The following is a 72,089-nucleotide window of genomic DNA, read 5'->3' on the forward strand; positions in this document are numbered from 1 at the left end:
TATGTATTGACTGATTGTATATCCTCTTCTGAGAAGTTCCTTGGCCCGTTTTTGATTGGGTTATTTGTATTTTTGGTGTTAAGGTTTTTGAGTGCTTTATGTACCCTAGAGACTAGTGCTCTATCTGATGAGCTTGTGGTAAAGATTTTCTCCATTCTGTAGGTTCTCTCTTCACCTCACTGATTGTTTCTTTTGCTGAGAAGAAGCTTTTTAGTTTGAATCCATCCCATTTATTGATTCTTGATTTTAATTCTTGCACTATAGGAGTCTTATTAAGAAAGTCGGGGCCTAATCCAACATGATGGAGATTCGGGCCTACTTTATCATCTATTAGATGCAGGTTCTCTGGTTTAATTCCTAGGTCCTTGATCCATTTTGAGTTGAGTTTTGTGCATGGCAAGAGATCGAGGTTTAGTTTCATTTTGTTACCTGTGGATTTACAGTTTTCCCAGCACCGTGTGTTGATGGGGCTATCTTTTCTCTAGTGTACGTTTGGGGCACCTTTATCTGATATAAATAACTGTAGTTATGTGGGTTAGATTTTGTGTTCTCTATTCTGTATTATTGGTCTACAGGTCTATTTTGGTGCCAATACCATGCCATTTTTGTTACTCTTACTCTGTAGTATAGGTTAAGGTCTGGAATAGTAATGCCACCAGACTCATTCTTTTTGCTATGGATTGCTTTGGCTATTCTGGGTCTCCTATTTTTCCAGATGATTTTCATGACTGCTTTTTCTATTTCTATAAGGAATGTCATTGGGATTTTGATTGGGATTGCATTAAATCTGTATATTGCTTTTGGTAGTATACTCATTTTGACAATATTAATTCTGCCTATACAAGAACAAGGTAAATCTTTCCATCTTCTATTTTCTTTAATTTCTTTCTTTACTGTGTTGTAGTTTTCACTGTAGAGTTCTTTTTACCTCTTTCATTAAGTTGATTCCCAAGTATTTTATTTATTATTTATTTATTTAGTTGAGGCTATTGTAAACAGGCTGGTTTTCCTAGTTTGTCTTTCAGCAGATTTGTCACTGATGTAAAGAAATGCCTTTTATTTATGGATATTGATTTTATATCCAGCTACTTTGCTGTACTTATTTATTAGTTCTGGGCATATATATTTATAATTGTTATTTTGTTGATGTATGGTTCCCTTAAGCAGTATGAAATGTCCATCTTTATCCTTTTTGATTAACTTTGGTTTAAAGTCTACTTTATTTAATATGAGGATGGAAACCCCTGCTTGCTTACATAGCCCATGTAAATGGTATACTTTATCCCAACCTTTCACCTTCAATTTGTGGGCATCTTTTCCTAAGAGATGAGTCTCTTGAAGGAAGAATATTGTTGGATCTTGTTTTTTTTTTTTTAATTCAATCTACCACCCTATGTCTTTTGATTGGTGAGTTTAGGCCATTAACTTTTGGGGTTATTATTGAGACAAGCTTTGTATTCCTGATCATTTTTGCTTATTTTTGGCATTTAGCTTGACTAGGATTCTCCTTTGTTTGGCTTTTTTTTTATTGTTGTTCTTCCCTTTTCAGAATTTCATTGTTGTTTTCATTTCCTCCTTGTGAAATATTTTGCCAAGAATGTTGTGCAGACTTTCTTGCTTTAAATTCTTTTAGCTTTTGTTTATCGTGGAAGGTTTTTATTTCATCATCAAATCTAAAGCTTAGTTTTGCTCAATATAAGATTCTTGGTTGGCATCCATTATCTTTTAAAGCTTGTTCCAGGATCTCCTCATTTTAAGAGTATGGGTTGAAAAATCTCCTGAGATCCAAATTGGTCTTCTCTTATAGTTAATTTAATTTTTCTCTCTTGCAGCCTTTAAAATTTTATCCTTATTCTGTAGGCTAGGTATTTTCATTATAATGTGTCTTGGTGGAGATCTGTTGTAATTTTGTACATTTGGTGTCCTATAGGCCTCTTGTATTTGATTTTCTAATTTATCCTTCCTGTTTGGGAAATTTTCTGCTATTATTTCATTGAAGAGACTGTACTTACCTTTGGTTTGAATCTCTGAACCTTCCTCTATCCCAATAAACCTTAAATTTGGTCTTTGAATGGTATTCCATAATTCTTGGATGTTCTGTTCATAGTTTCTTACCATCTTCACTGTGAGGTCAGCTTTATTTTCAAGATTGTTTGTCTTCATTGTCTGAGGTCCTGTCTTCTAAGTGATCTAGTGTGTTGGTGATGCTACCTATTGAGTTTTTAATTGGTGTATTGTTTCTTTCATTTTGAGGATTTCTGTTTGGGTTTTTTTCAATATCTCTATCTCTTTCTTGAAATAATCTCTTGCAACCTGTATTTGCTCTCTTATCTCTTTGTTGGAGTGATCAATTTTTGCCTGTATCTGCTCACTTAGGTCATTCTTTAATTCCCAAATCATTTTAGTTATGTATATTCTGAACTCCTTCTCTGACATATCACCTATTTTGCTATCTATGGATTCTATTGTTGTAGTATCTTGGTTTGTTTGGGGTACTTTTCTCCCTTGTTTTTTTTTTATGATATCTATGTGTCTTCCTCTCTTGCACTGTAGATCCGAGGTATTACAGCTTCTTCCCTATTGTCTTATAGTGTCACTACAGGTTACCAATACCACACTTTTAAGGAAGAGATCAACATTAGAGCACTCAATGTAGCCAACGTGCAGCCATATATCAGTTAGCTTCTATTTTTACCTTTACAGTTTTGTTACTATAATCCGAAATGATGATTTTGGTTATCTTCTAACATATTTTCAATAGTATTGTGTAATGATTTACAGTTTCTGATGGTGGAAGTGGGGACTGGAGGTTCGGATGTGTTGTTTATGAGGTAGGATGTGAGAATGTGGAGGTATCAGATTATATGACTAGAGAGTGGGTAATCATAAGGAGCTGGCTGTTAGTAGGAGAAATAAGAGATAGGCAACCCCATGCAAGACTCCCTGTTAACCTCAGCAGAAATAGGGAAATTAGATATCCAGTGCAATATGAAACATTCATTTTACTTTATAGCTGAAAAGAAGCTTGCTGATACTACATGAACATCCTAGTAAAGTTCTCATGATTTATTATTATGTAAGCTAATTTTTTATTAATACATTATTTTCCACATAAAATCATACACACTTGTCAAATGGGAAAATAATGGCAATGTGAGATAAATGAGTTGATTGACTCAAATTCTCCAAACAGAACATAAGGAGTCCACTGGTGGGTGGAATGTTAGCTTTTACTGTCCCTCCCTGACTCTAAATTTCACCCCTCCATCCCCATGCAGGATGTCCACAATTTGGTGGACAGAGGGCTCAGCAGAGTGTTTGCTGTGGTGCTCACCCTTTTTCTTCCCAGTCAGATGGTTCATCAGGTAGAATTTGCCTGTACGGTAGAAGCCCATAATGGCCACCACCATCATAGGCAGTGTGATGGATGACAGGATATGCAGGGCTTCCTGCTTGACCACTAGCTGCCCCTATGAGGCACATGGAGCCTGCCATGCCCAGCTCTGAGGCCATGTCTTTGATGTTACTTTGTCTGCAAGGGAAAAGGTGGAATGGGCATCAATTTCCAGTCAGTAAGCTGAGCTGAACTTAACACCATGGACTAAAATTTGGCATTCTGTTCCTTGATCTTGTTGCCTGTACATCTTGAAAAAACATGTCAGACTGAAAGGTTGTTCTATAGACTGGTCTACTAGTCCTTTTTAAAAGTAGTGTTATTTTGGAATGGATTTCCAAAACAGTTATACAATTGGATTAGAGGGTTTTAATAGAACCTTTCTGTAGCCTTCTCCTACTGTTAATATCATACATAACCATAGAATAATCGCTGAAGCCAGGATTTCAACAGTAGTTCAACACTATTAACCAACCTATGCACTTTATTCACGTTTACTGGTTTTCCATTAAAGTTCTTTTCTGCTCCACTTTCCCATTCAAGACTCCTCACTGCTAGTCATTAGTCTCCTCTCATCTTCAGTAGCTTCTCATTCTTTATCTTTCATGACTTTGACATTTTCAGAATAGTACAAGCCTGCCACTTTTTAGACTGTTTTCAATTTGTGTTATCTCTGGTGTTTCCTCAATATTAGATTGAAATCATACATTTTAGGTAAGAATGTCCCAGTAGTGGTATTCTGCCATTCTCAGGAGATAACATCACAGGAAACATGACATCAAGATGAATTATCCTGATGCTGTTACCTTAACTTTGACCAACTGGTTAAAGTGTTATCTATCAGGTTTCTCCACAGTGAAGTACTATTACCATTGTGTGATTAAAATGTACCCTTTGTGGAGATACTTTTCAGAATATTCAAAACAGTTCTCATATTTTATTTGGCTGCTAATTTAGCATCCATTGAGAAGTCCTACTTGTAAATTAATTATTATGGCATTTGCCTAAGGTGACTTTTTTTCTTTTTCTTTCTTTTTGATTCTTTTAACACAGGGAAACTTAACCACATCACCAGCATATTTTGTATTTTATTTTGAAACAGGGTCTTGTTAAGTTGCTTAGGGTTCTGCTAAATTCCTGAGCCTTGCTTTAAACTTTTTTTTTGGTACCAGGGACTGAACTCAGGGGCATTCAACCATTGAGCCACATGCCCAGCCTTACTTTGTATTTATTTAGAGAGACCATCTAACTGAGTTGCTTAGCACTTTGCTTTTGCTGAGACTGGCTTTGAACTCACTATCCTCCTGTCTCAGTTTCCCAAGCTGCTGAGATTACAGGCATACACCACTTTGTCCAGCTCTGACTTTGAAGTTGTGATCCTCCTACCACAGTGCTAGGCACAAGGTGATTCTCTATTCTCATCCACCCATACATTTATTAATTGGAATTCTATAAGAATTGTACATTCACTTTCATTTATTTATTTATTCCTATATTTATTTAGTTATATCAGAATAGACTTAAAAAGGTTTATTCTATGGGTCTTAATAATTCATGATCAGTATTTATTTTGTTGTTCAACTACTCTTAGATATGTTCATGAAGAGTTCCTACAACCTGTATTCTCTTGACATGATTCTATTAAATTTTCAGTGTGTCTTTATGTTCTTGCAGCAGAAGATATTCCAGGACCATATCATATTTTCCCTGCTTCAGTCCTAGAATTTACCATTTCTCCTAAATGCTATGGGACCTTTAATTTGATAATGATATTTAAGACACTAACATATCACACCAAGCATGTTCTTTATTTCAGTCCATCTCTGGGAAAGTTTAAATATGTGTATGTATGCTATCAATGCATACATATTCATATATCAAAATTTTGCCTATTCATTTTTCTATATAATTTGAGTTCCTGATGGTACTTACAATTTAGTTCAACTCAACTGAATTCATTCAGGCTTTCTCTCTTTCATTGTTTTTCTCTCCTTTCTCTGTAAGAAGACTCAATGCCAACATACATAATAGATTTATTTTTTTAATTCTATAATACACATAACATATTTTCAAAGCTTCTGATCCACAGCTCTATGAAAACTACATATGCTAACTAGAGTAGATTATTAGTGGGTGCTAAATTTGCAAGTTGCATAGTTCTTTCATTCTTCACCCTTTCATGGTGTGATTAAATTATAGTGGGAAATGAGGGTCAGGACACTGAGATCAGGGAGCAACACTTTATTAGTGGCACCACACCCAAGAAGAATAATTCCCCAAATCTAATCTCTGAGCACAGGAGGGCTTATGCTTTTATACATAAGAAAGTTTGTGGTACATCAACATAAGGGGATTGTGTGATTCTATTGGAGGTTTGTGCAAGTTATTCAAATACCCAGGGACTCTTAGCTCATACAGCTTAAGCATTTTTATTGTTCTAATTTAAAGGTGGACTGTTCTGTCCCTAATATTCCCCTGCTACTGGGTTATTGTTATAAGCACACAGGAGAGTGAAAGAACTGAATACAAAGCAATGACTCAGCAGCCATAGAGAAATCCCAGAAAATGCTAATAGGTGCACTTTAAAGGATTTCTCATTTTCAACCTTCCATTTGAAACAGGCTGAATTTGGATGCCTCCCATCTGAAATGGGGAGTGGCTTCCTCATGCTGAGAGTGAAGGCTGTCCACCCCGACTACACCCCCACCCAGGCTGCGACACTCCTCCCACCACCTCACACACACAGGCACCTGAGAGCTGCTTGGGAGCAGAGATTGTCCCACAGGCCTGGCTAACACAGGCCAACCAAATCCACACATGAACATCTCCTGCCTTTTGTCTCATGTCCCTTCTCCCCTGCCTCCCCTCCTTTAACCATTCAGCTAACTTTAAGAGATTTCAAAGATGGAACATTTTGAAGTAAATAATTTTTTTCTCTGTTCCTTTAAAGTTGGTTTTGGATAAAGTCTATTTTACCAATTTGACTCTGAATATTTCTGGAGCAGCAACCTTGTAGCCTAGCCTCTTTCCTCTAGGGTGGTAATAGAGCCACTTGGAAACAAAATGGGAAGAGATCCTAAAATCTGTTTGCCTACTAGGTACAGTTGCACATACCTGTAATCCCAGGGATTCTTTCACAATGGATCTAGTTACCCTTGTTTAGTAACTGAGGACTGTAAGTGCCTTGAGGCATATGTCTACATTTTAACCACCTCTGATTCTAAGCACCTAACCCAAATCCTGGCACTTAGTATTTAATATGTAATGAAGAACGATGAGGATCACTTTCACTTACTGCACATGTGACTATGATAATCTTTGCATACATTATCCTATTTTTATTCTTGAAATAAATACTTTTACCACAATGTTACAGAGAAATTTGACAACTTGTTAAAATAGTAGACCTAATAAACAAAATTTGAACCCAAGATGTTTTGCTTCAAAACCCACACTCTCATGAAGTTCTACAAAATGCTTCTGTTTGTTGAGTGAACAACAATCATGTTTGCTATTCAGCAACTGCTTTTTAATGCCACATTCTGTACATATATCATTTAAACCTCACTGTGTTGCTTCATGAAATGAGGGGTATATTTTCCTTTTTGCCAAGGAAGAAAACGGATCAGAAAGGAGGTAAGAGATGTATGTCTTCCTAAATCCACTGAACTACACCAAGCAAGTCACTGAATGAGATTCAGAGTTGGAAATCCGTCTGATTAAAACGAAAATCTCTCTGTTATAGGGCTGGGATATCTAGGAAACTGAGAGAGCATGAAGGCCCCCTTTCAAACACACAATCAAGTCAAAATGATTTCAGATTTATCACTTAGAGTAACAGTCATGAGTTTATTAGAAGGAATAGGAAAAGGAAATGAGTGATACCCCCAAGGAAGAAAGTGGGTTCTCTCAAAGAGGAGAAGGACAGCATATGTCTCCTCCCTCCAGTATTATTGGGGGTCCCAGGGAAGCTTCCAGAGAATCGCACCCAGATCAGTCTCCTAACTTTTGACTGATAGCAGGTTGACCTCAAACTTTCAAGTGTCCACGGCCATGACAACTCTGGGTCACTCTGGCCCATGATGACCGGTTCTAATTGGAACCTGTTCTTACAGATTTTATAGCCAGAAGGAATTATCCTTATCTCCCTGAGTTCTGGGTTCTGATCTGTGAAAAGGTCATAAAAGGCCCCCCTTCAGGATAATTTCTGGTTTTCTGATCAGAATTATTTGGGGCCTTCATTTCTCCTGCATATAATAGGTGGTTTTCTGAGGAATGTAATTTATCCGTCCACTTAAGCCAGGAAGGGCTACAGGTAAATGGCTTCTTAGAAAAGAAAGCATGTAGGGGTCAGCACAGTGGGCTCAGTTCACAGAATTATTCCCTTAACCTCATGTTCCCACCACTTGCATCTGTCTGTTCCCTGTCAGTGTCTCCTAGCTATTTCCTCATATAATGGAAGGTGTTCAACCTGAGAGCCTCAAAATCCCCAGAATGCTGTTTGCTGATCCCAAAGAAAGAACAGGAAGGATCAACAGAGCGGTTTGGACATTTCATTACTCCCATCTTCCTTAGCTGCAGTGGGCCAAGATACAATGGACTGCTTCGCTGAGCCTACAAGGAGGGGAAAATATAAAGGACAGTTTGCAGGCCCACTGTGCAGGTGAACTTCTTCAGATGGATAGAGTACATGGTATTATTTCACAGCCAAGGTCAGTTTGCTTTAATCCCTATCTAAAGATTGGAAAAAGGGAAATGATGTTTCCCTTCTCTTTGTCTTCCCTAACTCATCCCTGGGAATCCTTGTTAGTCTTCAGAAACAACAAACTTTCTAATACTGACTTGTGTTTATCCCAACACTCCTTCCCTTAATACCTCTGGGAACCCTTTAATTCTCCTCACCTTCTTATACAGCCCCCTATCCTCCACAAAGCCCTCAGGACAGCGTTCTGGGGACACATTGCCTCCATGTTCCACAGTAGCAATACAAAGAATAAGAACAAATCAGCAAACATGCTACAATAATTAAAATAGTATAGAAGACATGTCAACTCATCCAAGGAAGAAAAATTAACCATCTATAGAAAGATCGATTGAAAGGCATAGATTGCATTGATTTGTTAAAGCATGAGTGATATTGTGTTCATTATCAGATATATCCACACAGCATTCTGTCCTCAAGACTGCAGATACTCTGCCTTGAGCAGCAATAAACATGTATAATAGCCTTCCTATTTTGTAACACCATCTTTCTCATTTGAGTAGTGTCTGCAGTTAACAAAGTTATGGCATGTATAGTCTGATGAACAGCTTGAGCCTGTGGGAGGCTAAAGCAAGAACTGAATTTCCACATCCATCACTGAAGCTTTTGGGGAAAATAACTAATAGAATGACTGGGAGGCATCACAGTACCTTGTGGGACACCCCTTTTCACTATCTCAGTGACTGGGTGTCTGGGGTAAAAGTGGCCAAACTCAAGCTGGTTACAAATTCATTCCCATGTCTTGTCCAATGACAAAGTAGTAAGGTCCTCTATGGCTCCACCTATCAAAAGTGCACCCCCTAGGTAGGGGAAAACTCCATGAGTAACTGATACTAAAGGATATCTGTTGAATCGACTGTGTTCTTACACAGAGGGTCATGCATAAAGCCCACAGTCTTGTTATCATGACTGTGCTGGGTGACACAACAGAAAGCTGTCTTTCTAACTGTACCCCAAATTGCTACCTCACATGAAGGCCTGCTCCATATATAAGTATACACAGGCGCTAAGGAAATATTGTCATTCTAATTAAAGCAAAAATCTTTTGTTTAGTCTCATTATTTGATGGCCATTTCAGTGGTTGAGAAGTTTCAAAACAGTTCCATTACAATCAAGTCCATTTTGTCTCATCTGCAGGTTTTGCTACTCAGGGAAGGCTGTGGTGCAGTGCAGGGAGTTCTGAGCAGGTCCTGCAACAAGTTTGTTGGCATGATACCTGTATATTTGTAAAATGGAAAGATTTGTAGTAATGAAAATTTCCAATCTCTAGTTCCACCAAACAAAAGGTATAAACAGCACAATCAAAATGTTGAGCAGAATAAATGAATTCTAGATAGGGCAGAGGGGTGGGAGAGTAAAGGAGGGGGCAGGGGATTAGCAAGGATGGTGGAATGTGATAGACATCATGATCCAAAGTACATGTATGAAGACACAAATTGGTGTCAACATACTTTATATACAACCAGAGATATGAAAAATTGTGCTGTATATGTGTAATAAGAATTGTGATGCATTCCGCTGTCATTTATTTTTTAAAAATTCAATAAAAAATGTTGAGCAGACTAACTAGACACAGTAGAACAGAGACTGTGTGAGTCTACTCATGTAAATATATGAATTGACAAACATAATGTTTGTTTTGAAGTCAGAACCATTGCTTGTCCTATGTCTCAGTCATCTCATGATATTTGGAGTAATTTTTGAATCACTGGATTATTTAAAGCCCAAACTCAAAATAAGATTCTTTCATAGGTTATCACAAAGAAGGGTTGCCAATTTGTTCTCACCTTCTTTAACTTTTTTAACCTGTCAGTTTCCTATTTTTGTTCATGATAAACAACAAAGTTATTCCCAGACTTTCCCTGAAATAAATTCTAGGGTCCATTTTAGGACACAAATTGAGATTTTAATTTCTCCTTAGAAGTGAGATTGAAAGTGAAACTAGGGCCAAGCTACGTTGAAAAGGATGTAATACTAGGAAATCAGTTAAATTTCCTTCAGACCAATAAAATTTATGTTTCTCTCAAGCAAACCAAAAATAGTTTCAGGGAAAATTAAATCTTTTTGTGATATTTATATGTAAAGGAACTGAATTTTTCACCTATCCATTAAAATTGTTTCCAGATAAAGTAAATTTATTGTCTAAAGATAAATATGGAAATATTGGTTAAGAACAACTTACTTTTAGGTCCATTTAGTGTGCTTTCATCTGGAAAAATTACTTATAAATTAATTATAATAAAAACTCAGAAGAACATATAAGCTTAAGTTTACAGAATTGTAAGCTAAATGAAGGAGACAGTATGTTTTTTTTTTTTTTTGGTTTGTTATTTTTATTTTTTTACTGAGTTTTACTGAGTTTTTCTGTATTATGAGTTTATTTTTAATTAAGTATTTTTTAATAATAGAAATATACATAGAAAAGAAGAATTTTCCACTTAAAAAGGAAAAGATTTATTTGAAGACACAATTTCTGGGTAACTTCTGGAACATTAGGTATGACTCTTCAACTGATCACTAACTTGTTAGACCCGTTGTTATTTGATTAATATGAACTAACTATGTAGAAGACTAACATGTAAGAGTTCAATTGAGCACAGATCAGTTATTTGCATAACCATGTACATTATGGTGTTTAGATAAACAAGTTTGCTTGGAAGGAAGGGTTGTACTGGGCCTCATACTGGGAGAGAAACCTGGGTTATGGCAGGTACTGGAGCTAGAAAAGGCACTTTATCCTGCTCACAAATTAGAGAGACAAAAGTTGATGACAATAGCAGGTTGGAACTTGTGTGGGATGTTATTTATTCCTGCAACTTACCTCAGCTAATTACAATAAACAGATGCTGTGTGTTTGGATGTTGATCCCAGTTTATAACCAGGGGTGATTAACAAGCATGTGAATTTCCCTAATCTGAATGAATCACCTGGACAGGTGGTGATTTCAGAGATTTGTCTGTGAATCAATAAACAAGCATTTGTTAACTGATACAAGGGTTGGTATAAATGATAAAGTCTGTGGGGTCCAGAGTTTGGGATGGACCAAGAGAAGGAACAGCACCTGATACCATTCTATGAAGAAGGCATGAGGAATGGCAGGCCTGGAAGCTAAGGCCAGCTGTTCCCTGCTCAGGGTGAGAACCTGCTGTGTTTCTCCCAACTCTGGAGAGAATTCTGCCCCATCTCATTTCAAGGCCAGAGTCCACTGTACAACTTAGCCATTGCTTTCCCCACTTTTTCACAGAGCAGGACCTCCCAAAGCTGCAGATTGGTTCTTTAGATGATCTTTTTGTAAAGTTTTTATCATTACAATGATATTACATGTAATAGACAGAGGGAATGTTCTACCACTGTTTTTCGATGGGGTAGCCATGATGCTAGTGACTACATACAACATTCTCAGAAATGGCTTCAGGAGCCAAGACAGCCTATGTGATTTTTACTTAGTTTAATGGTAACAGTTTTACCCAAATATTTAAATTTTAAAGAGATATTTTTTTGAGTATGTAGTCTCTTGGTCTCTGTTCACCTTTGATCTCCTTTTCCTTTTCTGTGAGGGTCTTATCTGTCTGTGAAGTTGCATCAGTCACAGACTCCTAGAACAGCAAATATTTGTGCAGAATTTCTTCAGCCATAAGAGTTCAGAGAACAGTGGAAGTGCTGAGTTTGTTCTTGTCCTTTTTCCTATGGCCTTTACCACCAGGTACTATTCCACTCAGATGAAGTAGGGCTGGTGGTCAGGACTCCCTGTCACAGAGGCAGGCACATGCATCAGGATCGGCAGTCATGAGATCTTCTAGCAAGAGAGCTTTTAGGAGGTATGTAGAGATGCTGGGAAAGAGAGAATCTCTGAACTTACAGATGGAGGGTTCTAATTTTGTAGCTGTTGGTGCTGTGGTTCCAGGGGGGAGGATTGGTTTGAAGACTGAAGCCATCATGGAGAAAGCAATCCACTGGAAAAGGATTGTAGTAAGGATGCAAGGGGATCAAGGTCAGGGTAACACTTGACAGAAGGATTCAATGGTTGCAACCTTTGGATCCAGTTCTCCTTAAACCTACTTTGAAAAGCATATTCTGGGAAATAGATGTTTAAGGCCTTATTGAAAGGTCATAATGAAAACCAAAAATCAGGATGTCTTGTGCTCTCTAGGTCCTTGGTCTTAGGAGCAGTCTTTTCTAGTTGAGCGGACTTTTGCTATTTCTAGTAGTACTAAACCCACTTTCATCCTGTCCTTGGAATTTCCCAAACACATATTATTTCATTTTCAGTTTTGCCAATTATACTTGTATTTGTCTGAATGTAAAAAATCCATACAAAGTGTTACAGGCATGGAAGAATATATGATGTAAAGTTAGCTCTCTTCTTTCACCTCAACTATACGGGTGCCTTCCTAATGTGACTGTACACTAGTGTTTTGTATTTTCCACAGGTAGGTTATCACATATATGCATATTCAATATTTTGTAAATTAAGTATTCACACTTTCTACATTTTTCTTTCATTAATGCTAAAACTTGGAGATGTTCCCCTACACATACAACTCCCCAACTTTTTACAAAGATTATGGAATATCATTTTAAAAATATGTCCTATGATTTATCTTATTAGTACCTGACACAGGGACTTTCAATTGCTCCCAGTCTTTTGTAATCATCATGACACTGAAATAAGTAAACCACTACAAAAATCATTTTCATTTGGGTGAAAAGACACATAAGTGAATTTCCTGTACATGGAATTGCTAGATCAGAGATATGTATATTTTAATTTTTGATGTATATTATTAAAACTGTTCTTCACTATCCATTAAGAAGGCAAAACTATGTCCTTCACAGTTTCATTTTGCACATTAGGTTTAGAAAAAAGGAAATTTTTTTCATGTTTCTTTATATTTAAACAATGTGGTTGTTGGTCATTTTCCACAAGAGCTCATCATGACTTAAAAAACTTTTATGACTAGATATGAATTGCAAATATTTTCTTCACATGGCTATATAGCTTTTTGCTTTACTTAAGCCATTTCTAAAAATCATTTCCTATTGTCTTAGTTGTTTCTTATTTCTTCAATTCAATAAAAATCATGGGATAAACTCATATCTTTGATAACTACTTTTTATTTTTAAATTTTTCTTGAATGAAGCTGATATGACACCATCTCCTTTAAAAGGAGCTATAGTAAAATACTATTAAAATAAAAGACACCTCATTTTATAATTTCCTATGATGAATCCTCTGGCTACTCTTAATGGCACTAATAATTTTCATCCCTACCTGTGTACTCACGCACACAAACAGTTAAGTTTTGCTGTGCCTAGCAAAACAAAGGGGTTCTATGAGAAACTATGAACTCTTTGAGCTGTGTCCTTGTTGCAGCCTTGAGGAGATGGGAGAAAAGAATGTTCTACCAAGTTTAAAACCTATATAGATATAGATATGTGATTGCCCGGAAATTAACTAACTACAACTCAGATAATAAGAAATATGGAGCACTGTGACCATGAACAATGTTACTCTGAGAATGTCTATCCATGCTTGCTAAGATCAAGCTGCCAGAAAGATGTGTTTCATTTTTGCTGTATAAAAGAAGCAGGGAAGAAATAAAGGTGCTGCTTATTCTCTACTGGATGTGTGTGTGCGTGTCTTTCTTTATGCGTCTCTGCTGTGTCTTTCTTTATGCATCTCTGCTGTACCAGGAATTACAGATTGTCAGCGGGTTCTGACACCTACTCCAACTAGTTTTACCAGTCCCAAGGACTATTACAAGGAAAACAGTGGGAGTTATATCAAGAATCTGGGAAAATATCGAGGGTGTCATCTTTTTACATGTTTCAATCTCTTCTCTTAGATTTATCTCTGTAGTTCATGCCTCAGACTTCTCTCTAAGTCCCTCAATAAGCAGTTCTTCTTGGACCTATAAAAGAGGAAGAGTCCACTATTGAGAATCCCTGGTTATTAACTGCAAGAGTTCTGGATTTAAGAAGTTCAGCAGTTAAGCACGTGTGTCTATTTCTCTATTCCTTAGACTATTCTTTGGTATTTCCAGACCTTTGACCTGAAGAGGGGCACTACCCAGGGCACACTTGTGAGATTTCCTCACACTCACTGGAGGTGGGGAGGAATTTTATTCCAGCACAAAGCATGCTGTGTCAGGGAGAATGAGGTTGAATTCTGATTGATTCTCACATCCACCAAGGTGGCATGGCTGTGACCCTCTAACAAGTCATGGGAAATGCTACCCTTGTACAGAACACTAGTCATCAAGCTCCTGGTTGTGAGACAGGTTTGTTTTATTCTACTTGTATAGATTTACCAGGAAGACACGGAAGCAAGTGGAGCAATTTCTGATCTTTCACTGTCCTAATTTTATATGAGGCCAAATCTGATGCATACAGACCAGAAGGATCTGTTTCAGGTCTCTTGGATGGTTGTGCCAGAATCCTCCTCAATTGGGGCACATAATCTCAACAAAGAGTAATCCACCACCAGGGGGTTATTATCTGTACCTTCCAAAGTCTATTATCTGTACCCTCCAAATATACAAAGTGCTGGAGTCTCATAGATTTATGGGCTTCATTAGGATCCAGGTGCACTTGAGGTGTCTGTGTCAAACATTTGCCTTCTGAGTGTCCCTTTGGAATGCTGTCTGCATCTAACATCTTGTCCCATCCCATCCTGAGAAATCAGGCAGTGTATGTCAGGCCCTGTAGAGACTCACCTTCAGCTTGTGCTCCAGCACCCTTTCCTGCTCTCTCAGAATGTTCTCCCTTTCTCTCTCCATCTTCTCCTTAAGCTGTTCCATATTTTTCTGGAAGCTTCTCTCTTGGGCCTCCATCCTTTCCTGCTACTCTTTCTCTGCTGTCTTAGCAGCTCCTGTTCCTTCTCAGCTGCCTCCTTCTTTGCTCGCTCGTCTGCTCCACAGAGATTTTAGAAGAGAGAAGAAACAACAGGCTTGCATTCTAGCCTCCTAGGTTAGCACACCAAGGTGATTTCAGAACAGGCAAGAGGGAAATCTCTCAATTTGCCCAATAGCCACAACAGCAAGACGATGTTTGCAAATGTGATGGAAAACTATTTGCTGGACTCCCCTCTTGCTCTCAGATTTAGCAGAGCCTGTGCTCAATAGCAGGAAGAAGCTTCTGGTTTCAGGAAGATTTTCCTGTCCAGTTAGTCAAGGTCTGTGCAGGAACCTTGCCTTCCTCTGAAAGCTATGATCTCCCCTGTACCTCTTATGGCCTTCTGTCCATCAGTGAGGGCTTTATCTGACTGCAGGATAGATTTTTCTATGGCAGACAGAGAGTGTAGGAAGCTCTGGAGGACCTCCTTTGCCTGGGGAACCAAGAACAAACAAAAACACTTTAGGTATCAAAGATCTGGTATTCAGATGAGGATGGTATTATTCCATAAAACCATAAAACTGACTTTAAAATTTGCATTCTTAGTTATGATCCCATAGAGATTTCTTTCCTTCAGTGTAACAATGGAAGTTCATGCTCTTTGCTGAGACATGAAAACCTTGTATAGCAGCCTCCATCCTAGCTTTGCAGCCTCTTCTCTCATGAATGCTCCCCACCTGCCACCCCAGGTTGCAGCCCTGGTTAGATGAAGGAGCAGGTCTAGAAATATATCCTGTCTTTTGTTTGTGGTATGTGCACATCCTTTTTCTCCATCTCATCTAGGGTTTCTTAACTAGGATCACATCTACAGTTTCCTTGACTAGTATCTCCCAATCTATACCATGAAACTTTTCTAGGCTGACTTCTGAGTTTCTTTTCATCTTTGTTGAGATTAAAAAATAAAAATTGTATACATTGCAGGTGTACAACATGATGTTTAATATATGTCTGCATTGATATATGGTTCCTACAATCAAGCCAATTTTCATATTGATTACATCACAGTTACATTCTTCTATATTCATGAGAATGACGAGGTCTACTCTTAGTAACATTCAGGTACACAACAGATTATTTTGTCTACAGTCACATTTGTACATCAGGTGGGCAGGGCTTACTCATCTATAGATGTATGTTATGGTGCCACTGAATGTGAACTATAGAGCATTTGTCTTTCTGTGTCTGGCTCATTTCCTTTAGTGCAATATTCTCAGGGTAATCCATGTTGTTATCATTGGTAGGGCTTTTTTTTAAAGACTGAATAATATTCTGTCACATATATGACATATATAATTGTATTATTTAGTAATCACAACTGCATGGTATTGGTATAAAAATCAACACAAACTCCAGTAGAACAGAATAAAGAGGTAGGAAAGAATGGAATTGGACCACTGTCTTATACCTTATATAAAAATGAACTAATATGAATGAAAGATTTAACATGAGACCTACAACTGTAAAATGCCTAGAATAAAACTTAGGTGAAATACCCACTGACATTTGCCTTCTCAATGATTTTGTGCATTTAAACCAAAAGAACAGGCAACAAAAGCAAAAATAAATAAGGGCCTATGCATCAATATAAAGTTTCTTCACAGCCCAGAAACTATCAACAAAATGAAAGGTACATGAAAGGAGAAAATATTTGCAAACTATTCATCTCATAAGAGGTTAATTACAAAGTATTTTAGATATTCCTACAACACAATAGATTTTTTTTAAATACATGACTTCATTAAAAAGTGGGGAAAGAATCTGAATAGACATTTTTCAAAAGAAGAAATTCAAATGTCAAACAGATAGTTGTAAAAGTGCTCAACATCACTAATACCAGTGAAAAACAAGTAAAAATCACAATGAGATCACAGCATACCTGTGAGGGTGGTTATTATTAATACGCCAAAGGAGAACAGAAGTTACTGAGGATGTAGAGAAAAGGGAGCCTTGTAGAACAGCTGGGGGGATGTGAAGTGCTGCAGCCATCATGGAAAACAGCAGGAGGATTTCAAAAGAAGAAAAGAGTTCTGAGTTTCTAAAGGCTGCCCTATCAGCTGTGTCACTGGCTGGCTGTATGATCTTCAGCCACTTATAAGATCCTCATGCTCTACATTTCTTTACTGCATAAATGTGGAAGACAGTACCACGTAGTTTCCATGACCAATTTAATACCAGAATTAAGTTGGTATTGCAAGAAAATGACCTGAAACTGTACCTGGTATAGGAAGTGAATGTTCAATGTCTGTTAACAAATGGTCATCATCATCCTCAATGTTACTATCAGCACACACCCAATTACCATTAAAATTTAGTGTTAATACACTATATCCTATTGAATATTACTTTACCCACTTAAAGTATGATACATTTTATGAGAACAAAGTTATTGCTTTCCTATTGTATCTTCTTACTTGGCCTAAAAACACTATCATTCTGAGTAAATAAAAGAAATAGTTGGTTTCACCAGAATTCCTTGTTCTAAATCCTCTCTGGGAAGAACTATTTTCAGTTTATTGAAGGGTGTCTAATGAATAGTGAATACAAAATGATATAAATGTCAACATATTGCCATTCTCTGCCTTAGTTTCACAAATGGTTCTATGAGCTTAGAGTTTGTGAGGGAACAACACAGACCTTCTGACCACACTCTGTTGGCCTTCCCCCCAAATGCCCTTATTCCTTTCTTAAGTTTATTCCTTTTCTGGGCACTTGCCTGTAGTGCTGCTCTATTGCCTTCTTTGCTCCTGAGTAGAAACTGTGGCCTCCAGGAACAGAGAACTCTTCTCTTGAAATGCTTAGCATTAGGGGCTCTAAATGCCACATCAGCCAATCCCGGCAGTATTCAGAAGATTCCTCCTCATTCTGCAGCAAGAGAGCTTCCTTCTTTCTTTCTATGATGTCCTGGAAGGGAAATGTAGGGGAATAAAGTGATCCAACTGAGATCCCCTGGGAAGAAGCCATCTGACAGCCTCAGAGTGATCTGGGACATGGAAAGGAGTTGGGAGACATACTTCAGTCCCAGGTCTGGTCAATTCTCTGTGCAATGGAAAATTATCTTAACTTCCTTAGGGTCAACTCCGATCTCTGTAAAATGATGGAGTTGGAAGATATAAACTTGATGGCTTATTCAGCTATAATATTAATGAAGACATAAACAGTAAAATAACTAATAAAAAAATAAATTTGGACTAGAAGTAAATTTTTCAGGGAATATGGATTGCTGTGGTTGAAATTATGTACATGGCACATAATTCTCCAAGGAATGAGTTGAGTGTATTCTGAACAGAATTTTGAACCCTTCATAAATTATTTCAGTGAGGGTTTAAACGTGTGAGGATTCAGGAAAGAATGTTTTGATTGTTTATACTTGTAAATTACAATCCACTAGATTTTCTAAGAGATTTTTGTTGGTGTTCTGTCAGTTCCAGATGGACTAAAAGTCAAACTTCCAGTGAAGGTGCCTTTTGTCAGCAGAATTAGGCAGTCTCTGAGAGTTTCCTCCCTTGGTGTCCACACCCTTCTTTGTCCCTGGGCCTATGAATATGATGGATATTAATTCTGTGATTCTAATATGTTACATAGCACAGGTTGACTTTTTTTTAAAAAAATGGAGAGTACTCCATAGGACATCATCTAATCACACAAACTTTTAAAAGCAGTTTTCTCATACTGTGGCATAAGAGAAAATCAGAGAGGCTAGAGAAGGTTTTTTTTATTACTATTGGTTGTTCAAAACCTTACAAGGCTCTTGACATATCATATTTCAGACATTAGTTTCAAGGTTTTGAAGGGTGCTTGCTTGTTTCAAAGTGGAGAGGGCTTCCCCAGAGCACCAAGGTGAAAACTAAGGCAATTTGAGTCCTTATTTTAAGTGGGTGGCGCACTGAGAAGAGCACTCACACACCCTGTGCAGACATCTGACTGTGAGCTAACACTTTCATTTCGCTTTAAGCTGCTAACTGCTTGATAATTTGTTTTGCAGCAATACAAATTAAGTGCCATCTTTTAGAGAAAGGATGCACAGTATCCTGAAGAGCTCAGTTGCCCACAAAAACAAAAAACCAAAACCAGTTCTTTCTATGATGAGAATGATGCAAACTCTGGAATCTAAAGAGTGGAGTCCAAGTCTCATTCCAGAAGGAGAGGAATCAGGGAGGATGAATAAAAAGACAATTACCACCAGCTTCTTCTGGAACTCCTGCTTGTCCTCCTTGAAGGAATGCTCCATGAAGACTGCGATGGCTTCCCTCTCACAGGCTGTGTGCACCTCCAGCAGCTCCTGGAGTGTGTCTGTGGGGAACTGCACCCGCTGGGCCATCTGCTCACTGTAGTAGTCGGCTGTCTTCTGCAGGGCTGCTGAGTTCTCACACTGGGCCAGAGTGGTCACTGTTTTCCAAGCAAAGAATGGTTCCTTTGTTGATGGCATTTACACAGGTTTCCACCAGAGTCCCCAACCCTAAGTGACATGGAGTACATGAAAAATCTTACTCATCATTTTTACAAGCTTTAAGTATTGGCATTATATAAAAAAGAATCACAAAAACTCTACTTCCTCTTCTTCTACTATAGGTTCTGTTCTTCCTTTGTCCTGCCCTCCATGAATCAATCACTATTTAATAACCTTGTTTTTCCTATATATTCCTTCTTTTAGAGTTCTCACATTCACCCCATTACACAATTACTGATTGCAACCAATAACTGTTTAGTGTCTTATAGAAAAATACTTCTCTGTTTAAAATAAAAAAAAATTATTAGAGGAAGTAAATGACACAATTTGTGAGTCTTGATCTAAAATTAAAATGCATGTTTTCTTATAATAAATATCATCAGAAATTTACAGAAAGCAATGTAGAGTTTTGAAACAAGAATAGTCTCATCTGCACATGGGGACTGCAGGATTGCATAGACCACATGTTCCTGAAGCCAGTGCTGTTTAGCTTTGTTTCTCAAAAAAAAAAAATGAGCAGGCCTGGGACTCATGACCTGCTAGTTTCGTTCTCACTACTTTCAATTCATAAAATATATTGTATATTCTCATTGAGAAACATTTAATCCTATGTGACTTTCCCTCAACTTGCAGATTTTCTCTCCTTAGTAGTAGCTTCTGATGGTATCCTTAATATACTAATTTTGTGAGATGTGTTAAGCTTCAACAAGTCCTCAGGTATGAAAACTTTGAGAAAAATTTATTTCTGTGTGTGGCATGAATGCCTGCTTCTCCACATTTCTTACAAAAGCAAACAGAATTACTGACAAACTCACAAAAGAATCACAGTGTTATCATACATACTGACCCCCCCAGAGACACGCACTGGGACAACAGAAACTCACAATTTCCAGTGACAATGATTCCCCCTCTCAGGGTCTTGGTCTTTGCCTTGGTGAAGACATAGGAACAGAAATTTTTTGATTACACATGAAAATTTCTTTCCAGCTGGTTTTGTGGAACTTTATCAATGTGATAAAGGCTTCTGTCACTCTTAGGCAAGTCAAAGACAAAGCACTTTCGTTTTGGAAAGAAACATCTGATACACTCTCTAGACCTGTTGAAATTTTGGATTTTCTCACTCTTTCCTGTAAAAAAGAACACTCATTGAGTATACAAGCCTGTAGGAAAAGGGATTGAGGACTTTTCTAAGAATCTTTGCCTAACTGCAGCTCCCAAGCCACTGATCTTCCTTCATTCAATCATAAAGAAGCAGTGTTAAGTTAACTTGAAGTACTTTTGGAGAGGAAGGGGAGACAGATACTCATCATAGGTGGAGAAACCTATAAATCGTCTCCTTACCCTTTGCATCATGGCAGATAAATTAATTATTAAAAGATTGAAACGACTGATTAATCACAAAGATTATCAGAAAGACTTTTCTGATATTGCAGTCCCATGTGATAAATAAGATGTGGGCTCTTCACTAAGGTAATGCTAGAAATAAGGACAAGATGTTGCTGGGAAAAGTAACATGAAGAGGACAGATGATACCCAGAACTGTAGAGAAAATGCTTCAAAATCAAAGCCCCAAATTCACACACCATAATTATGTCTAGAATTTCCTTCCACAGAAAACTCCAAAGTAAAGTGCATTTCAATGTGATGTGTAATTCTTGATGTTGTATTATTTTGGATTTGACTTTGTCTCATAGAGATTCTGTGGCATAAATCAGCTGTGCAAAATAAATGTTAATTCAAAGAATTTATTAACAGTACTTATCTACTCTGCTAAATAGTAAAATGACACCATGTAAGTTTGTGGGATAAATAAGGTGATGTTGTCAAAAAGGTAAAATGAAGACTTAGACAGTATCACTGGGTTCCTGGCCCCCGCCCCCATGAACGATTTATTAGACAAACATCTTTTCCCTGAAGAATGTTACTATATACTTTGGAATAATGAGTGAAATATCTTTTAAAGTAGGTCCTTACATTTCCTGCGATTCTAGGTTTACTTATTTCTAGGTTGATAAACTCTTTTCCTCAAAATATGAGGAGCAATTAGACTTCATAAGTAACAAATATATGAGCCGTAAAAGTGATGGCATTGAGTGTAATCCTCACAATTTTCATGGTACTGATTGTTCTAAAATTATTGGGTACAACATTGAGCCTAAATCTCCTTAGTAAATCTAAATCTTAGCCTCTGAAGATTATTATAAAATAAATATGAAAATCATGGACCCCTCTCAATCATCATCACCATTAACAAGAGCCTCAATTCCAGTCTCAAATAAACAGTTATATTGAGCACTGACAGACAAGGCTTAGCTGATCCCACCTCCTAATTGAAACTCCCCGCACCAAGGTTACCTTTGGATACCTGAAATCAGCTTCAAAGCATTCTTCAGGTACTCATCTTCTGTGATGGGGTGTCCATTCAACTTCAGTTCCAGTGCGAAATCTCGAACAGTCCAAACAAAGTCTGGAAAGAAACTCACAAACTCAAAGGAGTCCTCTACTTCATCTGGTGTGGGGTCAGATTTTGCCCTGATTAGTTGTGTTAGTTCAGTCACATAGCTGGGATCTTAGATAAGGAATGAGAAACAATTTCCAGATCACTTAGCAATAAGTTTTATGTACATTCCTTTTTTTTTTTCCCTCAGAGTCTACTCTTACTCAACCAAGACAATCAAGTTAGAAGATAGAAGGAACAGTCTCAGTTGCTATTCTCTTAACCTCCCTCGATAAGACATGACTGATTGGTTCTTGGAAGGATACTGTAGCTGCTCCAGGGCATGGTGGTCAATACTTCCCATGCTGTTGTAGACAAAGGTGCTGCTAAGAAGCACTGCCAGGACAAAGATCCAGGAGTCATTCTTAGGGTTACCCCAGGAAGCACACGAGAGAAGAACTTAGAAGTCTACTCTTCATTCATTTGTTCATTTAAAGTTATTCATTCTTTCTTTTAGCTGTACTCTTTCTGAATATAGGTGAAATAACAGAATTTTAAGATAATGCTAGATTTAAATCCTGTTATTGATATTTACATTTGTCTCTCTCAGAATATTAGTTTGTGTAGCTATGAAGATAAATGAAATTCATTCTCAATGTGCATAAAATAGTTAATAAAATACCTAAGACATAGTAGGTGTCTCATAATAACTGGGCAATAACTCACGACAAATTTCATCTTCATCATGGCTGTAGTAAGGATGCAATCACATTTCAATTAAGTTGAAAAACACTTTTTTTGACATCTGACAAAATGCCACACCCTGCATTTGGTTTTGTAGATACAAAGTTCTGACAGTCTCTGCTCACAGGAATATCACTTTATAGAGGTGCAGGTACACATTACACATACAAACACAGACCAAATGATAATCTGTGAGGAGAGGGAACCAAAATTATTTTAAAGAAAGAGGGAGGGGCAGGGAGAAAGGAAGGAAGGAAGGAAGGAAGAAGAAATAAAAGGAAACAGTGGGGTGGGGAGGTCCATAAATGTGAATAATTGCTCTGAGAATTCAGAACAAGAAGTCATTAGCTGAGTTTTGAAGAGCTGATAGAATATGGAATTGTGGAATTTGCAGGGGTCCAGCAAGTGGAAGGATTAGCAGCAGCAAGCCTCAGTTGTTAGAGCACAGAGTTCTTTTATTTCACTGAAGTGAGTGTGCAGGCCAGAGTGAAAACAGAGACCTAAATGATATTAATGGCAAGACTTAAAAGGCTTTGAAATAGATCCAGATGCTACTCAAATCCCGTTACCAGTTGTATAGTAGTTCTGCTGCCATTGATTTATGTTCTGTTTTTTGTTGTGGGAATTCTGTGTTTGAAATTGGAGTCTACAAACTTTGTGATGGTGGCATGCTGGTGACTAGGAAGTTCCTGTGCAAAGACACAGAGATACCTAGCTACTAGGAAACTCCTGTGCAAAAGCACAGGATGCCTGGCTGACAAAGCATTTTCCTTCACAAGTTTACCCTGTTTCCCAGACCTGGGATGCCCAGCCTCCTCCTTCTGAGGTAATAAGACAACTATGCAGGCATTATCTGGTCACCATGGTAATGCCCCTAGAGAATAGGGGCCCCCTGTTTATTCTAACCTGGACCTTATATCAGTTAGCTAGCACTCAGGGTTAAAGAAATACTAATTAGAATATAGTCATGGTAACGGGAGGTATGTGTTCTTTGAGTTAATAAACCCCAGGCAGGGAGGAGAGGACACTTCTGCACTTCTTCTTCACCACTTCACTTCACTCTGCTCCATCCTGTCTGGTCACTTGTACTCTTTGTGTCTGTGTCTGTTTTTTGCGCATCTCCTCACAGGTATTACTCCACAGGTGATCCTTTACATTTTGTCTCTTGACAATTGTAATTAGATATAAAGAAACGGTTTTATGCAAACCACAACATATTACAAATCAATCATCCATACTGGTATTCTACTGAGAGGACAACTGAGAACGCAAAACTGAATTTTTAAATTCAGAATTTCTAAATTTTTAAATTCAGAATTTCTAAGTCTATGCTTTCCTTCCTTGCCCTGCCCCCTTACCAAATGTGCAGTACTGAAGCCAAAGATCTACTGCTGCTACTTTCATAGATTCAGACTAATATAAATTAGGTAAAAAGACTGATTTCAACTAATTGTGTAAAGATTAAACACCTAAAGTTTTGCCATTTGCTATAATTTTATTGGATCTAGCTCATGCTTTTAGACAGTGAAAATTTCATGTCCAGAGCTCAGAGACCCGGACTAAAATCTTAATGATGAAGCTGAAATTCTTCTGAAGATTATTTAAATAGATTCCTTTGCCAAAAGCTTTTTTCATGGCCTCTATTTTTTTTTAAGAGAGAGTGAGAGAGGAGAGAGAGAGAGAGAGAGAATTTTTTTTAATATTTATTTTTTAGTTCTCGGTGGACACAACATCTTTGTTGGTATGTGGTGCTGAGGATCGAACCCGGGCCGCACGCATGCCAGGCGAGTATGCTACTGCTTGAGCCACATCCCCAGCCCCATGGCCTCTACTTTTAATGTTACCAAACCCACTGACTCCACAGATTAGAGCTTTCTTCAGGAAGCTTTCCCTAACTCTCATGGCTGGATCAGTTTCCCACTTTTTGCATCTTTTCCTTATACTGATCTCATTCCATATTTCTTGTCTCTAAAAGGAGACTCTAGGTCTTTACCTTATTGACTGATAGATTTGTAGCACTTAGCACGGAGCCTTGGACTTCAGTTGTTTGATGTATATTTATTAAATTAAATTTCACATCTCAGTGTTAAAAATAAGATCTGTCTTAATTTACCAATGTTATTTTTTTGCATGTGAGGTGTCCCCCAAAAGCTTATGTGTGAAACAATGCAAAAAGGTTCAGAGGAGAAATGATTGGGTTATGAGAGCCTTAACCCAATCAGTGAATCAATGCCCTAAGGGGATTAATTGAGAGGTAACTGAAGGTGGGGAAGGTGTGCCTGGAGGATGTGGGTCCCTGAGGGCGTACTTTTGAGGTACATATTTTGTATCTGATGAGTGGAGTCTTTTTCTCTTCCTTGATCAACATGTGAGTCATTTCCCTCCACCGAAGTTTTCCATCATGATTTGCAGCCTTACTTTGATCCCCAAAGGGAGCCAGCTATCTATGGACCAAGTCCTCTGAAATCATGAATCCCCAAATAAACTGTCCCTCCTAAAATTGTTCTTGTCAGGTTATTTGACAGTAAAAAACAAATGACTCAAACAACCAAAGTATTTTAGGTAGCTAGAGAAGTTTGAGGAAATGGAATTTAGTAGCCTCATTATTCATAATTGGATTGCAAGTACAAGAATATATCTCAGATGTCGGACTGAGGTGACCAATTGAATGACACATGAATAAAGAGTACAGCACATTCTCTGCCTCACCTTTTCCACATCACCCAGACCCTCAGTGTCCAGGAGGACCAGGGTGTGGTTTGGCTTGCTGGAGTGGGGCACACACCACATCCAGATGCCCTTGGTTTCAGCCCTCACTGTGGAACCCAGGGGGAAGCCTGTGAGGGAAGAGGAGAAGATAACCTGGAGTGAAACTGAGAGGTAAAGCTGCCAGGGGTTACAGGGGTTAAATCTGTAGGAATGTACAGTGTTGAGCAAGGTAGTATTTGCTACTATTTCACAAGGATAAATCAATACAAGTGTTGTCTATCTTTCTCAAAAACACTCTGTGACCCCAATTCGCCTCATTCTTTCAAGTGCTCAAATTCTTTCACGTTACAGAATTAGTGTAAACTCTATAAACCAGTATTTTCCCACATATTTTTATCTGACCAGGAAAAGCTCCAGTGTCCTCTGGCTTCAAGCTGAGTTCAACTAGTTGTTGAACAAGGGAAGTTTTTGTACATGTTCACCAAGATATCAATTTGAGAATATGAGAATATTTATAACTACCTTATTCATTAAAGATAAAACCTGGAAATAATACCACTGCTCATCAACAACAAATGGATAAATAAATTGTGGTATCCTCAGACATAAGCATACTACAGTGTAAATTCATTTGAAAACAAATAAATTACAGATATGTGTGTCAAACAGAGGATGCACATAAACTTCTTCTTGAGCAAAAGAAGAAAGACACACAAAAATACACACACCAAAGTCTGTTTTATATAAAAGTCAAAAGAAGACCAAACTAAGGTATCCTGTAGTATGTATAATAAACTACAGAATCATTATTTAGAAGCAAGAGTAGAGTGTGCCCTGAAAACCAAAATATTGATGAGCTTTGGTGACAGTGTGAGAGGATGATTTGGCTTTTGAATGTTGGTAAGGTTTTGTTTCCTGATCTGGATAGTGATTACATAATTATTCACTTTATATTTATTAAATATGTTGTATATTTATGCTTTTACTCTGTTATATTTTGCATATTACAAAAGACTAAGTAAAGAAAGCAGCATGCTAATTTATCAAAGATTTGCTATAAATTGAGGAAAAATGGATGGGTAGCTCAATTTGAACATTGGATATAGAGAGATCTTACTGTGCATCTTTCTGCCCATCCATTTTTTTAAAGGACAAAATTAACTATATTTGCATGCTATGTCAAATGGTCATATTGCTTGGACAAAAGGATTCAGATGAGGGAAAGGGAGTGAATGCCAGAGTCTCAGAGAAGGTGAGAGTGGATGGCATCAGGAAGAACAGTGAAGCAGATATTTTGATAAGGTTGGAGAGCTCTTTATTAATGGACAAAGAATGAGATAATTTTGGACAGGTGAGAGGTTATAAATATGCTGGTAAGAATTAGAAATTTTCCTTAGTGGAAGGATTGATTTGCCTCTTCCTTTATATGACCCTAGAGAAAATGAGATCAGTTTGTCCTATTTGTGGTTCCAAGCAACTGCCCTTGCCCCAGGACCACACTCACCATGATTCTGTCCTGCAAGATGATTCATGAGGTAGAATTTCCCCGTACGATATGTCCTTACAGTGGACACCACCACCACAGGCTGACATATATTTTCAAGAATCCTCAAGCCTTCTGAATTCACTGTCAGCTGCTCATTCCTGTTTCCCACTAAACAAATGGGGGTCTTCATAGGAGATTCAAATGCCATGGTCACCTGTAACTCTGAAAAGCCACTCAGTGAATCCCAGGATCTTGAAGCCATCTCTGATGGCTATTCGAGGCACTTACATGTCAATTCTCTGCTTGTGGAAAGTTTACATTAACTTTCTACATTTTGTATGTTTTTAAAAGGAAAAACATTATCTAGCGTGTTAAGTCCTAGTATAGATGACTTATGTACATTATCTTGTATTTCCTCTAAGGACTCAAAAAATGTTGCCTGCCAAGAGAACAAAATACAAGGAATAAAAATCAAGAAGGAATAAGTCGAATTATCACTGTTTGTAGACAATATAATCCTATACTTAAAAGATCCAAACACACCATCAAAAGACTGCTAGAGCTAATAAACATTTGGCAAAGTAGCAGGTTACAAAATCTGTACATACAAAAATCAATATATTTCCTATATACAACAATAAATCTGCTGACAAAGAAATCAGGAAAAAAAATCCATTCATAATAACCTAAAAAAAGGAGAAAAAGAAAACAAAAACCTACTTTGGAATAAATCTAACCAAGGAGGTGAAAGACCTCTGCAATGAAAACTATAGAACATTGAAGAAAGAAATTGAAGAATACCTCAGAAGATGAAAAGAACTCCCATGTTCATGAATCAGTGACTTTTAAAATATTAATTATAATAATATAATTTTATATTAATTATAATAATATGATTTTATATTAATTATAATAATCATAATTAATTAATTATATTAATATTGTGAAAATGTCCATACTATCCAAAGTAATATATACATTAAATATAATCTCCATCAAAATACTAAAGACATTCTACACAGAACTAGGAAAAAAGAGTCCTAAAATTAATTAAAAAGAATAAAAGAGCCAGAATAGCAGAATAGTCAAAACATTTGTAAGCAAATGAAAAAAAAAGAAAAAGTAATTCTGGAGGCATCATAATACCTGACTTTAAATTATATGACAGAGCTATAGGAAAAAAACTGATTTTACAAGCATAAAAGGAGCTACATAGAACAATGGTACAAATTAGAAGAGACAGAAACAAACACATACTAATACAGTCATCTGGGCCTTGACAAAGTTGCCAAAAACACACCTTGGAAAAAAGACAGTCTTGTTAACAAACAGTGCTTGGAGAACTGATTACCTATAGTGAGATTGAAACTATTGTTGGGTGCAGAGCAGGCTGAACTGTGTTGTCTGCAGGGCAGGCTGAACAGATGTTGGCTGCAAGATAGCCCATGCACTCAAACCCCCCTCTATCTGGTCCTTTATCACCTGTTTGTGTCAAGTCCCGCTCAAGGCTGAGCACTCAACCCCCCTTGGGCCAACAAGGCAGCTTGCAGACCCAGAGGCCCCATTAGATTTGGGCTATAAAAACTCCCTCCTGCCAGGCCCCCCTCTCTCTTGCTCTCTCTCTCTTGCTCTCTGTCTTTCTTGCACGCGCTCTTTGTCTCTCTCTTGCTCTTGCTCTCTCCCTGTTCATCTCTTCTCTTCTCTCTCTCTCTCTCTCTCTCTCTCTCTCTCTCTCTCTCTCTCTCTCCTTCTTTCCTTCTTTCTTTTCTCTTTGTTGCACTGCTGCAATAAAGATCTTTTGGTTGCTCTGAATGTTGTGGTCACTTTCCTTTCAACTATACCCTTACCTCTCATCTTTCACAAAAATTGACTAAGAATGCATCAAAGACCTAAGAATAAGACTAAAACCTATGTAACTCCTAGAAGAAACATAGGGTCAACACTTCAGCATATAGACACAAACAATGACATTCTCAATAGGGCCCCTAAAGCTCAGGAAATAAGGTGAAGTGTTACTTAATGGGATGACATAAAATGTAAAAAACCTTTTGCCCATAAAAGGAGACAAGAATGTGAAGAAAAAGACCTAAAAAATGGGGAAAAAAATCTCTGCTAGCTAAACTTCCAACAGAAGATTAATATCCAAAATATATAAATTAAGAAACAAGCAAATAAATGGACAAATAAACCAAACAGACACTTTAAAAAGAAGAAATACAAATGGCCAACAAATACACAAAAACATGGTCAACATGGTTTTCAGTTAGGGAAATGCAAATCAAAGCTACACTGAGATTTCATCTCATACCACTCAGAATGGCAGTCATCAAGAACACAAATGCTAATAAATACTGGAGAGGGTGTGGAGAGGAAAGAACACTTTTACACTGTTGGTGGGACAGTAAATAAGTACAATCTCTGTGGAAATCAGTATCAAGTTTCCTCAAAAGACTAGACATTGAATCACTATATGAGCCAACTATACCACTTCTCAGTATTCACCCTGAAGAATTAAAGTCAACATGCTATAGTGATACACCTATAACCATGTTTATAGCAGCACAATTCACAATAGCCAAACTATGGAACTAGCCTGGGTAACCATCAACAAATGAACGAATAAAGAGAATGTGGTATATGTGCACACTGTAGCTATATTCAGCCACAATTTTGCAGGAAAATGAATAGAACATGAGACCATTATGTTAAGCAAAATAAGTCAAACTCAGGAGGTCAAGAAGAGTGCTGGGGAGTTAAATGGACCAAATTATATTATTATATTGTGTGCATGTACAACTATGTGAAAACAAATCCCATCATTATTGACAACTACAATGCACCAATAAAAAACAATGTGGAGAGAGAGGAAGAACATATTGCCTGAGATATTTGAGAAGAGATTGAGGAAAGCAAAACACTGATAACAGAGCCCTGAGAATATTAACATTTTGGGGTAAAAGGAGGAAGAATAAAAAATAGTAAGAGATGAGCAATGTTTAGAACTATTATTAGGCATTACAAAAGAATTTCTTCTCATTAAGTCAAATAATATTTTTTGAATCCTTGCCATGTTCTGGATACTGCTCAAGAGATCCATTATCAAAGAGTGTACTAAATGAATGTTAATTCCTGTCTCAAGGATCTCTATTCTAGTGGAGAAACAGATAATAAACAAAACTAATTAACTATGATCTGATAATGACGAGTTCTCAGAAGAACATAAGCAGGGAATAAGTTAAGGCCTCCAGGAAAATGAGAGAGAATGCAGGTTCTCATGGACTGTGTTGAGGGCAGGTATAGGAATAAGTCAGGAGACCACTGAGGACAGGAGGAGGGAGCACACTTCACCTCCCTGCTGCCTCTGTAGAGAAGAGCACCTCTAAGCTGGGTGTGGGGGCACAGAACCTTTTGTGACAAATTCCCGTGTGACCATTCCCAGTGGCCGTGAATGGTTTTCCTTCACTCTCCAGTGCAATCCGTGAGTGGAGTTTGCATTGGGGAATTCACTGATGTTTTTAGTTGACAAGTTCATGGGGAGCCAGTTCCACAGCTCACTCACCTGGCAAGGGCTCAGCACTCAGAGGAGGGGTTCTCAGTTGCTTGTGCACCTGGCTCCTCCAAAAATCTACCGTTTTTCTTAGAAGCTGAAAACAAACAGGGTATTACAGCTACCCCACCCCCCCCCAAAAAAAAAACAAAAAAAACAAGTGAAGATGAATAGAACTGAAATCGAAACTTTACTCAGTTCTTCCTGGATGAACCATTGAGGTTTCACAGTTTCTGAAGAAGCAGGAAACAGTTTGTGAGATGAGGCACGGGGTTGTGGGGAAGTTCTCATGGCCTAGGAACAGAATCTGAAGTTGCTCTGTCATTTCTCACAGGTCAGCACACATTTCCCCTGCCCAAGAACCTACCGTTAAATCAGGTGTTGATACAATACCACATTGTGATGGGTTGACTGACGGCATCCCTGAGCATACCATGACACTCGTGGGCAATCTGAGTTCCCTAGGAAATGGGTTCACTGACTTGCACAGAGCTTGATGGCAAAGCCCCTTATCCTTCTGCAGATAGTAAGAAGTCTTTGGGGGGTGGGACCTGCTGCCCATTGAGGGTACGGACAATGTGCACTGTCTCCAGGTCATCCCCAGAAGCTCCCCTTTACACACTTGCACCACCTGTCAGGGATTGCTCATTGTAAGTGGAAGAACTTTTAAATTTGTGACTCGATAACAGATTTAATTGTTAGAAAATGCTCACTCCAAGCCCTCCCCAGTACCACTGAAAAGGGAAATAAATTGTTTTGGAACCACAGATCTTTCTTTTCATTTTTTGATGCCAAAGATTTCACAAAATTGAAATTGACACTTTGGTACAGAGATGAACAGAGAGGGTTTGTTCATAGCTTCTATGTGATAGGAGAAAACAGGATCCACCCAAGACCTCAGCATCTATGTGTCTGTCCCTGGTGCTTTCCAAGCACTAACACCAGAGCAGAATCCGGGATTTTCATCCAGTGCTGCTGGATCCCTAAGCCTCTGGGATCTGGACAGCTGCCTACAACAGGAATCCTCCCCTCCTGCCTCCCTCCCTCTACTTCCTTTCAGAGGTCTGTGGTGAAGCAGTCACCTCCCAGATGGAGCAGCAGAGGGCAGCACTTCCACAGCTAGCACCAGGGTGTGTCCCTGTAACAGCAAGTGGCTCCCGTGTCTGCCAGCTGGACCCCACACTCTCCTCTTTTTTCCTATTTTCAGTAGGCTTTGACGGAAAGAGAAGTGCACTGGTGGCCTGACATGATCCTGCTTTGATTAGGGAATGAAGATGACTCCTCCAGACCAGTCTATTTTTCCCCCTTTTCTAATGTTTTTTTAGTGTTCCCTTTCTTTAAAACCCTCATCTGCTTGCTGTCAGCTGCCCATTCTGTTCCTGTAGCCCAAGCTGTCATCATCACAATGGTGAGAATTTGTAGACAAAGCAATAATTTCTAGGGCAGCCAGCTGTTGAAGGAGAGCCTGGAAATCTTGAGGAATAAGACTTCTTTCCTTCCAAAGGTAATGGGCTGCTCTCAGTTAGTCCTTGTGCCCCTTCACCAAGTAATTAGTGTGATATACACAATGTTGAATGTCATTAGAATGAGAATGTTTTTATTGGGTGCTCTGTTTAAATATTATGTGTTCTCAATGATCCCATTATCATCTACCTCAATCTTATTTGATAGGTAGCCTGATGGCAAATCAAGTATAGTTAGCCCTTTGACCCCTGACCTTCGTCTTCTACTACTTTAGAGACCATCCAAAATAAGATCAGTGAAACAAGGGTGAGTACCTGGGTCTTCAAGATGTCATTTTGCAACTGACATGAGCAAGGTTCCACAGAGATTAGTCACTTAGTAGAATCCTCAATGAGCCATATTTTTATCAGCTTTTTTGCTGCTGTAAGTAAAATTGACCAGAACAATTTTAGAGGAGGAAGAATTTTTTTGAGGGCTCATAGTTTCAGCCGTCTTAGTCCTTAGAAGGCGGCTCCATTTCTTGGGACTCCAGGTGAGGCTGAACATCATGGTGGGAGAGTATGGCAGAGGGAAGTAGCTCACATCCTGGTGATCAAGAAGCAGAGAGAGTGTCCATTCACCAGATACAGATGTATACCCCAAAGGCATGCCCCCAATTCCCACCTCCTCCAGCCACACCTTACCACTTCAGTTACAACTCAGTTAATCCCTATCAGGGGATTAAATCACGAATTGGTTTAAGGCTCTTACAAACTCCAAATTTCTCCTCTAAACCTTCTTGTACTGTCTTACCTGTGAGGTATTCGGGGACACCTTGTATCCAAACCATAACAAGCCACAACAGGTAATGATTAGTTATTGGCTGCATTCACATATCATCAATCCATTGCTGATCAGGCCAAATTCTATGTGTAATTGATTTGAATATTGAGTTTTCTCTTTGATCTCATAGAATGATTATATTTTCACACTGGAATAATTGAATTGACTATCTATCTTACTTTGCCAATGAAATGTGAGTGCAAAGGACAGAGTTTTTAAGACATTCCATATTCTTATCAGCCTTATCATGTACCACTTGCACCCCAGAAAGGAATAAAAATCTCACTTTGAGATTATTATTTTTTTGAGTACAAATGGAAAGGACACAGAGCTTAGAATTGACCCTAACCCAGAACCTAGAGCTTACCTTCTGTAGCCAATTTTAGTTACATGAGCAGGAAATAGGTAGGAGTTCTTATAATCCATTCACTTATATTGTGTATCACCATGCAATGTTATTGTAGTAAAAAACTGGCTAAGAAAGTTTCTTGCCTCTCTTCCAAAATGTTGCAGCTTCCCGCAACAATTCAGTCTTGCCAGGTGACTAAATTCTCATTTCTGATTTTCTTTGCCTTGACAATTTCTGGAATGTTGTAGGAAACGTTCATAGAGGGCAAACCAAGGAGGATGAGGCAATTTGTTGAGTACCAATGAGTATGGTGTGTCTCTTGGCAATGGAGAAGGCCTAACTAGATGGCATTCAAAAGAATAACTGGAAAACTTCTGAATGAATGACACTGGGGAGTGTATCAGCAAATGAAAACTGGTTGTTTTATATATAATAATGTTTTTGTCTGCTTATGTATCTTGATTTGAAGATCACACATTATATACATGTATCCATCTAGTGGACTTACTGTACACCATAAATATGTAGAATTAAAATAATAATTAATAAAATAAATTATAGACATCAAAATAAAATAAATTCTATGTATCAAAAATGCATTTTTAATTAATCATCATTTGGAGCATATTTGAACATAGAAATCATGTAATTTCTATTATTTTCCTTACTTTATTTTTTTCATTTTGGAGATACAGAGGTAAATAATATCCACCTTCCACATATTTCAGTGTGCATTACAAGTAGATTTAGTTCCTTTTGTAAAAAATAGAAAAATTCCAGGAAATTACTGTCTACCATGCGGCCTGCGCAATGGTTTCATTAATGAGGTTCTAGGCATTAAGTTAGTTAGAAGAGATAGAAATAAAACACACAGACTCAGTTACCTTATTTCTATTGCTAGGTCTGAGACGGCTCACCTCTCTGGTTCCCACCTCTAACCGCCCAGCAGGGCAGCGAGGATTACTCAGGGCTAGCAGGAGAGAGAGAGAGTGAACACGCCGGGGAATAGCCTTTTATTGGGGAACAAGAGATTCAGGGGAGAATTCCATCCAATGAAGATTGAGGGGGGGCTGCACTCCAAGGTCAGGGTCAGTGATTGGGTCCCCGGGGTCAGTGGTCAGGCACACCCCCACACGGATGGGTTCTCTCATCAAGAAAGGGCCAGGAAAGCTTCAACACAGCCAAAGTGCCTCAGACCCTTAACAGGAGTCACCCAATCACGTGTCAGAAATGGCTTCCCACATTACTGTATGAAGATAGTTTTTTATTTGTTTGCATCTTTTTGTTTTTAACTTTTATATATATGTCCAAAGGTAAGGGCCAGACTGGTATTAGGCCTCTGCTTGATAAAAATCAGTGGAGGCATAAGGCTCTTCTTGAAATGTGACTCATGCTAGATATATGGTCACCAACTCAGTGAACCTGAGTAGGACATCAAAATCAAAAATCATAGCAATCCTTGCTTTTCAAGATTCTGTAGAACAGACAGGCCAGCACCAGTGGGTTGCAGAAGGTGCATGAGGTGACAGAACATGGAAAGGACACATTTGCCAGTACTCAGGCTTCAGCAATTCCATGAAGATTTTCTTCTCTAGATCCTCCCAAGACAGACATATGAACATTTCTTTATGTACCTTGTATCATTGGCTTAAGGGTCCTTGGCATAGAAGATAACTAGAGACTGTAATATTTCAAGTGCTTATTCCTTAGAAGTCATTGTTTGGGTAGCATAATAGTTGGAAAAAAATGTTTCCATGATTTTCAATTCTTTTTACTTTTCTTTTTGTTCAGTAATAATTTGATAAGTAATGATTTTTTAAAAATAAAACAATTAGAGAAAATAAGTGGGCCAAGACAATAAACAATTCATCACTTTAAAATTTTACATGTGTGCTGATTGGGAGAATTTTCTACAGAACAGCTCCACACATTTAGTGGTTTTTTTTTTCCTCCTTCAGTGCATACATACTGATGTCTGTCCCCATATGGTAGGACATTCTTTTAACCTCTTTTAATCTCTTGCCTCCCTGGGGAAGAAGTTGTAGACAAGGAAGATTGGGTAATTAGACAAAGTATCTCTTGGAGGTTACATGTGATCTGAGGGCAGACAGAGCTTGGGAAAGTGGAAATTATCCTAAGGAGAGTTTACAGAATATCAAGTTCTAATTGCAAATGTAGGTTTAAACATTAATTTCATTAAACATTAATTTCTCAGATGGTTGTGTCTCTCTGACACCAATAAGAGAGTACCCTTTACTTATGTCACATCAATTGTGGTGACAGACACACAATTGTTTGTATAGCCCTGAGTCTAGGACATTCCTCATTCCATGAGTAACAGATTCAGTAATAATAACTGGAAAGAACATTTTCTCTGTTAGTTCCAAGATCCTACTCATGGGATTTAAAAAGAGATATTTTAGTCTCCCCCTGTGGTCTGTGATATATGATTTTTGGTAGTGAAATACTACAGTAGATTGTTGTTAACCTGTACTCCAAAAGTGCTCCTCATATATGTTTTTGAAGTTTGTCAGAGATGGTCAATTACAGATTAAGAAGTTTTTAAATGTTGACTTTAGTAATAGTCAATAAGACTATTTGATAAAAGCTATTCATTTATATTTTTCCTACTTACTATCATTCTTCCAAAGCCTTCAGAACACATTAGTGCTGAGAGAGAGAGAGAGAGAGAGAGAGAGAGAGAGAGAGAGAGAGAGAAAATATGATGTGGACAGTCATTTCTGAATCATTGATTTAAAGCCCAACCCCAAAATAAGATTCTTTCACAGGCTGTCATTAATAGGGGCTCATATTTGAATCCTTCTACTCTGTGTATCAATGGTTAATCCTGATTTGAGAAAAACTGATAAGGACTCACCAATTTTGCCTCATTTCACCTTCTTTAACTTTTTTTAGCCTGTCTGCTTCCTGTTGTTTTTGTAAATGATAACAATTAAGAAATCCCCAGACTTCCATGAAATAATTCTAGGGTCCATTTTAGGACACATTTCCCCTTGTAAGTGAGATTGAAAGTGAAAGCAGGGCTGGGCTGCTTTGAAACAGGAATAATAACAGGAAATCAGTTGCTTTTCTTTCAGACCAATAAAATCTTTCTTTCAAGCAAACCAAATATATTTCCAGGGAAAACTGAATCTTTTTGTGAAGTTTATATGTAAATAAACTGAATTTTTTTACCTGTCAATATTGTTTCTAGATAAAGTGAATTTATTGTCTGAAGATAAATTTGTAAATATTGTTTAAGAATGATTTACTTTTAGATCCATTTAGTGTGATTTCATCTGTAAAAAGTACTCACAAATCTATCAAGATAAAACTTTGAAAGAATATATTCTCTACTTTTTGGAATTGTCAGCTAAGTGAAGGGATTAGTGGCTATTTTTTAATTGTATTGAGTTTTTTGTATTATGAATTTATTTTCAATGAAGTGATTTTTTAAATAATACAAATACACATAAAATAGAAATAAAGAGTTTTCCACTTAACTAGGAAAAGATGCATTTGACGACACAATTTCTGGATAACTTCTATAATATTTTGCGTATGGCTATTCAAGTGGTTACTAACTTGTTAGACCATTTGTTATTTATTTAATATGAAATAACTATGTACAACACTGACATGTAAGGGTTCGATTTAGCAAAGATCAGTAATTTACATAACCATTTACATAATGGTGTTTAGGTAGAAAAGTTTGCCTGGAATGAGGAATTGTACTGGGCCTCAGACTGGGAGAGAAACCAGGGTTATGGTAGCCACTAGAGCCAGAAAAGGGGATTTATCCTGCTCAAAAATTAGAGATGACAATAGCAATTGGGAACTTGTGCACAATGTTATTTATTCCTGTAATTTACTTCAGCTGATTCCACAATGAACAACATGTTGTGTGTTTGGATGTTGATCCCAGTTTGTAACCAGGGGTGACTAAGGAGCACTGTGAATCACCTGGACAGGTAGTGATTTCAGAGATTTATCTGTGAATCAATAAGCAAGCATTTGTTAAGGGGTTGGTATTAATTATAAAGTCTGTGGTGTTTAGAGTGTGGGATGACCCAGAGAAGGAAAAGGACCTGATAACCTTCTATGAATAAGGCATGAGGAATGGTAGGATTCTGTTCCAATCTCATTTCAAGGCCAGAGTCTGCTGTACAACTTAGCCATTGCTGTCCCCACTGTTTCACAGAGCAGGACCTTCCAAAGCTGCAGATTGGTTCTTTGGAAGATCTTTTTGTAAAGCTTTTTTTAATGCAGTGTAATTACACATAATATGGGGGTTTGTTGTGGTGTATTCATGTGTGTGCATAACACTTTGTTTCATTTTGTTCCCAGTACTTTCCTTTTCCCTTCACACCTCTCTCCCCTGGATCCTTATCCTGTACCCCACTGGTCTCTTTTCTCTTTATTTTTTTAATGGTGCATTATATCATGAATAAAAATGGATTCATTATTATATGATCATATATGCACATAGCTTAGCTTAGCTATTTAATGCCCCAGTTCCTCCTTGTTATAATTTGGATATGAACTGTTCCCCTAAAAGTTCCTGTGGAAAATTTAGAGCTGAAATCATTGGATTATGAGAGCTGTAACTCAATTAGTTGGTCCATCCTGTTTGAATAGACTGACTTGGTGCCAACTGTAGGCAGGTGGGGCATGGCAGGAAGATGTAGGTTACTGGGGGGCATGTTTTGTAAAGGTTCACATTCCCTGTGGCTCTTCTCCCCATTCTTCACTTTCTGGCTGCCATAAGGAGAGCAACTTTCCCGTGCCACACTCTTCTGTCTTGATGCTCTGCCTCAAGTTGGGACCACAGCAATGGAGTGGGTCATGTTTGGATTGAGATTTCTGAAACCATGAGCCCCCAATTTTACCTTCCTCTAAATTTATTTTGTTGGGCATCTCCCTGCCCTCCTGACTTCCCCTATACCACCTTCTTCAACCCTGCTGTTCTCCCTTTATAACCAAGAGATCCTCTTTATTCTCTCTTGCTTTCCTATATGAGAGAAAACATTCGACTCTTGAGTTTCTGAGTATGGCTTATTTCACTTACCATGAATTCTCCAGTTCCAAACATTCATCAGCAAATGGTAAAATTCTATCCTTTATGGTTGAGTAAAACTCCACTTGTATATTTACCACAATTTCTATCCATTCATCTGCTGACCAATACCTAAGCATATTCTATAACTTGGCTATTGTGAATTACACTGCTATAAGCATGCTAATTTCAGTTCTTTAGGATAAATATCAAGGAGTACAATGGCTGGATCTTATGGTGATTCTCTTCCTAGTCTTTTGAGGCAATGCAATTCTGATTTCCATGATTGTACTCATTTATGGGCACATCAAAATATATAAATTTTTCTTTTTCTGCATACCTGGACAGCTTTTATTATTACTTGTATTGTTGATAGTTGACATTCTAACTAAGGTGAGGTGAAGACTCAATGTAATTTTTTTTCTTAGTGTAGTTTTGATTTGCATTGCTAAGGATATATTGATTACTAGGGATGAGGAACATTTTCATATAATTATTGCATTTCTTCTATTGAGAAATATCTGCCCAGTTCATTGAATCATTTATTGATTGAATAATAATTTGCTTTTTGATGTATAGTTTTTGAGTTCTTTATATGTTCTGGGTATTAATATTCTGTCAGAAGAGTAACTGGCAAAATTTTTCTTTCATTTTGTGGACTCTCTCTTCACAATCTTGTTTCCTTTGTTGCGCAGGACCTTTCTAATTTGATACGATAGCACTTATGGATTCTTGTTTTTATTTTTTTGAGCTTTAGAGGTCTTATTAAGGAAGATGTGTTAGGGTGTAGACCTATGTTTTCTTCTATCAGTTTCACAGTTTGTAGTCTAATTCTGAGTTTTTTTGATCAACTTTGAATTGGCTTTCATGTAGGGTGATAGATACGGCTCTAATTTCATTTTATATGTGGATATCTGGTTTTCCCAGCACCATTGCTGAAAACGCTGTCTTTTCTTCAACATGTTTTTGGTCTGTTTGTCAAGGATGAGTTGACTCTATCTGTGGGTTTGTCTCTATGTCTTAAATACTATTCCACTGGTCTTCACGTCTGTATTTATGCCAGTACCATGAATTTTTTATTACTATATATATTTTTTTAGTATAATTTGAAGTTGGGTGTTGTGGTGCCTCCAGGATTGTTCTTATTGCTCAGAATTGCTTTGCCTACTTTGGGTTATTTGTTCTTCCATATGAACTTTAGAACTGTTTTTCTAGTTCTTTGAAGAATGTAATTGATATTTTGATTTGGATTGCATTGAATCTGTGGATTGCTTTCAGCAATGTTATTATTTTATCAATGTTAATTTTGCCTATTGAGAGCACAAATTCTTATCACCTGGCCATCTTTAATGCAGTTACACATGACAAAATTTATTTAAGGAGTTTTTTTTTTCATTGTAACCAATAACCTGGTATCAAATTTGTGTCTTAGAGGATTTATTATCTAACCACCAGAGGCTTGTTTTAATCACCAGACTTATTTGTCTTGGCTTTGGGATTGTTTAAATATTGATAGTCACACATTTTCTAGTTTCTTATACCTTTGGTGTTTTCAGTGAAAAGAAATAAGAAATTCTGATGTTTTCAGTATGTCAAAGTATGATACTTGAATCACTCACTACTACCATGGAGATGCTGGATCTGATCATGAAACCTGGTGACTTCACCTGCAGGGAATACTCTGATAGTGCCACCCAGTTCCTAAGAAGTAATAAATAAAAACAATAAAACTTAGCAAAAAAAGCAAGGTCAGCTTCATTCTGATTCCCTGGTAAAAACCATTGGCCTGTCCTTACTTCCTTTAAACTACAGAAACAAGAGACAGTGCCTGAATATCTCTTCCTCTCAGGTAGGTCCAGCTTACTTCTACAGTTATTCACATTTCTCTTTCTCTACTTCCAGAAACATCCAGTCCCTGAAATGTTGCTGTCTCTAGAATTCCATCCCAAGGCTCCCTTCCCACATACACTATACACAGTTTCCTTGAGTAATCTTTTTTTTTTTTTATTGATTGTACCAAACATTACAGAGCTCTTGATAAATCATCTTTCATACATTTGACTCTATTGGGTTTTGAGCTCCCATTTCTACCCCAAATACAGATAGCAGAATCACATCTGCTACATACTCACATTTTTACATAATGGCATATTATTGACTGTCTTAATCTGCTACCTTTCCTAACCCCTACTATCCCCCCTCCCCTCCCCTCCCACCTTCCCTCTCTGCCTCCTCAGCTGTTGTTCAATTCTCTCCCTTTTTTTCCCCCCTCCCCCTTGCCCATCATAACCTCTTATACTTTTGTGTATCATTGAAGGTCTCATACCATTTGCAAATCCTTTCCCTTCTCTCTCCCTTTCTCTCCCCCCATTCGTCTTTGTTTACAGTGAGTCTTTTCCTCATGCTCTTCCTTCCTGTTTTGTTCTTAGTTGCTCTCTTTATATCAAAGGAGACATTTGGCATTTGTTTTTTAGGGCTTGGCTAGCTTCACTTAGCATAATCTGCTCTAATGCCATCCATTTCCCTGCAAATTCTATGATTTTGTCCTTTCTTATTGCTGCATAATACTCCATTGTATATAAATGCCACATTTTTTTTATCCATTCATCTATTGAAGGGCATCTAGGTTGGTTCCACAGTCTAGCTATTGTGAATTGTGCCGCTATAATCATTGCTGTGGCCGTATCCCTATAGTGCGCTCTTTTAAGGTCCTCAGGGAATAGTCCGAGAAGGGTGATAGCTGGGTCAAATGGTGGATCCATTCCCAGCTTTCCCAGGAATCTCCATACTGCTTTCCAAATTGGCCTCACCATTTTGCAGTCCCACCAGCAGTGTACAAGTGTACCCTTTTCCCCACATCCTCGCCAACACTTATTGTTGTTTGACTTCATAATGGCTGCCAATCTTACTGGAGTGAGATGGTATCTTAGGGTGGTTTTGATTTGTATTTCTCTGATTGCTAATGATGGTGAGCATTTTTTCATGTACTTGTTGATTGATTGTATGTCCTCCTCTGAGAAGTGTCTGTTCAGGTCCTTGGCCCATTTGTTGATTGGATTATTTGTTATCTTATTATTTAATTTTTTGAGTTCTTTGTACATTCTGGATATTAGGGCTCTATCTGATGTGTGGGGGGTAAAAATTTGTTCCCAGGATGTAGGCTCTCTATTTACCTCTTTTATTGTTTCTCTTGCTGAGAAAAAACTTTTTAGTTTAAGTAATTCCATTTGTTTATTCTTGTTGTTAACTCTTGGGCTATGGGAGTCCTATTAAGGAATTTGGAGCTCGACCCCACAATATGTAGATCGGAGCCAACTTTGTCTTCTATCAGACGCAGTGTCTCTGGTTTGATATCTAGCTCCTTGATCCATTTTGAGTTAACTTTTGTGGCTGGTGAGAGAAAGGGATTCAATTTCATTTTGTTGCATATGGATTTCCAGTTTTCCCAGCACCATTTGTTGAAGATGCTATCCTTCCTCCATTGCATGTTTTTAGCCCCTTTATCAAATATAAGATAGTTGTAACTTTGTGGATTAGTCTCTGTATCCTCTATTCTGTACCATTGGTCCACCCGCCTGTTATGGTACCAGTACCATGCTGTTTTTGTTACTATTGCTTTGTAATACAGTTTGAACTCTGGTATCGCTATACCTCCAGATTCACACTTCCTGCTTAGAATTGCTTTTGCTATTCTGGGTCTTTTGTTTTTCCATATGAATTTCATGATTGCTTTATCTATTTCTTCAAGAAATGCCGTTGGGATTTTGATTGGCATCGCATTAAACCTGTAGAGAACTTTGGGTAATATCGCCATTTTGATGATGTTAGTTCTGCCTATCCATGAACAGGGTACATTTTTCCATCTTCTGAGATCTTCTTCTATTTCTCTCTTTAGGGTTCTGTAGTTTTCATTGTATAAATCTTTCACCTCTTTTGTTAGGTTGATTCCCAAGTATCTTATTTTCTTTGGGGATATTGTGAATGGAGTGGTTTTCCTTATTTCCATTTCAGAGGTTTTGTTGCTGATATACAGGAATGCCTTTGATTTATGCGTGTTGATTTTATAACCTGCCACTTTGCTGAATTCATTTATTAACTCTAGCAGCTTCTTTGTAGACCCTTTTGGGTCTGTTAAGTATATTATCATGTCATCCGCAAATAGCAATAATTTAACTACTTGTTTTCTTATTTTTATGCCTTTAATTTCTTTTGTCTGTCTAATTGCTCTGGCTAGTACTTTGAGAACTAAATTGAATAGAAGTGGTGATAGAGGGCACCCCTGTCTTGTTCCAGATTTTAGGGGGAATGCCTTCAATTTTTCTCCATTTAGTTTGATGCTAGCCTGAGGTTTAGCATATATAGCTTTTACAATGTTGAGGTAAGTTCCTGTTATCCCTAGTTTTTCTAGTGTTTTGAACATAAAGGGATGCTGTACTTTGTCAAATGCTTTTTCTGCATCTATCGAGATGATCATATGGTTCTTGTCTTTAAGTCTATTGATGTGGTGAATAGCATTTATTGATTCCAGTATATTGAACCATCCTTGCATCCCAGGGATGAATCCTACTTGGTCATGGTGCACAAGTTTTCTGATATGTTTTTGTATTCGATTCGCCAGAATTTTATTGAGAATTTTTGCATCCAAGTTCATTAGAGATATTGGTCTGTAGTTTTCTTTCCTTGAAGTATCTTTGTCTGGTTTTGGGATCAGAGTGATGTTGGCCTCATAGAATGAATTTGGAAGAGCTCCTTCTTTTTCTATTTCTTGAAATAGCTTGAAAAGTATTGGTATTAATTCTTCTTTGAAGGTTTTGTAGAACTCCGCTGTATACCCATCCGGTCCAGGGCTTTTCTTGGTTGGTAGTCTTTTGATGGCTTCTTCAATTTCTTCCTTTGTTATTGGTCTGTTTAAATTTTGTGTGTCTTCCTGTCTCAATCTGGGCAAATCATATGCCTTAAGAAATTTATCAATATCTTCACTATCTTCTATTTTATTGGAATATAGGGTTTCAAAATACTTTCTAATTATCTTCTGTATTTCTGTAGTGTCTGTTGTGATATTGCCTTTTTCATCCCGTATGTTAGTAATTTGAGTTCTCTCTCTTCTTCTTTTCGTTAGTATGGCTAAGGGCTTGTCTATCTTATTTATTTTTTCAAAGAACCAACTTTTAGTTTTATCTATTTTTTCAATGGTTGTTTTTGTTTCAATTTCATTGATTTCTGCTCTAATTTTAATTATTTCTTGTCTTCTACTACATTTGCTGTTGTTTTGCTCTTCCTTTTCTAGATTTTTGAGGCGTAGTGTGAGTTCATTTATTTGTTGTTTTTTTCTTTTTTTGAGAAAAGAACTCCAAGAAATGAATTTCCCTCTTAAAACTGCTTTCATTGTGTCCCATAGATTCTGATATGTTGTGTCTGTATTATCATTTGACTCTAAGAATTTTTTCATCTCCTCCTTTATGTCTTCTGTAACCCATTGATCATTCAATAACATATTGTTCATTTTCCATGTGGTGTAGGGTTTTTCCTTCCTTCTTTTATCATTGATTTCCAATTTCATTCCATTATGGTCAGATATGGTGCATGGTATAATCTCCACACCTTTATATTTACTAAGAGTTGCCTTATGGCATAATATATGGTCTATCTTTGAGTAGGATCCATGTGCTGCTGAGAAGAACATGTATCCACTTGATGATGGTTGATATATTCTATATATGTCGGTTAGGTCTAGGTTGTTGATTGTGCTGTTGAGTTCTATAGTTTCTTTATTCAATTTTTGTCTAGAGGATCTGTCTAATGGCGAGAGCGGTGTGTTGAAATCACCCATAATTATTGTGTTGTGGTCTATTTGACTCTTGAACTTGAGGAGGGTTTGTTTTATGAACGTTGCAGCTCCATTGTTTGGTGCATACACATTGATAATTGTTATGTCTTGTTGGTGGATGATTCCTTTTAACAGTATATAGTGCCCTTCTTTATCTTTCTTGATTAACTTAGGTTTGAAGTTGATTTTATTCGATATGAGTATGGTCACTCCTGCTTGTTTCCGAGGGCCATGTGAGTGGTATGATTTATCCCAACCTTTCACCTTCAGCCTGTGTATGTCTTTTCCTATCATATGAGTCTCCTGAAGGCAGCATATTGTTGGATTTATTTTTTTGATCCAGGTTACTAGCCTATGTCTCTTGATTGGTGAGTTTAGGCCATTAACATTTAAGGTTACAATTGAGATATGATTTGTACTTCCAGTCATGCTTCTTTATTTATTTATTTTAGTTTGGCTAATTTTACTTTTTGGTTATTTTCCTCCCCCTTTACTGAGCTACTTCCTGCTATTGGTTTTGTGCACTATTTTTCAACTCCTCTTCTTGTCGTATTTTGCTCAAAATACTTTGCAGTGCTGGTTTTCTTGCTGCAAATTCTTTTAGCTTTTGTTTATCATGAAAGATTTTAATTTCGTTGTCAAATCTGAAGCTCAATTTTGCTGGATACAGTATTCTTGGTTGGAATCCATTATTTTTCAGAGTTTGAAATACATTGTTCCAGGATCTTCTCGCTTTCAAAGTCTGTGATGAGAAATCAGTCGTTAACCTAATTGGTTTACCCCTGAATGTGATCTGCCTCTTTTCTCTCTTAGCTTTTAATATTCTCTCCTTGTTCTGTATGTTGGCTATCTTCATTATTATGTGTCTTGGAGTTGGTCTATTATGGTTTTGAATGCTTGGGGTCCTGTAGGCTTCCAGGATTTGGCAATCCATTCTATCTTTCATCTCTGGGAAGTTTTCTGCAATTATTTCATTTAATATGCTGTCCATTCCTTTGGTTTGAATCTCTGTTCCTTCTTCTATCCCAATGACTCTCAAATTTGGTTTTTTTATGACGTCCCATATCTCTTGAATAGATTGCTCGTGAGTTTTAAGCATCTTTTCTGTGTTGACTATACTCTTTTCAAGTTGATAAACCTTGTCTTCATTATCTGATGTTCTGATTTCTACTTGATCAAGTCTATTTGTAATATTCTCGTTTGAATTTTTAATTTGGTTTATAGTTTCCTGCAATTCTAGGATTATCGTTTGATTTTTTTTTAAGATCTCTATCTCCTGGTAGAGCTCGTTCTTTGCCATTTGAATTTGTTTGTTTAATTCATTTTCAAAATATACTTTTATTTCTTGGACTTGCTGTCTCACGTCTTCTCTAATATTCCTTTCCATTTGAGTTAGGTATGCCTTGAGTTCTTTCCCTATCCCTGCTTCTGATGTTTCTATGTCCTCCTGTAGAATTAAGTTGTCTTGCATTGTTTGTACTCCTTTTTTCCCTTGTTTTCTCATGTTGTCCACGTTACTTCACAGCTCTTTTTGATTGTCGTGTTTCTGCTCTCTTCTATAGCTTTGTTTTGGTTCTGTATTACTCTGATGTCTCTCCTTTGTGTTGTTAAACTATGCCTGCTAACTTGGATTCCGCTGGGAAGGAATTCTGACGTCCGAGCTCCAGTGACAACACTGCTCTGCTATGGCGGGCCCCAGGCTCCTTGCTGGGGTGTCCTAAAGGGGGGTGTGACTGGACTGCCTCTGTTTGATTTCGGTTCCCAGTCACGGCGGGCAGGCAGTCTCCAGCCGCCCAGTATCACAGGCCGCTGGCGGGTGATCGGTCGTCCGCGGGCGGCGTTCTCCTACCGCCCAGTTACGCAGGCAGTGGGTGAACTGTCGCAGGCGGGCCTGCGGTTTCCAGCCGCCCACTGGTCAGGGTCTTGCCTCTAGTCTCCTGGTTTCTCCTGTTAGTCTTGATTTCTCCTGTTTTGTTGTTGCAATCTGTTTTGATGTTGCAATCTGTGGGAGAGTGGCGGTGTATTCTTCAGCTTTACCGGATGGTGGCCGCTGACTGCCTTGGTGGAGTGTCCGCTGTGGGGGATGGGACTGTACCGCTTCCTTCCCCTTCTGAGATCCCGTACTCGGCCCAAGGATCAGTGTGGGCTTGGCTGGCGGGATTCCACCTAATGGCAGTCCCTAATCTCCCTGCTTGCTACTTAATCACTTCTCTGCGGCGCCACGCCTTCTGTAGCCACGGGGCAGGCCACGCGAATCAGTTGGCCTGGATCTCCGGGGTCTTGCTGCTGGCTGTTGGGATCCCTGGCACTCTATCACTTTGATTTTTTCTGCTTGCCCCTCCCCCAGCGCTGGCTAGCCAGGTTTCGTTTTGGCTGCTACTGGGAGGAGGGGTTGGAGGTCAGGTGTCTCTAGTTTCCCCCTAGTCTTTATGGAGGCTCAGCTTGATACTCCCTCTCCCGGCAAGCCTAGGAGAGATTTTATGCGAATTCCCGATGTCTGGGGGGTGAGCTGAGTGACACACACCTGTTTTGATGTTGCAATCTGTGGGAGAGTGGCGGTGTATCCTTCAGCTTTACCGGATGGTGGCCGCTGACTGCCTCCTTGAGTAATCTTAGTCACATCTTGATCTCTCTTTCCCCAAAATTTTTTAAAAAATATTAACTGTGTTTGTAAGAGAAGAAACTGACACAAAAGCACAATGTCCAGCTGACATCGGTCAGGAGAGGTATCTGAGTTTAGAAGAGGGTCATTTTCTAGGTCAACATCTTTTGAGGAAGAAGACCAAGAAAAAAACTGAGGAGGTCAAACACTAAAGTTTACCTTTAATGCCCTTCAGGAAAAAGCTGCAATCCCCAAAATACCCTGGGGCAGTTACTGAAAAATGGGTACCCACAGGTTGCATGGTAAGCCAGGGAGAAGGTTGGAATATTGTATGACTAAAGAAGGCCAGCATAGACATTCCCCACCAGGTTCTCAGGAGCAGCGACACTGGGATCCCACTCACTGGAAAGGCAGCATTGATGACTCACATGGCTGTAAGATATTGGCATTTAGTTATCTCCTCGGGGCATCACTTACCTTATTTAAAACTGGGGCCACAATAATTCTGCTTCATAGTAAATAGATAAGATGAGAGAATGGATGCAGAGGGCTTTGATTAGTGCTAGGATAAAAGAACTCCTGCTTATTGAGTGATGATAAACTGAAGGACTTGGTGAAACAAACACTGTGAGTTCAAGACCATCCGAACCAGAGATGACCAAAGCAAGGACAAGAGCAAAGACAGTGCAAGATGAAATTGATGTAACAGGTATGATCAGGGCAAAGGATTTTCCAGAGGAATTAACAAATTAACAGAAAAGGCTCATCACTGTGGGACAGAAATGCCCCAACTTACTTTAATAATTTATATTCTTACTCTATGCCAAACACCATTCTAAATGTACATATCCATGCATTTAAGTAAATACTACCACCATTTCCATTCTATGCAAGAGGAAAACAGGCACAGAGGAAATAGGTAATGTGCTTAAACCATGCATTTGGTAAAGGTAGAGTTTGATGCACACACCCAGCAGTCTGGTTCCACAGACCACACCCTGAGCCACCAAGGCAGTCTGCATCTCCCTGATGGCCACTGTTTCATGCTCTCATCCTTATAGAGAGGGGACACAAACACAATCCTGAGATTCAACAATTGATCAATACCTGGAGCAGATGTTCCTGCTCCCTCTGGATTTATGCTCTTTTTATTTCCATTTGTCTTATTTGCTGCTGATGGAGTCTCTCCCTCTCCTCCATCATTTGCTGATTCTGCCTATGAGTCTTCTCCAAACTTTCTGCTTCAGCCTTGGCACCCTCTGCTTTCACATGTGCCTCTGAAGAGAAAGAAGAAAAGGTAAAACCCTCGAGGACTGCTCTGTCCCTCCCTTGGGCTTCCCACTCTTATTTATTATTGCTCCAACCCACAGAGAAAACTCCCTGGCACTGTTTTCCTTCAAGATAACCATATTGCCCCTGATCCTGCCATACTCAGATCCCACCTGTGGGGATAAGAAGCCTCTTTGTCTGTCTTGCTCTAGTTGAATGATCTCAACTAGGCCAGGACACATGAATTTCACATTTTTGGACATTTTTTGTCTCTCTTACTTTGTTTCTATTCTCTTCTCACCTTCCATCTCCTTTTCCTTGGCTGTGAGAGCTTTGTCTGTCAGTAGAACAGTATTAGTCACAGACTCTTTGGACTTTAAATACTTTCGCAGAGCTTTCTTATCCTAGGAACCCAAAAAACATACAGTTAGAACTTGGCAGTTGTGATTGGCAAGAAGATAAAATCATGTTTTTTGTTCCATCAAGCTTCTTTTCCTCTTAGAAGGTGCTCTGCCTGCACCTGATGGAGATGTCCATCAAGCCTCTCCACAGGTGGGGTCCCAAATCTGGCTGGGCCAATCAGAGCACCCAAGGCCACTAGAGGAAAAAAAAATGTGTTCACAGGAGGAAAAATACTGCAACTTGAGTGTTTTAAAGGATGATATGGGTGCTGGGAAAGACATGCATGCTCTGTACCCAGAAGATTAGGGCCTTAAGGATGATTCAGCTTAGACCCAGTGGTATCTCCTTGTTGTCATGTGGGGCGAACCTATTTAAAAATAAAGCCAATAGTCAGGAAAATGGAGCACAATAATGAAGAAGGTGCTGGAACATCAAAAGGAAGCAGGAGAACTGCTGACACTGTTTCAACTCTGGAAAGTGTCCACACATAAAATTAAATACCAGGCACAAAATTCCCATGCATTCTTATTCAGTTTCAGAGTGAGTCTGAGGTAGAGACATCAATTTCATCTCTGTTCCTCTAGGTATTTCCTTTCTTCTGTCCTCAATGGCTTTTTAGAGGGGCCCCAGCAATTCCCATAATTAATAGACAGAACCAGGGATACCTGTATTCCTTTCCTGGGCTGTTGATGGTACTTTGCCTTCAGCTCCTCTGTCTTCTGAAGGTAGATATTATGGCCTCCTGGCTTAGAATAAACCTCCTGCTTCACTGCTTCTTCCTCAGGACCAAAAATATCCTGAAGCAAAGTTGAACAATGATCTAAAGAGGCTTCCTTGTTCTGCTTACAAATGTCTTTCTGCTTTACATCTAGAAGGATCTTCAAAGGGACAAGAACATACAGAGATGTTAGCCAAACCTCAGTACTTCTGAAATATATATTTTAAAGACTCTCTTTTTTTCCTAGAACTTCAAGGAATATACGCAAGATTATAACCTTCCCAGCAAACCTGAAAAAGTTGCAAAGACAAGTGGCTATAAAAAATATTTACTTTTTGCTATGAAATATCCCAAACTCCTCTCTTGTCATTTCTGCTTCTATGTGATCTTACGACTGCAGACTCCTACATTCAAGCCCTCATTTTAAATGCAGCCTACTGATTTTCAAAACTTCTTGTTTCAGTATTGTCTTACCTTCAAGCAGAAAATAGATGTGACTAATTAGTTGGAATGATGTCAGTTTATTCTGATAGTCATGATCGTAATTTAGTAGATCCAAAGGACAGTTTTCTCTGATTAATGAAAAATAAAATAATATTCTGCAAATGTTTTAAAGGAATGAAATCAGTCAAATTGATCCCATGGATATTAAATGTGAGCTGTGTGCCTACGTGAAATATTCAGACTCTAAAGGGCCCAAAGTATCTACAATTTTTTTTTGTTTTCAGAATGAAAGTATATCATGCACATTAATGACTATCATTATTTTCCAATCTAGAAGGAAATGCTTTTCTTAAACAAATCCTATTGTATCATTCATAGCAATATTCTTCCTTTTATTAACCCTAATGCCATTGAATGAGAAAAATAAATAATTACCTGTAATTCCTTCTGGAAACTTTGGTCCTCATCCTTGAAAGAGTTCTTTTGAAGATTCTATGGCCTCTTTCTCACTGGCCCTGTGCAGGTCCAGCAGCTCCTGGAGGGTCTCTGTGGGCAGCTGCACCTTCTGGCCCATCAGCTGGTCATAGTGGGCAAGGGCTTTTATATTGCAGCTGCATTCTCTCTCTCTGGGCCAAGGCCAGGACTGTGTTCTCCAGGCAGGGCAGATCCCCACTGTTGATAGTGTTGACATAGGTCAGCACCAGGCTCTCTAGACCTGCACAGAGGAAGAGATGCTAGTATTATTTGCAGAGAGTCTATGATCTATATCAATTAATTCTGAGAGCATTCATTGAACAATGTATTACTGCCAAATTTTCAGCATTCTGAATAGGATCCAAGTGTCCCAGACAAATTTCTTTGGTAAATAGTGAGATTAAGAAGGCAGGTATTTCCTTCTTTGGAAAACAAAGCAGGGGTCAAAGAATAAAAACAGGAAAAATGTCTAGATGTATGTGATTATTTAATCCTATGTGAAGAAATAAACTGGTGTCATACATATTCATAATACATATGTATTATATATAATACATTGAACCCAGGGTGCTTAAGCATTGAGGCACATCCAAGCACTTTTTATGTTTTATTTTGAGACAGGATCTCATCTAGCTGCTTAGTACCACACTAAATTGCTGAGGCTGACTATATATATATATATATATATATATATATATATATATATATATATATTATACACACACACACACACACACACACCACACACACACACACATATTTAAGCTGGTATGGGGCCTACAATTATATATATATATATATATATATATATATATATATATATATATATATATTTAATTTGTGCCTTCAAAGATTATGACATACTGTAAGAATCTAATATATTTGTGAAACAAATGCTGCCAACGTGTATGGCCTAATCTAGGTCAACAGTGGAAGGCTGATGGGTACAACATCTTTAACTTCATCTTATCTTCATGTTCCTATTTCATGCAACTTCAAAGGCATTACTAAAACGAATACTAGAAATATGTTTCACATTCACTATAAGTTTACAAACATGGTACATATGATTTGCACAGTGGTAATTGCTTATGCATCTCTCCATGGTGACACATTAAGGATCCTCTTACTTGTCTCTTAGGCATTATGTTGAGTAGAAAGCAAATCCTTGAAAAGATATGTGGTCCATTGACCTTGATGCCTCCTAGAATGGTCTTGATCTTGGATTTGGTAAAGATGTGGGAAGAGAATTCTGCCACTTGTTGCACAAATTCAAGACTCAGCTCACATCCTGCAGTGTCTCTAGCTGGGAGACCTTCTTCTGGTGAGTGGGTGGGTCAAAGACAAAGTACTTCTTTGTTGGAAAGAACTTCTGAATACACAACTGGGGCAAATTGAAAGTTTGTGTTCTTTGCTACCTGGAGAAGGAAAAACAGGATTTATTTTCTTTAGAATTTACACCCACTTTAATACATTGTCCTGGAGAACATGTCCTTTTCCTAGGTGTTCCTCAGTTAATGTATTCATAAATCCTAGGCAACCAGATTAAGTGTGTCTAATCAGAAAAAGGAAAGAACGTTTTCCTAAAAACAAGGGAGTAACAAAATTTGATATTGAACCCATGAGTTCATTGAAAATTAATAATATTCATTGTTTATTCTGTAAAACAGATAGGTAAATAAATATAGAAAACTATACATTTAGCCTTCTACCCAAAATAGATTATTTTTTGGGTTACTTTTCTTACTCTTCCCCAAAACCAAAGTCCAATTATCTTGCTTTGTCTTCACTGAATTCTCCAGGTATTCATCTGCTGTCATGAGTTGTCCATCTATTTCCAGGCTTAGGTAGAAATCTCTTATAGTCCACACCAAGTCTGGAAAGAAGCTTACAATGTCATCAGCATCCTCGTCTCCAAGATCAAGCGACTTTCTTGCCCTGAGTAGATCTGTCAGTTCTGTCACATTGCTGAGATGATTAAGGAAACCAGCAGAAGTAGCACAGCATCTAAGCCCATATTTGATTCCATGGTCCCCAAACCTGAATTTTCAATTTGGCAGACAAAAAAATCAAATTTTATCATCAGAAAATATGAGGGCTCTTTACTGTAGTATACTGTACCGTAATGTGTCTACCCATTTTTATTTGGGATATTTACAAAATCTCAGAGATCTGCAGCTGATGAGTGGTGTTCTCTGTGGCATTGGTGCCATCCTGAACCACAAAAGGATACGGCAGTAGGTCAATAGTCCCCTGGTCATTGTATACAAAGGTGCTGCTCAGAAGGATTGCCAGAGCAAAGATCTGGGTATCTGTCGCGACCCCTTGCCCGCAAGGAAGACGCAACTCGGGAATCTTCTCTCAGCAGTTTATTCAGGTCCTTGATACCTTTTCTTCTCCCTCCCGGATGCCCCTCCCAGCCTTAATAAATCACCTCAAGCCCCAATGCGAAGCTGCCACGTGGACTTTTCTCACAGGGTGCCAAGTCACAGTGTGCCAACTCATTCTGATAAGGAGTTGTTTGTCACAGACTACAGGGGAAACCAGCGCCATCTTGTAATGGCGGCCACAGTTCACAGAAACGGCTCACCACAGGTATCATTCTGATCAACATCCTAGAAGTCAGAACAAATTGAAGTCATATCAAATGGCATTTCCAAATGCACAATCATTAAAAATAGAATCCTGATATACAGTGTTAAGCAGGGAAAACACAAGTGATTGTCAGACACGTGAACTTGCATAACTTTCTCATTTATAATTTCATACTTTCTCATTTATAATTTTATACATTTCTAATTCCCAAGTCCCTCTTATAACTACCATTAGATAACTGCAAACGGTGTAGTCAAAGTTAATGGGGGCACCAGAGTAGTTAAAATTAAGGTTTTACAGATATTAAAACAAAACTGACCTACGTGCATGACACAAATATCTATTTCGTTGAATAATTATTATCCACAGGGGTTCACATTACTGATCTTATCTAATTCTAATGCTCATAATTAATATCTCCATTTTGTAGATGAGGAAACCAAATCTGAAATTTTGGCTTACCATTTTACATCTTGGTAAATCACAAGTAAAAATCAAAATCAAAACATAAAATACAAACAGCAGACATTGAAGAGAATGTTTGGTTAGTTGCAAAAACCAGCTCATGAGAGCCAACTGTGTACATCTCTTCCCAAGTCTGAGTTTAGTGACTTCATTTGAGTAACTTGTTATTAGTTATGGTAGGAATATTTAGGGAATGGTCAAGTGGTACAAATCCAGTGCACTCTTTTGTCTGTGAACTGGTGGCTGAATTCTTATTAGAATATAACTAGAAAAGACCCAGGATCCATTTGTCTAGTTTTTCAATGATGAATTGGATAAGACAAAAGAGATTATAAAAGATTTAGGGAGACTCATTCTTCTGTTAGTGTCAGAGAGCTAACATGCCAGAGTCCTGGTTTGAAGAGAAGTTCATTTCACCCTGTGCCCACTACTAACCATATTCAGTGTAGGACCAGCCCTGTAATGTGATTTTATTAGCACCATTTTTATGCATCTGGGAATTACTAAGCAAAATATCAGTGTATTTTTCCTAATACTGATTGTAGATTATAAATATATTTTCTCATTTCAGGCTTCCAAACATTATTAAAAATAAAAATAATAAACGGGAGGCAGTATAGTCAAGTGGAAGTACAAATTTATACAAACAAAAACAAAATGAAAAATTCCTTGTGCAAAGTGTGTTCAGTGATAAGGAGTTTAATCATAAAAGAATCCTCTGTCCTTACCTTCTCTACATCACCCAGGCCTTCAATCCAGCAGAACTAGGGTGTGGCCTGGCTTCTCAGGATGAGGCACACACCACATCCAGATTCCCTTGGTGTGAGACTGCACCGTGGAGCCCACAGAGAAGCCTGCAGAGGGGAGTGCAGGGGTCGTCACAGAGAAGGGGATCTAGAAATTGGGTATTTCTTGATAATTGAGTTAGGGTTTAAGGAAAGCAAGATAAGGAAACAGCAGAAAATAACGAGTGTTGATCTCCATTACAATAGAGAAATGGGGAAATAAAGTCAAATTCCATAAGTGGGAAATGTTTTTTATAATAATACACAAGTAAAATTTTTAAAGTTTATGATTACATATATGGAAATTATTTCATTGATGTCTTATTCCTTATGAGGGGAATATATTGTGTTTCTCACAGAGAGACATTGTCTAAGGTCAACCTTTTTAAAAAACAGGTTATATGTCAGGGACAGAAACCTGCCTTTTATCTCTCCAATTAAAAGGCCCAGCTGTGGCCCAAACGTTGGTTCTCACTGTCCCTCTATGACTCTAACTTTCTCCCCACCATCCCATGCTGGACACCCTTAGTGCAGCGGACAGAGGGCTCAGCAGAGCTCTGTTGGTGGGACTCACCCTTTTTCTTCCCAGCCAGCTGGTTCATCAGGTAGGGTTTGCCTGTGTTGCAGATGCCCACCACCACCATGGGCTGAGTGATGGCTGACAGGATCTGCAGGGCTTCCTGGCTGACCACTAGCTGCCCCTTCATGTTCTTGATGAGGCACACAGGGCCGGGCATGTAGGTCTCTGAGGCCATGTCTGGGATGTTACTTTGTCTGCAAGGGAAGAGGTGGGATGGGCAGCAGTTTCTAGTGTTTAAGCAGAGAAAGCCATTTTGCTTACTGAACCTGAAAACATAACTGTTCCTCAGCATGGCCTAAGTTTCTGAAGACATTAAAAAAACAAAATTTAAAAAGAAGTAACAAAGACCACCACAGTAAAGTAGGTCCTAGGCCTGCTATCAGGTCCATTGCTTGTTTGTAAATATTTGATGGATATAGAAAATTTATTTCCTGAATCTTACCTACTGATTCTTTGCATCTAATTCATCCCACTGGATTGTGGTTCACTTATGTTCCTTCTTATCTTCCTAGCTTGATTATTTAATTCCATTAATTGCTAAAAATAAATTTTTGTTTTTCTCTTATTTAGGTCCATGTCCAAACTGCATAACATTAAATATGTCTAGGCCATTGTGTAGCATTATCCAACAAATAGCAGATGTTTTTACTTCTTAGAGCTATACTTTTTGAAGTGTTTTTTACTTAATAAATTCCTTGATTGAAATAAAACTTCAAACCATGATCATTTTCTGACTGGCTAAATGAGTGGAAGACAAATATTAATGTTTAATTACTTACTTTCTACTTCTGTGTTTTAACTCCTATAACCTGAGGAATCTCTGGCAAAATATTTTTAAGCTACAGAGACATAAGCAAATACTTGCTTTTCTGACTTGTCATGCTATTAAGGAGAGTTTTCTACCATTTTAGAAAGCTAAAAATTTATATAGAAGCTAAAAACTTATAATCTGTTTGACCTTATTTTTTATGGATATCTTAAAATGAAAACTTCTGGATTTTTTTTTTCTAGCAGACTACACAAACTGTGAATTTCTTTGTTGTTGTTGCTGATTTTGACAATAAAAATTAATTCTCCCCACTTTTTTATGGCCAAAGCCCTGTCAATCCTTTTGATGAAAGACAATTTAAAACAATAACTGCTGCTTGAAAGTAAAAGTAGGAAGTCACAATTTACCTTTACAAATGGCACAGCCCTAAAGGCATGGAAGTCAGGGAATGTGTCTAGTATAAGCCTCACTCATGATGAGTTTAGATGCTGGGGTTCCAGGTGTTTTTCCATTCTAATCTACTTCTAATGCCATCTTGGCATTTTAAATTAGTGGAATTCTGGCTGCCTGACTTACATGTAGCAGAAGAAAGATTATATTTAGATTAGAAAGATCTGGAAACTGCCAATTATAATCTACACCAATTAGCTATAAAAACAGAAGTTATATAAACCAAATCTGGATAGAGATAATCTGAGTTTACAAACTCTGATGCTTTGGGGTGACTAATGTGGGAGGGAACAACTTTGAGGTTTTGGATTTCCTCATGACTAGTGTTAACATGTATCTATATGAATGATAGCATTTTATATGTTGTTCCCAGGTGCTATCCGGATAGCATCTTTAGTGCTTTCAAAACAGCCAAATCTCTGACACAGCTTTGAATATTTGCTGTGTTTGAGCCACACACATAACTGCTGCTCTGACATTTACAACTCAGCCTGTAGTGTCTCTGGGGTGCATTCTCTACAACTCTGGTAGAGCCCATGACTTTTATAAAAGAAAACAATGCAAGAGTAGGTCAAAACACATAGAAAACAAATGCACATTTGGGTTTGTAGTGAGGTAAGTTTAATTTCCAATCACTCAGCCCTGTAGCTGGCTATCACATTGACATTTCACTATACTCTTTAAGCCTATTTACTAAAAAGTGGAAGTAAATGACTGTGTTTATATCAGTACAGTTACCACCTTAAATAAGAGAAGTTTTCAGGAGAGAAAAAAAGTTCAAATAAAAATGCCAAGAAATATAAGAAAATGCTAAGAAATGCTGGTGATCAATTTTTCTGGAAGAAAACAATTCTCTTTTTAATCCATGTGAGCCTAGATTAGTTTTTTTGCGTTTTTATTGTTGTTTTTTAATCTTTTGATTTATTTTGTGTATTTTTTTTCTGAGTTTGGAGGGAAAGGAAACGGCACTGAGATATGTGGAAATCAAACAAACATGAGATGCATGAGCATGTGCCATGGAAGGAAGTTCAGAGGAGGGAGGCAAAGGAGTAACAAAATTGCCAGATCAATATTGAGTTTGGAAATTAAATCTATCTCACTACAAACCAAATGTGCCTTTGTTTTCTATGTGTTTTGATTCACTCTTGAATTGTTTTCATTTATAAAAGTCATGGGCCTCTACCACAGTTGGAGAGAATGCATCCCAGAGGACAGCAATATGGAGCTGTTGAATTCAAGTGACCATAACAGCAGAGGTAATAGAGTAGAAGAAATAGAAAATAACACAAAAAGGACTAAGGAGGCTGCAGGAATGGATGGCACTGGGAGGTAGGGGGCAAGCTAATATGATTTCTGAAGGAAGAATCTACATTCAAAGTACAAGACTATGAATAAATAACAATATATTGCTGTTTGTCAAGAAACCTTTTAATTGTTTATGCTGGGTTTCAACTGTTTTCTTTTTCTATCTTTTTTTTTTGTCCTTAGCAATGCCAGCAAATATTTACATTGGTTGGCTTTTCATTCATTGCTCTGTCTCATGAAAATGATAAAAACTTAATGAATTACAGTAGATGGGGTAGAGAGAGAAGATGGGAGGGGAGGGGAGGAGGAATAGTAGAGGATAGGTAAGGCAGCAGAATACAACATAAAAAAAAGAAAATGATAAAAACTTTTTAAAACTTTCAGGTTACAGTTTAAATCAGCAAAACAGGTTTTAGTGAAGACAAAGGTAACTCTGATGAAACATAAAATGGCATAAGAAGAAAAACAGTATTCAGACATATTAAACTCTTATTCCATACTCAGTATTGTATCTAATACAGCAAAAAACAATTTAATGAATTCTGCTTTCTGGCTAAACCACAATTTAGTTTTCAATACCTCCATTATGTAGCACATCAAGCAGAGCTGCATTCTATATTAATTTTTAATATTTAATATTTTTTAAACTTACTGAACCTTGCAAATCTCTTCCTACCTTGCCTGTGATCTTACCTTATCTATGTGAAATCTGGAGCAGAGATCTTTTAGACAAGGCAGAAAAGCTGCTTCTAGGAGGTAAGGTTAGTTCTAACAGTTGTCCTTTATTTTGGCTGTGATGAGTTCTGATGAGCATCTTCCCCCAATCCTGGGGATTTTCTTTCATCCTCAGCTCTCACCTCCCATCAGACAACTTGAATATGAAATATAAGCACACCAAAATTCAGAAGGAATTTACAAAACTTCTCTACAGGAAAGTGAAACCACAGAGTAAATTCAGTGACTAGGTAGTTGTAAAGTGGATATTCTGAATGTCCTCTGGTGGAAGGTTTGAATATACTTGACCTGATTTCCAAGAAATTGCATAGTGTTATGGAAGGAGAATTTTGGGAGCTTTTGTGAGTTTTTCAAGGGTGTGTTATTTGACCTAGCTTGAGATATGGTAATATTTATCTCCAGTTGGGAAGAACATACTTTTGTAGGTATGGCTTACTGAAATGTTAAATGCACTCATGTAGTAGTTAGTCTGTTGTTTTTATAGTAGTTTCAGTAGCTGAGAACTTCAATTTACAGGAAAAAACAAGGGTGTTGGCACTTAATACACAATGACTGGCAAGGAAGTCATTTACTAAACATTTGCTATTTGTTCACTAGTTTATGGGAAATACCCTGTCTTAACTCTCCCAATAAAACTTTGCTCCCAATTTAAAAGAATTAGGGCCCTGAAAGGTTTAGTAACTTGCTCGAAATCACAGAGCTACTGATAAACAGATCTTAAGGTTCAAACCCAAGCACTTCCTGGAGTCTTTCTGGTTTGTGGTGTATATCCTCATACTTGTCACCAGTATCATTACTGCTTTTTAATAAGTAGGTCTCTTTTTATTCTGACAACAATCCTATAAGACCGTTGGTTTTGTCTGTAATTTAGAATAAACACAGGGGCTCTTAGGCTGTGTTTCCAGAGGTTCTGTTCCTGAGTCTCAGATTTGAGATTGAGATATTTACTAAGGTGATCCTATAAAGCACAGTAGGAGATAGGGAATGAAAACTGGAAGGGAATAAAGCCAAGGAATGAGGAGAGAGCCAGTGGTTCTTTTTGTGTAAACCAGGACTCAGACCCTTGAGCTAACTCTGGGAAACAAGGTAAAATCTGTGTTGGAATTCTGCCCCTTAGAATAGGGGCTTTTTCCTCCAACTTTTTTACATATCTGGATGGCGACTGCTCCTGGGGACAATGACCACCTAGCATTACTGGCCTTGCCTCATGTGCCTTGAGAGCAAATACTTAGATAGGGGGTCTCTAATGTCTGCTCTAAGATGCCATTGGAATGCACAGAAAGGGTAAGTACCAAGGGGAGTTGGGTGGGGCACCCACAACACCTGTGAAGGCCCTTTTCTAATTGCCCAGATCTACTCATATCTCACAGAAAATCCACTCCTTTACTTTAAGACTTCTTGAAATGGTTTGCTAGTCATAATTTATTTTTTAAATGCACCCACAATAAGGAAAGCCTAAGCTATAGCCCTCATAACTGCCATTGATTTTATCATCAAAATTGATATTTAAAATCTTTTCCCTCTTCTACCCATTCTAGAGGGCTCATGCTTAGTCAGCAGTTCTTCTTACATACTTCCAAGGGATCAAAACATCTGTTTCTGTATTCCAGTTAGGCTGTGCTCACTACCCAGTATATTTGAACAGACCACAGACATAACACAAGAGACTCCCAATGAATCTTTGTGAACCTTTCCTCCTTCCATCATGTACTATCTCCTCACATAAATCATGGTCAGTTAAGCCTGCCAGTAAAGCATTGTTTGCTGGATGGTCCAATGGTAAGTCTACAATACAAGAGCTTTTGTATTACAGCTGTAGGTTTAAATGTAGTGGAACCTTACTATGACCCTTTGGAGAAATACTGCCTAACTCCACCCTGAGAACCATCCTTCTAGTTCAACAGAAACATAGGGTGTGGGCAATGGATCAGAAATTCATAATTGAGTTGATGAAGAACATTTTTATTTAATCCCTCAGTTCTCAGGCCTATATATTCTAACCAGCATGCAATGGCTGTTAGTTCTTCCATTATACACTATATCTTGAATGACAATGAACAATCACCCAGTGTGCCTTAGCTACATCACTAAGTGGACATTGAACTGTTCTGTTAAGCTAGCAATTTCTCAGTGATGTAAGTAGTAGATCCTATAACTACATTCACATTGTTTTATCTCTTTTTATCAAAAACTTAGATTTAAGATGATATGTAACAGGTTACTTAACAGTAGACCAGACACTATGAATGCTTGAATTGAATAGGTGCTCCCCTAATTCTCTAAGCAAAGGAGGCCAAACATAACCAGAATTCATATCAAGCTCAATTAAAAAAAATTGCTGCCATCTTCAGGGTGCAAAGGGATCCTTGTGATCATCTTGCTTTCTAATGGCTGGTTGATCTCATTGAAGAATGGGATCATGTAAAAACATCAATGTCAATCATTGTTGCCTTCAGGCCAACATTAAATATATGGTGAGATGAACTTTGTTGAGAGAGATCACAGGCTGGTAGGTAAATGCAAAGATTCCATTACAGCTACCATGTCTACTCTATACCATCGCTGGGTAAGTGAGGACAAACCTGGGTCATAATCTAAGATAACCACCAGATGGTTCATTGTATCCCTAAAGGGTATACTGTCTGTTCATCATTGACCTAAGAAATCAACATCTGCATGTTAATGAACCCACTCCTGTGCACTCACCTCCTTGTTACTGATCATCCACTCCTGATCCTTGTAAGCCCAAAACAGAAAAACCCTTTACCACTGCTAAACACTTTTTGTAGAGACTTACTTCAACTTATTCATCCTTTGTATAAAATTAATGACCAGTTGAATTGCTTGAAATCTATTTATAGGCAATAAATCTAACTGCAAGTGTCTTTGGGGGCCATCTCTAGTTGCCGAAGCAAATATATTCCATATGTTCCTGACTCAAATGTCTGGAGCCTCTCTGGTCAGTACACATATTTAAGTCCTAAATAAGGGGTATTGAGCAGTTATTGCACCCCACAATACATTGGACTTTTACCCCTGCTCTGATAATGAGGTGTGGCTCCAGGAGTAGGCATCACCCAGTGGGGTTGAGTTACACTGAGCTGTTCCTTTGTAATCTTACCCCTTTGCCCTTTGTGGGATAGAATGTTCCAAGGAACCTCCCACTGTGTGACCCCCATATAAGAATAAAGAATTCCAGTGTCTCTCTCTCTTTCCAAGGACCCCTAAGGTCGAAGAGCCCTCTCTGATTTTGAAAAGGTACTTCTGTGTGTTTGCATGCTTTCTTTGCCATTTTATTGGAACAGATTTGTGAACCCAGCATAGGTCGCCAGCTAGGATAGATGGCGATATTCAAACACTGGAATTAGAACAGACATTTCATACCCTGAGAAGAGATTTTCATGTGTATTGAAAACTTCTTGTACACAATTTTAGGTTTCTGTTTGCTTCATGTTTGCAGCTTTGTGCAGCTATCATTGGGGGGATTCTCTCCTGGACGGGTGCTTTATGTCTTTGCAGCTGTGTAATGTGGCGCCCAACAAGGATTCATCTGACAGATTACAAATGCACAATCATGTTCTCCCCAGAATTGGAAGGGTATTGAGATCCATAAGGATGGGAGACAATTAAAAATGCTTTTCCATTTTTTTCTATGGATTTCATTCTGAAAACATTGTATAAGGCGTTTCAGAAAGAGCTGTTGAGAGAGAATAGCAGTTTCTTCCAGTGGTGACCAACTCGATAACTTTCTTTTTTATTAGCCTTTATTTCTTCCTTGTTTTATTTACCTGGTCCTCTATACATATTCCTTGCATATTTTACTTCAATCTTTTTAAAAAAGAAAACAGATTTTCACTTAGACCTTTGTCTCAGGATTTGAACTGGGAGGATCCCAGGCTTGGTAATGGAAGTCCTAGCAAGAGCTCTTTGTGGTAGTGATTTGGGGGCATTGGAACTGATATTCACAAATGACCCATGCCTGTAACCATCCCTAACAAGGCCACAGATTGTGAATGAGGCCATTGTGAATTCTACAGACCAGTGTGTTGTTTGTCATCTGAATATGACAGAGTGTCTTCAGTTGGAACCACTTGGAGCAGAAGTGTCACATAGCCAAACCTCTCACAAATGTATGCTCAAAATAATAATGGAATCATTAACTATAATAAAATATTCATTGTTTTAAGCCACCAAGTTTTGGAGTAAAATGTAACTTACCCTGGTGATTGTAATTTACCTTGATTACAATGAGGAAACAGTGTTCCTTGTTCATAGTGGTGGTATGAAGGAGAATACAGAACAAGGGGCCACCACATGGCTTTTCTATGGTCCATGTTGAACTGACAGTACCAGCAACCACAGTCAAACAAAGTCAATGTAACAGAGAACTCAGACTTCTTACGGTGATGATTTGCTTCACTTCATAAGGAAAATAGAACATCTGATGGTGTCCCTGAGGATAAGAAAATTATCCTTATACTTAAGAAGATAAGGATATTCAGTAGTCTATGGTCTGAATTAAGTATCCCTGCAACAATCAAATGTCCTCAAAGTGACAGTATTAGAGGTGGGAGCTTTGGAGAAATAATTAAGTCATGGATGTCCTCACATCACAAATATAATTAGTGCTCTTGTAAAAGACATCAAAGGGGATAGCCAACTCATTTTGCCCTTACACCATATCACAACACAGCAATGATGGCCATGTTGGAGATAGAATGAGCCTTTAGCACACACCAAATTCACAAGCACCTAAATCTTGGACTCTCCAGCATTCATAATTGTGTGAAATAAATTTCTATTATTTACAAATTACCATGTCTATGATGTTTCTAGAGCAAGAAAAATGGACCAAGGGAAGTGATAAAAGAAGGAGATGAAGAATATCAGTTATGTTCTTCAAACATGCCATTGCTCATGGGAAGTGGCTTTCCCCCTAACATGGCTTTATCAAAATTTTGTGGAGTTTCCTGCTGATAGCCCATTTGTTATGGTTCACAAATTAGGTGACCCCAAAAGCAGATTATGAGAGCTATAACTTAATCAGTGGATTAATCCATTCATTGGATTAATAATTTGAAAGGACTACTGTCTGTACTTTGTGGTAAATGATGGCAGGTAGAGTGTGGCTCAAGAATGGATCATGGAGGCGATGCCTGTGGGGCATATATTTTGTCTCTGAAGAACACAGCTTTCTTCCTCTGCTTTTGGCTACCATGAAGCTAGCCACATCCCTCTGCCACACCCTTCTGCCATGATGTTCCACCTCACTTCAGCATGGAGCAAAGAAATCAGCTGATCATGGACTGGCCTCTGAAACCAGGAACTCAAAATAAACTTTTCCTCCTCTGACTTGTTCTGGTCAGGTATTTTGGTCACAGTGCCAACCCTAACTAACACACCTTTTGAAAAGACTCTATCTTAGACAGTCCTACTAGAGGAGCAAGTAGACTGAATTATGAGTGAGACTGTATCAGAACCTCTGTGCACCACTTAATATTCCTCATAGTCATACTTTTTACTTCAGATTATGTTATTGCATCCAGGTCCAAATGGGCTGGGACAAGTTCCATGCTGGTGAGCACCCGTACCTCTGCTATTTGTACTGCTCCGAGGCTTCTCTGATGCTCTGTCTGGATCTTTGATTAGAACACACTTCTTGTACAAACTAGAAGTTAAGCCTGTGGGACAAGTCTTCTTCCCAAAGGGATAGAAGAAATTATTGCTTTCCTTTTTTGACTTCTTGGGGGCATAGTTCTGAAATGCATTGTGTACCATTCCAAAAACATTCCAGTAGAGGTAAATGGTTGTAACACAGCAGTGTCCAACTTGATAACCCATTCTTCTATTGACTTCTCTCTCTTTCCTGTTTCACTCTATCCCTATTTCTACTCCCTGGTATTATATTTCTATAAAATTACTTGTAAGCTAGGCTTTATTTCAGTCTCTACTTTCAGGTTAAATAAAGCTTAGAAAACTAGCACTTGCTGTTTTAGGTACCAGAATATCTATGTTAGATGATTTATCAAACTGAGTTTAGCAGAGTCTTTTATTCCTATTCTACTTTGAGCTTCTAGTTTCTTTCACTCCCAGTAGCAACTCAGGTTCCATTCTGGACACCTATGTGCTTACTTATCTAATGACAGATATGTAGGAAGCGATAGCTCTGTGTTGCAATGGATCCAGACTCTACTTTTTTTAGTTTTATTGATTTTATTTTTTTAAATACATGACAGTGAAATGTATTACAATTCTTATTACACATATAGAGTACAATTTTTCATATCTTTGTATATAGAGTATGTTCATGCCAATTCATGCCTTTATACATGTACTTTGTTGGGTTTTATATTTTGCGTTGCAATTCTTATTACACATTTATACCACAATTTTTTATATCTCTGTTTGTATATAAAGTATGTTGACACCCAATTCGAGCCTTCATACATGTACTTTGGATAATGATTTCCATCACATTCCACCACTCTTGCTAATCTCCTGCCCCTTCTCTTTCCCTCCCACCCTCTTCCTTATCTAGAATTCATCTAATCCTCCCATGCTATAGCTCAGTTGGTAGAGTGCTTGCCTTGCACGTACAAGGCCCTGGGTTCAATTATCAACACCATCATCAAAAAAAAAAAAAAAGAATTCAGCCATGTACTATAACTACTTTTCAACACCCTTCTGCTACCTCCCAAGTAGGTCACCACCTTCCTTAGTTGAGACAATCATAGGAAACTCGAACAACTCTCTCCGCTTTTTGGTTAGATCTCTTTACTTATTCATAAATATATTAAATCAATAAATAAATTGAATAAACAAATGGCTATAATGTGACATGAATTTGATGTAGACACTTGACTCAATTAAAACTTCTCACAAATCACTCCCCACCCCATTTTAAAGGCACAGTTCACTGGTGCTGCAGTGAACATCTAACCCAAGCTAATTTAGTGTTGCTTCTTCAATTAAGGCATCTAGGTTAGTTCCATAGTTTGGCTATTGTGAATTGAGCTGCATCACTGTAGTATGCTGATTTTAAGTCCTTTGGGTATAAACCGAGAAGTGGGATCGTTCTGTCAAACTGTTGTTCCATTCCAAGTTTTTTGAGGAATCTCCTTATTGCTTTCCATAATGGTTGCACCAATTTGCAGTCACACTAGCAACCAAATAAATAAGTGGGCTAAGAAACTTTACAGACACTTCAGACAAAACACACACACACACACACACACACACACACAATTGACCAACAAATATAGGAAAAAATGTTCAACATCTCTAGCAATTAGAAAAACACAAATCAATACTCCTGTAAGATTGCATCTCACTCCAGTCAGAAAATGGCAATTATCAAGAATACAAGCAACAATAAATGTTGGTGAAGATATGGGGAAAAATTATATATTGCTGGTGGGACTGCAAAAAGGAAGGTATTTGATTCATTACTGCTCTCCTATATGTAAGAAATATTAAGCCTCTTATCCATCATATTATAGAAAACACATTATTGTATCCAAGAATTTTACAGAGAAAAAAATAATATTCACATATTTGTGCAAAGACTTTGTCTAATAACAAAGAACTCAGTTTATTATGCATAACTTTCTGGTAGAGGAATTCCAAAACATAGTCACCACTGATGGAAGGAAAAGTATGGTAAAATCTAAGTAGGTTTTGATTTGGCAATACATTAAAAATGCTACAGATAAAATTTTTAGTAGAAAAAGTCTGCCTAGTGTCTGAATGTGAGTAAGTTGAACCGTGCTTCCATCAACCTAGGATCAATTCCACCTAGGACCACACGAGTCCACTTGGGAAGAGGCTCATTCCTTAGGGGAACCTTGAGATGACTAGAGCCCCAGCTTAAATCTCAACTGCAGTCTGTTAGAGACAGAAGTAAAGGATCTGCTAAATCACACCTGGATTCAAGTGATCTTCAGAAACTGTGAGATAGAAAGTGTTGTTTCAAGCCACTAAGTTTCGGGGAAACTTGTTTGGTACTAACATAACTAATCAAGAAACTTATCTCTTAACACCACAACTTGCTATTATCTCATTTGTGTATTTATATGAACTGAGTTACACTGCTGTTTTGTGATGTTTTACAACGTGGGTTCATCATTACATTTTTAGATTCATTCAAGTTGTTGAGTTCAGTAATAATAAGATGTTTCTATATGTACCTAGGAAGAGAACAATTTATTTACATAGTATGTATTTGTTCATTTCAGGGTAGATAATAGGAAACAGTTTTCAGTACAACTTTCCCAATTTATGTTCTCACCAGGAAAGAATAACAATTTACAATGTTTCACATACTCACCACCTCTCACAAGTGCCAGAACTTTAAATTGGCATGAATCCAGTGAGTGTATAGTTTTGAGAGGTGTGTGTGTGTGTGTATTCTGTTAATCTTTGGTTTGCCTTTTCATTTTCTTAATGTAGTCTTTGAAGAATAAGAATTCTTCATTTTAATATAGTTAAACTGATATATTCTTTGTTTACATTTAGTGCTTTTCTGTCCTATTTCCCAACCTAGAAGACATGAAAGCATGTCCTGACAATTTCTGAAAAAATTGGTTTTCCTTCACATTTTGGTCAAACATTCACCTAAAATTGATTTTTTCCCTGAATGCCAGGAGTATTATTTAATTGAGTTTTATTTCTTTCACATACAGATATAAGCTACCCTGGAACCATTTAGAGAAAGATTATCCTCTCTCTGTAATTGCAGTGGCTTGGCTGTCCATGTAAGTGTAAACCTGTTCTGTGCCCTCTGCTCAGCTGTACTGCTCTGTTGCTCTGTACTTGCAACAGCACTGTTCTCCATGAACTCTCTAGTCTTTGTTTTTATTCACAAATGGAATAACAATATTTGAGCTTTTGCGTTTTCTTTTTTTTTAAGAGAGAGAGAGAGAAAAAAAATTTTAATACTTATTTTTAGTTTTCGGTGAACCCAGTGCCCTGCGCATGCCAGGCAAGTGCGCCACACTTGAGCCACACCCCCAGCCCCAGCTTTTGCATTTTCTATAAATTTTAAATAAAGCTTCACCCAAAACATCCAATGGAATTTTGTTTGGAATTGCATTGAATCTAAAGATAAATGTGGGGAGAAATGATATCTTAAAACTACAGGATATTATAATACATTATCTAGATATTTTTTTCGCTTGTTAACCCTAAGTCTCTCAGGAATATTGAATGATTATCTTGTATAGCCTGGCAAATTTAGTTAGATTCATTCATAAATAAGATTTAAATAAACTATTTGAAACATAAATATAAATAAGGAAAAGTGCATAGTTCATAAATGTACAACTCACTAAATTTACACAAATGAAACACATCTACTTTGTGAGCACTAAAATAAAGACTCACAACATGTCTAGACTCTCAAAATCCTTCTCATATCCCTGTTCAGTACATATTTTCCTGAATAAAAAGCAGATAAAGGACTAAGTTCATTCCAGAGACACTTAAATGGCTTCAAGGAGAGACTGAGGCCATATTGAGTTGACCTCAATAGCTTGACCTCTGTAGCTTGACTTTTCAGGCATGGTGAAGATGACCTCCCAGCTTGTGGAACAATCTGAGACAAAATTGCATCAATTACCTTCTGACACTGTCACTCCCATATGCAAGACTATCCAGACAGAACATGGGAGTGCAGTGGATTTCACCAAAGATGTGGATGTGGGAACTTTTGCCTGAAATGTCTTGGCCTCTCATATTTGAAGTAACCAACAACTCTCATGCCCCTTTCCAACTCTCTGGCTTTACTCTCCCTCTTTTCTTTCTGCATTTGAAACAAGTACCACAGGCAGTTCTGATGTAATTTGTGCATGTGCAATGCATTCATAAAAGGTCAGAGTAAACAAACAAGAATAAATACCAGTGTTACTTTTAGAGATGTCCAGCGTAAATGAGATGGAATTTTTCTATGTTAGAGAATCTGCAATCTCAAGCATGGCTACTACCAAAATATGCAAGAAACAAATTCTCGAATTTAAGGTGTCTGAAAGGTAAACCTCTTTTCTCTCTGTTTCTAAGGGGCTCAGCAAGGAGCCTCCAGGGAGCACATGAGGACAGGAAGTAGCAGGCAAGAAGGGACCCTAGAGCAGTAGCTCTGCAAGGACTGAGGTTTGTTCCCTCAGTTCCAGAAACAACACAAGCACACCTTTCAGACATGACGGTAAAGTGCTATCTTGCTTTAGATATGAGGTGTTCCCAAAAAGCTTGTGTTTAAGACAATGAAAGACAGTTTAGAGGTGAAATGATTGGGTTATGAGAGCTTTAACCTACAGTGAATTGATGCACTGATATGGAATGGCCAGAAGAGGTGGGTTACTGTGGGAGAACTTTGGGGTTTATATTTTGTTCTGGTAAGCAGAGCTCTCTCCCTCTGCTTCCTGGTGCATGGCCTGCTCTGCTTTCTTATGGTGATCCATAAGATCCACTCTGGTGATCAGCCTCATCGTTGGCCCAGAGCAATGGATACAATGGATTTGGTTGTCTGTGCTCTGAAGCTCTGAAACCGAGAAACAATTAAACTTTTCTTCCTCTACATTTTTTCTTGTCAGGTTATTTGGTCACAGCAACAAAAAGAAAGTTGACAAACAAAGATGAACTCTTGTGTCCCTTGTAGAGGTCTTTATTGCAGGCTTAAGTGAACACATCAGGAGAAGCAGCACATTGTGGTAGTGCCTGGCATAGTTTTCTCCCCACAGCTGTCTCTGGACCAAATGGAGATGCTGAGCCACCTGAGGTACAGCTCTCCTGCGCCACACACCATGAGGCTATCTGCACTTCTTCCTGATACCTTTGTCCATCCATTATTGTGAAATTCATATTTTTTGTTAATTTCTTGTCTTTGCTTTCCACATTCACCTTCTCTGAAAAAGTATTCATATGTCACTAACAATGCTCTTTGCATATCAATAAAAATATTTACTTGTGTATTTATATGTATAATTCCTTGTTGTGGGTTGAGTATGAGTTTACCCAAAAGATCCATTGTTAATGCAGGGATACTTACAGATGCAATGATTGGATTATGAGAGCTATGACCCAGTCCAGTCCATTGTAGTTAGAATGGACTGTCTGGGTAGTTAAATGTAGGCAGATGGGGCATGTTTGGTAGAAGTGGGTACAACCTCACTGTGGCCTTTTAACCTCTCTCTCTCTCTTTCTGCTCGTGTACACAAATAAAGATGTAGTGCTCCTCCTCCATGCCTTTGACCACAGTGTTCTTCCTCTTTTAAGCCCACTGCAATGACTGTCCCAATGGACTAAATCTCTAAAATCAGGAGCCCAAATAAGCTTTCCATCCTCTAACATGTTCTTATCAGGTATTTTTATCACAGTTATAAAAAAATTGACAAACACAAAAATTGGTACCTGGAGTGGGTACTTGACCCATGTGGTTCAAGAAGTTTTGTGGCTGCTTTACAAGAGGAATTTGGAAAAGTTTGGAGAAGCTTTAGAATGTTGTAAGTCTTGCTGAACAGGCCAATCTGGTGGAACAAATAAGACCAAAATGCAGATTTTTAAAGAGTATTCTCTAGAAAATTGGACTAGAAGCCACTAATGTTATATTCTAGCAAAGAACTTGCCTATATTTTAGATATGTGCTGAAATTTTGTATGAGGCTAAATTTAAAAGAGACAGATTAAAAATCTGGTGGAGAGAATTTCAAGGTAGCACAGAATTCAGGTAGTGGCATGGATTTAGCTGGCAAATTTTGGCCACATTTATTGTGAGAATTGGTAGCAGAAAGCAGAGCTGAAGGATTTGAAAAACTTGCAGTTTAACCAAAAAATTGCATGCTAAGTGAGGGGGGGGGGTGCCAAGTCAGTTGTGCTTATTGAAGAGATTACAACAGATATTTCAGATATTAAGTATTTTACAACCGAGACAATAGGAAAAATGGTTTGAGGGCATCTCAGAAATTTCTAAGACCACACACAATGCAGGTCAAGGGTGTAAAAGTAAAAATCTCTTTGAGAACACAGTGTGGAGGCAGATTGCCTGCATAGGGAACCTAGAAAGTTGTTTCACCATGCTCAGCTGCCCAGGCATACAGAGTCCACTGCAACCATGAGCCAGCAAGCCCAAGCATTGCACAGGTTGGAAACAGACCTTGGCTTCATTAACAAGGTTCTGCTTTTCTGGAATGCAGGATGCTAGAGTTAGGGGATCATGAAGGCTTCCACCAAGATTTCAAATGCAGATCTGGTAAGTAATGAAAGGTGTAGGAGCATAGTCAGAATCCTTGTATACTGACCCTCAGAGGGCAATGGGTATAGCTGTAAATGTGAAGCCAAAGCTGGAAGAGAGACCCATCTGTAAGAGATGCCAGTAATGTAAACTTTCTGCCAAGAAAATCTACAGATGTGAAGAGAGCCTGGCTAAAAGAGGAACCATATGTGCTTCAACTAGTAAGTCCAAAAGGATGGGACTGCCTAAGTCCTTAGTTGAGCACATCTTGTGACCATATGTCCTAGAAGCTATACGTGGAGACACAGGACATATTTGCCTGGCTAGGTTTTGATCTTCTTTTGGTCTCATCCCTTTTTCTATGCCTCAATTCCTCCCTTTTAGGATGGAAATATCAACTCTGTGCCATTAATTATTGAACATATGTAGCTTGCTTTGGGTTTTTATAGTTTAACAACCAATATTTTCCAAAGAGTCTCAAATTAGACTTTGGACTTGGACATTTGAGCAATGCTGGAACAGTTAAGATAACGAGACTGTTAGTCATGGACTGAATGCATTTTGCACTGTGAGATGGACATGAGCTTTTGGGCAACAGGAGAAGAATATAATGGTTTGGATATAAGGTGTATTCCAAAGGCTCTGTGTTAATGCAGAAATTATCAGAGCTGAAATGATCAGACTTTGAGAGCTGTATCCTAATCAGTCCATCCTAGTTTCAATGGGCTAAGTTGATGGTAAAAACACTTATTGGAAATTTCACCTTTAAAGTGAATTTATAAACATTCTTTGCCTACACAACTTGTTAAATGTACTCTTATTATACTATGTCTTGGTGAAATTTGATGTTATTCAGAAAGAATAATAAAGGGAATCATACATCAACAAGACATAACAATCACAAATATTTATTCCCCAAACAATGGAGAATCTACATACATCAAACAAACCCTTCTCAATTTCAAAAATCAAATAGTTCATTACACAACTATAGTGGGTGACTTTGACACACTTTTCTCACCACTGGATTGATCTTCCAAACAAAAACTAAACAAAGTAACTATACAATCAATAATTTAGACCTAACAGACTTATATAGAATATTTCATCCATGAATGAGCAAATACACTTTCTTCACAGTAGCACATAGATCATTCTCTAAAATAGACTATGTGTTATGCCACAAAGCAGTTCTTAGCAAATACAAAAAAAAGTAGGGATACTACCCTGTATTCTAACAGATCATAATGGGATGAAATTAGAAATCAATGAAAAAATAAAAAAATAGAAGGTCCTCCAATATATGGAGACTAAAAATATGCAATTGAATGACAAATGGATAGCAGAAGACATCAAGGAGGAGATAAAAAAAATTCTTAGAAGTAATGAGAATACCTATACAACATACCAAAATCTCTGGGACACTATGAAGGCAGTGCTAAGAGAAAAGTTCATTGCATTGAGCTCATTCATTAAAAAAATAAAAAGTCAACAAATAAATAACCTAACATCACATCTCAAAGCCCTAGAAAAAGAACAAATCAACACCAAAAGCAGGTAGTAGATAGGAAATGATTAAAATCAGAGCTGAAATCAATAAATTGAAACAAAAGAAAAAATTGAAAAAAAAATTGACAAAACAAAAAGCTGGTTCTTTGAAAAAATAAATAAAATTGATACACCCTCAGCCACACTAATGAATGAAAGAGAAAGAAAACTCAAATTACTAAAATTTGTGATGAAAAAGGAAATATCATGACAGATATTATTAAAATATAGAAGGTGATTAGAAATGATTAGAAACTACTTTGAAAATTTGTACTCCAATAAAATAGAAATGGGGCAAAGACTTCAAAAAATTTCTAGAGACATATGATCTACCCAAACTGAATCAAGAGGACATACACAATTTCAACAGATCAATTTCAAGCAATGAAATTGAAGACACCATCAAAAGCCTACCAACAGCCCAGGACCAGAAGGATTCTTAGCTGAGACCTTCAAAAAAGAACTAAACCAATACTCCTCAGAGAGTTCCATGAAATAGAAAAGGAGGGAACCCTTCCAAACTCATTCTATGAGACTAGTATCACTCTGATACCAAAACCAGACAAAGACACTTCAAGGAAAGAAAACTTTAGGACACTATCCCTGATGAATATAGATGCAAAAATTCTCAATAAAATTCTGTCTCATCACGTACAAAAACATTGAAGAAGATAAAGCACCAAGATTAAGTGGGATTCATCCCATGGATGCAAGATTTGTTTCACATACAGAAATCAATAAATGTAATTCATCACATCAATAAACTTAATGACAAGAATCATATGAGTAGC

General features: G+C 37.9%; 2 pseudogenes; both read right to left on the bottom strand.

Annotated features, from left to right (window-relative positions):
- Nucleotides 1-14,017: 14,017 nt before the first annotated feature.
- On the bottom strand, nt 14,018-27,081 carry LOC113176953 (guanylate-binding protein 3-like; annotated as a pseudogene).
- Nucleotides 27,082-47,677: 20,596 nt separating this feature from the next.
- Nucleotides 47,678-57,697, bottom strand: LOC113176954 (guanylate-binding protein 5-like; annotated as a pseudogene).
- Nucleotides 57,698-72,089: the final 14,392 nt, after the last annotated feature.

The sequence above is a fragment of the Urocitellus parryii genome, chromosome 11, assembly GCF_045843805.1.
Source record: "Urocitellus parryii isolate mUroPar1 chromosome 11, mUroPar1.hap1, whole genome shotgun sequence".
Taxonomy (NCBI): domain Eukaryota; kingdom Metazoa; phylum Chordata; class Mammalia; order Rodentia; family Sciuridae; genus Urocitellus; species Urocitellus parryii.